The sequence below is a fragment of the Canis lupus genome, chromosome 34, assembly GCF_048164855.1.
Source record: "Canis lupus baileyi chromosome 34, mCanLup2.hap1, whole genome shotgun sequence".
NCBI classification, from domain to species: domain Eukaryota; kingdom Metazoa; phylum Chordata; class Mammalia; order Carnivora; family Canidae; genus Canis; species Canis lupus.
In genome coordinates, this window is record NC_132871.1 from 12,776,593 (window position 1) to 12,848,681 (window position 72,089).

Here is a 72,089-nt window from a genome sequence, read left to right on the forward strand (position 1 = left end):
CCGGGGCCGGGGCCGGGGCCGGGGCCGGGCCGGGCGCGCGGCGGCTCGGGCTGGGAAGCGCAGGGCGGACGGCGCGGAGGGAGAGTCCTCCTCCGGCCTCCCCTCCTGGAGGGGGTGTCTCCCCCAGGCCAGCTCCCTCCCCCCGGGCTCGCGGGGCGGGTCTGCGCGGCTCGGCTCGGCTCGGAGCCGGGCGGCGGCGGCGGCGGCAGGAGCAGCCCCGGGGCTGAGCGGCGGCCTCCGGGCAGCGCGGGGAAGCGGCGGCTCGGCGGGCGCGGGGCCCTGGGGAGACCGGCGCGGGCTGCCGTCGGGATGGAGGACGCGTCGAGGGGAGCCGCGGCCGCCGGGGCTGGACTCCCGGCCGGGCCCCGCTCCAGGCACCCGCGAGGCGGAGGAGGCCTGCGTCCCGGGCCCGACCGCGGCGGCCGGCGAGCCAGGCGGGCGCCGCGGGGGAACGGCGGAGCCGCGGCCGCTCTCGGGAACCTGCGCCGCCGCGGCCGCTTATTGTCTCTCCCCTTCCACCCGGGGGCAAACAGGAAGCGCGCCGGCTGCCCGCGCGACGGACGGGCATGCGGGCCAATGAGCGCGGCCGACCGGGAGCGCGGCGGCGAATGGGCGCGGAGAAGAGAGGCGGGACTTCCGGGCGGGCTGTCACCCTCTTCCCCCCTTTTGGGCTGGAGGCTCCACCTTTTGTGTTTCCCGCACAGTCAATCAAAATAGGAAAAAAAAATCCCCGGACCGCTCCGGCCGTGTCCGCCGCCGCTTCCCGCATCCTCTCCCGCCGCCGCCGCCTTCGCTCCTCACCATGTGTAAGGCGGCGGGGAGCCCCGCCTGAGGTGCCCTAAACACACTATGACCGGTACGTAGAGCCGAGAGCAGCCCTTGCCGCCGCCGCCGCCGACCACAGCCAGCCCTTGCCGCCGCCGGCTCCCGGCCCGTGTGCGCGACGAGTGTCCGTGAGAGGCAGAGCCGCACTCCCCCGCCGCCTCCCTGCCCTCCCGGCCAGCCAGCGTGCCCCCCGCAGCCCCAGCAGCGCCGTGTCCCCGCCGGGCCCCGGGGCGGGCGGCCGGGCCCGCCGGGAGCGCATCCCCCCGCGTGCGGGCGCGGGCGGCGGGCGGGCGCGTGTGAGTGACTGACGGTGCGAGAGGAGCGAGCGCGAGTGAGAGCGAGCGGCGCGGAGGGAAAGGGGAGGAGAGGAGAGGAGAGGGGGCAGGGGCAGCGCGGGGAGGAGGAGGAGGAGGGAAAGAGGAGGAGGAGGAGGGTTACAGGCAGCGGCGGGCGGGGGCAGCCGCGGGAGGGGAGGAGGGAGCCGCCGCCGCCGCCGCCGGGGGGCGGGTGGGGGAGGGGAAGGGGACGCGGCCCGGGCTTTCCGAGTAATTCCGCCGCGGCCCGCGGGCCCCCTCCCTCTCCTCCACCCGCCTTCCTCCCCACCCCCACCCCCCCCCGCGCTGTGCCTGCAGCTCCCGAAAAGCCCGTGAAACAAGAGGAAATGGCTGCCTTGGACGTGGACAGCGGCGGCGGCGGCGGCAGCGGCGGCGGCCACGGCGAGTATCTGCAGCAGCAGCAGCAGCAGCAGCAGCAGCACGGAAACGGCGCGGCGGCGGCGGCGGCGGCGGCGGCGGCGGCCCAGGTGAGGAGCGGCTGAGCCCCGGCCCGGCTCCCCCCAGCGCCGCTTTCTCCTCCCCTCGCCTCTCCCCTCCCTCCGCGCCTCGCTCTCTCTCTCCTCCCCTCCCCCCGCCCCGGGAGCTGCCCGCCCGAGGCGCCAACGCTCCGACCCCGCCCGCGCTCCCCCGCCCGCCGCCTTTTTGTGAGCGTGTGTGTGTGTGTGTGTGTGAGTGTGTGCGCGCGAGTGTGAGCGTGTGCGCCCTCCCGGGGGTGGGTTCCGGGCGGAAGGTGGGGGCCCGGCGCGCAGCCCGCCGCCCGCCTTCCCTCCCGCGGACGGCGGAGCCGGTGTGCGTGCGAGCGGGAGGACGCGAGCCCGAGCCGAGGAGGAGGAGGAGGAGGAGGAGGAGGAGGAGGAGAGCGCGGGCTGGCGCTGGCCCGGGCTCAGCCTGCGAGGACCCAGGCGCACTTCCTGTGCGAGCGGCGGCCCGGCCCTAACCGCCACCCCCTCCCCCTGTCTCCCTCTCTGAACCCGCCCATCGGGGGTAGGACACTCAGCCGTCACCGCTCGCCCTGCTGGCCGCTACCTGCAGCAAGATAGGGCCGCCATCGCCGGGCGACGACGAGGAGGAGGCGGCTGCCGCAGCCGGGGCCCCCGCCGCCGCCGCCGCCGCCGGAGCGGTAAGTCTCGCGCGCGCGGCCCGCCCCCGCCGAGGCCCTGCGCCCGCCATCCCGGGCCTGCCCGGCCTCCCGCCCGGCCTCCCGCCCGCCGGGCCTCCCCGGGCCCGCGCCTTCCGCGGTGCGGCCGGGGCGCCCTCTCGGGCTCCTTGGCGTGCCCGAGCGGATCGGAGGCCGGCCCAGGCTTTCTCTAGATTGTCACTGCGGCGCCTCGATCCGAATTCACTACAAAATGAAGTCAGAGAGGGCGGGGGTAGAGGACTCCAAAATGGATGTTTGAGCAATTCATATCAGTGCCGAAAAACTCCTTCGCTGCACACTACAAAATTTTCAAGCACAGCCCTATCGGCCATAGATAGTATCAACTACAGAAGGCAGTGTCTTTAGTTCCTAGTATTTTTTTGAACCTGGGGCTTTTCCTGCTGGAACTTAACTAGATCTTAAGTGATTTAAGGCGTAAATTGCTAAAAAAGACCCCTCCCCCCCAAAAAAATAAAAAACCTCAAAACGCGGGGGAGGCATGAAGGTTTATTCTTTGGAGATTACCCTTTTGTAATGCAGCAGTGAACACTGTGAGTGGTTTTTTGGGGGGCCATTCGAAGTTGTTGGATTTTAGTTTTTGCAGACGACTTAAATTTGCGGGAATTCTTCGTAAGTGGAGTAAGTGAAACCTACATTCATTTAGCGACCGTTGAAATTGGTGAAGTTATTACTCAGATGGTACTTTGGTTTTTGAAATTGAATATGAAATACTAGCGTTGGAAACAAAAGTACATGGAAGGAATTGTGTTTACCTGCCTGTTAACGTCTACTGCCCTTACAGTTGAATTTGGTTGGCAAAGCTGTATTTTCATTTTTATTACGATTACTGGTCTGGTAAGATGTGGTGGGAATTCTGTTTGTAGTGTTTTTAGTTTGTCTGGGGGCAGGAAAGAGGACCTGGTCAGTGTGTTGTAGGAGGGCTTAATACGAATTAACTGGACCCAATTTTTAAGACTGTTAATTGTGAATTTTATCTGTTTGAATTGTGTTAAACGTGTAGATGTGTTCACATTAAAATAACAAAAAGCTCTCTCAGTCATTCTTGGTTTCTTTTGAGGTGGATTATAGAAATTGATTTATGGAGTACTATTTTGATTGGTCACTGTAGACAAAAAAGTCTGATATTTGGCATAGTCTGCAGGAAATTCTTAGTATGTCTAGGCACTAAAAGTGAAGCTACTGTTAAGCTGTATTGTTAAATACTGTATTTGTAACTTTAGTGCTTCAAACTATACTGTAGAGGGATGTGAATAGTTTTAATGTCTTAAAAGTGTTTTAGGTTTTGTGCTTTCTTAAGCTGATTAAAATGTAAAAGCATAAAATTATGTTTGTGAGAGGCATTGTTACTTTTAGACAAACTTAGGGGTTGATAAGCCTTTTTTATGAATTATCCCTCTAGCCCCACAGTGCCAAAACAAATTGACTGTTTATCTTAAAAAAACAAAAAACCAAAAACCACTGCACAAGTAAAATTACAAAGCAGATTGCTTCTACTTGTCTTTTACAATATTTTCAATTAGAACAAAAAATTTCTTGTAACTGCCATTTACCAAGTTTATATAGCTCACTGATGGGGGAGGGGGAGAGATGAAGGAGGAAGTTATGGGTGAAAAATATGTACATGTACTTGTATGTGTGAATCTCAGCCCTGGGAATAGAACACTGTCTCTGGTGTTCTATTCCTTATCCTACTGGGGTCATACACTTGTACGGAGGTTGTTTCCATGCCTCTTCAACTCCTCCTCTCGGCTACCAAATCTCTACTGACATCACATTTCCCGCCAGATGAACATGAACTAGAATCAGTAGGAGCACTTTTTTCTTTGTATGTTTGGTACGCATGCATAAAATTTTTCACTGAGTAGAATCAGTAAGACTGGCTTGAATATGTTTGCCTTAGCAAGTGGGAAAATTAGTTTTCCAGTTTAAAAATGAATTTCAGACATGTACATCTCAGAAAATGGAAGAGAATTTAAGTAATTTTTATGGGCATTTTTTTCTATTTAAAAAATGTGCTTAGATAATATTACTGTAATCACTCAAAATTACTGGGAATCATGAGAGGTCTGTAGAGAGCTTTCTTGTAGCTGGGATTTTTAAAAAATTTATTTTGCAATAATTTTATATTTATAGAAAAGTTGCAAAGATAGAACTGAGAGTTACCTTATACCCTTCACCCAGCTTCCCCTAATGGTCGCGTAACCATGGTCCTTTTGTCAAAACTAAGAAACTGACAGTAATACTGTATTTTTAACTAAACTACAGGCTTTATTCTCATTTCACTTTTTTCCCCCACTAATGCCCATTTTCTGTTCCAGGATCTAATCCCAGGGTACCATATTTGCATATATGTTATCGTTGAGTTTAAAATCAAGTAGAAATATACACATAAAAATCAACTTTATGCTCTTTTAGTTTGGTATTTTAATAGTAGGAGGGCATTGAAAAGCCAGTCAGCTGCACTGAAGATTTAAGTATTTTGAATTTAGAATATGTTATAATATGATGTGGGTTCTTTCTGGATCCTGGCCAAGAATGGTTATCCTCAGTACAATGCTGAATAGCTCTAATCATAAGCCATTCTCACCTATAATGTCCCACAGCATGGACTCCCAAAGTTGGTTTGATGGTAGGGCTCTTTTTTGTACTGCATTATTAGAAGTTGTATAGTTAATTTTAGTAATAAATCAGGAAATATAAGACGTAGACTTTTATGCAATATTCGTTTGTCCAATCTATATTGATGTGAATTTCTGGATTATTAATTTGTTTATTTTATTTGTACTTTAAATTGTGATCAGTTAATTGGATAATTGTTTTTATTTACTTGAAATTGGTTTCAGTTCTTCAGTGTTCCTTGAAGATTTTAAGAAACTTGAGTATTTGCCTGAGAGTAGTTCTTAGTTTGTTTCCATCTTAGCTTCACACTTATTTTTGTTTCCAGTAACACTCTGCTCTTGCCTGTTTCTGGCTTTCAAAAAGCTATTTGTGGGAACTAAGAAGTTAATAATCCTTTCCAAATGCTATGCAATAAGTAGTATGAATTTTTCTTCTTTTCCTTTACACAGGTATTATCTGAGAAGATAGCCTTCCCCCCCCCCCCCCCCCCCCCCCCCCCCCCCCCCGTCAACTGCCCCTCCCCCCCCCTCCATTTTTATGCCTGGTTGCACTGGAGAATGCCCTTGTAATGAATTGCTATAGCAACGTCCCAGGGCTACTCCTGGTTTTGGTCCTTTTTACCATGTGATTATATGTTTATGTACAGAGGGAGACTTAAGGGTACCTTTAGTTACAACTTTTAACGATAATGCCATCTTTCATATCAGGTGGTTTTTTGTTGTCTATTAAGAATATTAGAGTTACTGAGACAGACACTGGTAGATTTTGCTTGAGGGTTATCTTAAACCTAAACCAAATACTAGTTATTGCTTGGGTTTATGTGTTTTTTATATCTCTCTTCTTTTGTTTCTGTAGTGTTTCCAATAGCCTACCATCAAACATTTTTACAACTCTTCTTTGGTCTGAGACGATTTTCTAATTCATCTCTCTTAGTGGTATGCTGCTAATGAAATTTCTCTTACAAATGAATGGGCTTTGTAAAGGTTTTTGTATTTTGGAAATTTGGGAGCCTTATTGTAGAATTATGGAGATAAGTAGGTTTAAAATTGGTATAGAGTTTTCCATAGAAGACTCAATATCTCAAGGCCAGTTTTATTGATTAGTTCTATCATTTTCTTTGTAATGATTCTAAAGTAAATAATTTTAACTGTTCATTTAATAAGTATGGATCTTTATGTCAGGAATTATACTAAGCGTTCTAATCATCCTCTGTCCTCATAATCTTTACTAATCACAATGGTACCTTAGGATTGTATAGTCCTTTTTTTTTTTTTTAGATTTTATTTCTTCATGAGAGAGAGACACACACACACAGAGGCAGACACATAGGTAGAGGGAGAAGCAGGCTCCATGTGGGGAGCCTGATGTGGGACTCAATCCCAGGACCCCAGGATCACGACCTGAGCCAAAGGCAGGTGCTAAACCCCTGAGCCACCCAGGTGCCTTTGTATAGTGCTTTATAATTTGTAAAGCGTAACACTTTCTTTTGGTTCTTATGACCCTGTAAGGTAATAATTTTCACATTTTTAACATAAGAAAATTGAATTCTGCTCTAAATCACACACAATTCCAGGGTTCTAGCTGGGACTGAAAGTCCGTTCTGAGTTCTTTCTTTTCTAGTGCAATATCCTCCCCTCCCCCCAGCGTGTAATGGTAGCTTAAAAATCATGAAAGTCTGATAGCTTTCTGACTCAGAGTTTTCTCTCCAATTCCATTGAAAATTTAATACTTAGTAAATTTTTAAACCTGTAAGTTTATTTCATTAAAAAGATCCTTTTTGCTTCCTGTCTTTTTTGCTTAAATTATTTGTTGCTGTTTTTCTGCCCTCTGGGTTTGTGCTTCAAAAGTATTTCTTGTATATGCATTTTACCTTAGGTTTATTAAAAAAAAAAAAAAAGTTCAAATACATCATACTGTCTTAGGTGTGGGGATTTCCCTTCCATTAATGGCCTACATTGTTAGGAAAAGTGGTACCATAGTTTATTTTTATTTAACTTCTGGAGATGGGGTCCTTGGGTAGAACTTACTCAGATTTGTCATTTGAGTAGCTGTATTTATTTTCAAGGAATTTCTTTACTAAAAAGCTGTTCACTGATGGTTGAATATCTTGTAAAGAAATACTTCAGATACCATAAATTTAACTTTTCTTTAAGAATGAAAAGCAAGAGAATGCCAGTATTAGAAAATAATCTGTACCTGAGATACTTCATTCTTTGGTATAAGTTGAATACTGTCAATCGAGTGCTAGTCAGGAAAAAATTCATCAGCCAGTTCTCCAGAGGTAAATACCAACCTTATTAGGAAAATAAAGATTGGGTTTTAGACATTATACTTTAGTGTAGATTTCAGTATAAAGTATAGATGTAAATATTTTTAGATTATTTAAAATGCCAAGAGACTGAAATGAAACATGAGTCTTTACTCAGATATTGGATAAGATAACAGGCTTGTAATTCTTATACCAGATAAAAGTTGAAGAATGACATGCAGCTTTAATGACTGGTCTTCATTTTAGTAATTTAAATGTTAGTATTTGAAAGATGATGATTTTAGTGCGAGCCTACACATTTGTACGGAGTCCCACAGTTTATCTGTCTTTAGTCTCTTCCGCCTTTCTTTCAGTCTCCTTCACTGGGCCATAGTTTATCTTTATAAAACACAGACCTGATTGCACCACTCACTTGCTTAAAAACCTTTTATAGCTTTCATTTACTATCTGTAGGATAAAGTCCAAACTCCTTAGCAGGATCTACAAAGCCATTAACTACAGTCCTTGATAAAAATGTCTAGTCTTGTTGCCCATTACTTTTCTCTATGAATATGAGCCTTTTCTGGATGGTCTATTGAACTCCAAACTACACATTCTTTAGTTTCTTTTTGTCTGTGACTATTGGTTTTATACCTTTATTAGTGCCTCGATCTCTATTTCCTAGCCGTCTATGGTAAAATAAATTTTATTCTAAGATTACTTTAAAATATCTGTGTGAAAAAATTTTTTTTTTCTCTTTTCAATCTTCTACGTTCCCAAAAAGCATTCTCTTCACATAGTAGTAGCATGTATGTGTATGTCTGCTTGGATAAATTGAGAACCATTTGAAACAGAGATTGTGTATTTCATGAGCTTACTTATATGCTTGTTTCAACTTGGCAAATATGCTCAAATGTCTTGAATCATTAAACTGTGGTTCATCCATTGAAATTAATGGTTTTCAACTATGCATCTGCATGAAAATTAGGTAGTCCATTTAACTCTTAAAATCTTTTGGTTCTCTAATATTTGTATTAAATTTTGTGGAGTGGCTCATATTGAGAGAACAGTGTATGTCTTAACTTTTTTATATGGTCATATACTTTGAGAATATGATGAGACCCTAGGTTATTCCTCTGCCCCCCCCCCCCCCCCCCATTGCACTTTCTCAGAAAGTTGCTGTGTTAATTTAGAGGATTCACACAGATCTCTTGAAGCCCAGGTGTGGGTCCTAGGTTGAGAATGCTGGGCTAGATATGCTTATGTTTTAATTGTCTAGTGATACACAGCGTCACAGAAAATTATATATTGATCTAGAAGGAAGTGGCATAGGAATGGCTTTATTTTGAGGATGAGTAATTCATATAGGGTCTCATTCCCCATACCTTTACTCTTGGGCTTAGTGAGAGACAAGCTTGGTATAGAATTAAAGGCCAGGCTTCTGGGGTTAGTTAGACTTGGCCTGGTTTTAAATCCTGTCTTGACCATTTGAAACCTGTGTGATTTTGTTTCTCAGTTTTTTCATTTGTGAAATGAGGATAGTGATAACACCTACCTTATAGGATTGTTGTGAGGAGTAGATGGTACAATCTTATGAATCACTATCATAGTACTTGGCGTTAAAAGGATGGTTCCAATGTGTACATTACTTTATTCCCCTAAAAAATTTTACTCTTTAACATTGTTTTCTGCTTTCCTGTGTTGGTGTTTTTCCAGTGTTGCCTAATCCATAAAATACGAGGATGATAACTGAGAATTTGGTCATGTCACAGAATGCACATTGTATATGTCTATCATTTTACTGAAAAGCCAGAGAAGTAGGTAAAACCATAGTCTGTATCCACCAGCTTTTAGGTTCTAGAAAAACCTTTCAGATGGAATGACTTTACCGTGTGGCCACAGGACAATAATATTTCCTCGTTAAAAATTTTTAAGGTCTCAAAAATAAATAAAAAAATTTTAAGATCTTTTTTTTTTTTTGGGGGGGGGGGGAGTTCATGGGAAGAGTAAAGAATTTGATGGCCTGCTAGTGAAATAGCCCTACTCAAAGGTTTGCCCTGGAGGATGATAATACATGCCATAAATGAGTGGCTTTAATAGTTTGACTTAAGGTTTATAGCAATAATACACAAATCTTAACTTTTCTAACTTAGATGACTTGATAATATTGTATTAGTTATGTTTCTTTTTTGTACACTAATATAATGTACATAATTTAGTGATGTATATATTTTAGTAGGTTATATGTTTCTTGAACTCTTCAGTGTTTGAGGTAATGTTTGGTTTGAGCTGTCCCTAATCTTTTCTAGCCACTGTACTTTCATTGATTTAATTGTATGGATCAGGGATCGATCATAGCTGAGGAATTAGAAGACCAGTTTGTAAAACATAGAATACTCTGAAATCTTTTTTCTGCTCAGATAGCATGGGTTATCTTTGCAGTAACTAACAAAATTGAAAATAATGATTTTTGTAGTTTATATAGCACTGTTTCAGTATTTGAAGTCTACTGTTATTAAGAGAACTTAATGTTATTAAAAGAACTTTTAATTTCAGATAGTAAGATTTCTGTCAGTTTTTAGATTTTTTTTTTGAGGACTGGTTTAAGTATGCCACAAATATATATCACATAACAACATTTTTTTGTTTTCTTTATCCAGACAGGTGATTTGGCTTCTGCACAGTTAGGAGGAGCACCAAACCGATGGGAGGTTTTGTCAGCCACACCTACAACTATAAAAGATGAAGCTGGTAATCTAGTACAGATTCCAAGTGCTGCTACTTCGAGTGGGCAGTATGTCCTTCCCCTTCAGAATTTGCAGAATCAGCAAATATTTTCAGTTGCACCAGGATCAGATTCATCAAATGGTACAGTGTCCAATGTTCAATATCAAGTAATACCACAGATTCAGTCAACAGATGGTCAGCAGGTTCAGATCGGTTTCACAGGCTCTTCAGATAATGGGGGAATAAATCAAGAAAGTGGCCAAATTCAGATCATTCCTGGCTCTAATCAAACCTTGCTTGCCTCTGGAACACCTCCTGCTAATATCCAGAATCTCATACCACAGACTGGTCAAGTCCAGGTTCAGGGAGTTGCAATTGGTGGTTCATCTTTTCCTGGCCAAACCCAAGTAGTTGCTAATGTGCCTCTTGGTCTGCCAGGAAATATTACCTTTGTACCAATCAATAGTGTCGATCTAGATTCTTTGGGACTCTCGGGCAGTTCTCAGACAATGACTGCAGGCATTAATGCCGATGGACATTTGATAAACACAGGACAAGCTATGGATAGTTCAGACAATTCAGAAAGGACTGGTGAGCGGGTTTCTCCTGATATTAATGAAACTAATACTGATACAGATTTATTTGTGCCAACATCTTCTTCATCACAGTTGCCTGTTACTATAGATAGTACAGGCATATTACAACAGAACACAAATAGCTTGACTACTTCTAGTGGGCAAGTCCATTCTTCAGATCTTCAGGGAAATTATATCCAGTCGCCTGTTTCTGAAGAGACACAGGCTCAGAATATTCAGGTTTCTACAGCACAGCCTGTTGTACAACATCTACAACTTCCAGAGTCTCAGCAGCCAACCAGTCAAGCCCAAATTGTGCAAGGTATTACACCACAGACAATCCATGGTGTGCAAGCCAGTGGTCAAAATATATCACAACAGGCTTTGCAAAATCTTCAGTTGCAGCTGAATCCTGGAACCTTTTTAATTCAGGCACAGACAGTGACCCCTTCTGGACAGATAACTTGGCAAACATTTCAAGTACAAGGGGTCCAGAACTTGCAGAATTTGCAAATACAGAATACTGCTGCCCAACAAATAACTTTGACGCCTGTTCAGACACTCACGCTTGGTCAAGTTGCAGCAGGCGGAGCCTTGACTTCAACTCCAGTTAGTCTAAGCACTGGTCAGTTGCCAAATCTACAGACAGTAACAGTAAACTCTATAGATTCTACTGGTATACAGCTACACCCAGGAGAGAATGCTGACAGTCCTGCAGGTGAGTCTTAAGTCCTGTCATGCCATAGATAAGTTAAGTGATATTGTTAACAAATAGGGATGTTTTTTGCTTTAAGGTGTTTTCAGTATCTGGCTATCTTTAAAGGTGAGGATACATTTCCCTATGTTTGAATGAAAAGTAGACATTACAGTGTCTTCCAGATTGTTCTTCATTGAAAATTTTGAAGTCAAGGATTCATTTCTCCTTTATGCCATAAATTATGTTTGTAGTTTTTTCTTAATTTTATATCTGTTTTCACATCTGATTGATATTGTCTAGCAGTACAAAATTTTTATTTGTCAGGTAAGGTGTCTTGGTTGTGCTTCTTACGATGGGAGTTAAATATTTTTGCATTATATTTGTTGGGGAGTCAGAATGGCACGGTAAAAACATGGCACGGGGAGCCAAGACTGTTTATGTTGTTTCACCTACTAGCTAGCTGTGTGATTGTGGCCAGGTTACCTTTTCTCTTGCAAACTCAGTTTTCTCATTATGTAAAATGGGGTTATTGAACTAGTTAACTATATCTAGGGTACCTTCCAGACTTAAAATTCTTTGATTCTGTGATAGTTTATTCTTCCAAGTGTGTAGTGAGCATTAAATTTAACTCTGCTAGATGTGTTGTTACTGATAGTATGGATAGAAATTTCAGAAGTCTACTCTTTGAATGGTAGGAGAAACTAAATAATACAGTTTTAAAAGAGATGATGTCATCATTACCTTGATGTTCATTTAGATAACATGTTATTGAATGTTTTGTTGTGCACTAAATCCTTAGTTTTACATTCCTCCTTTTTATTTGTGTTCATGTGGTGACTGTACTACTGATATAACCTTCCACTGAATCAGATTCCAAACTCTTAACATTAGCACAGTTGAATTTAATTTATTGAAATAATTCCTTCACCATAGAGATTATACCTTTTCTTTAGAGAAATTTGTCATCTATACTTAGAAAAATAGAAATTGTTCTAAAGCCTCAGATCTGTACTTGGCGAACCTTTAATTGCATTTGAGCCTTTTGAAGCCACGGCATAGAGCACCCAACATCAAAACATGGTCTGTGGACTCTTGGGGGATCCCTGAGACCCTCTCAGAGGTCCTTGATGTTAAACTACTTTTCTTAATCCTAAAGTTATTCATTGTGTTGACATTTTCACTGATGGTGGCTAAAAATGCCTTGTGTCTTAGCAAAAATGAAATGTAGTACCAAACTGTATAACTAGTTGTTGTATTCTTCATGACTGTGTACTTGCAGTTAAAGAAAAATGGCATTTTCACTAAAGAATGACCTTGATGAACCAGTCAAAATAGTTATTTTTACTAAATCTCGACGCTTGAGTGCTGCATGTCCTTTTTTAAAAAATAGCTTTACTGAAATATAATTTGCATACCATAAGATTCACTCTTTAAAGTATATAATTCAGTGGTTTTTTTTATATAGTCACGGACTTGTACAGCTATCACCACTATCTAATTTTAGAATGTTTTCATCACCCCACAAAAAAAACCCTGCCCATCAGCAGTCGGTCCTCATTTCCTCCCCTTAGCCCCTGGCAACCACTAATCTCCTTTCTGTCTCTGGGTTTGCATGTTCTGGATTTGCCTGTTACTTCATATCAGTGGAATAATACATTCTGCGGGGTCTTTTTTTTTTGTCTAGTATAATATTTTCAAGGTTGATCTGTATTATAGTCTGTCAGTATTTTATTTCTTTTTTTGTGGCTGAATAATATGCTATAGTATGGATAGACCACATTTTATTCATTTACATGTTAAGGGACTGTGTTTCTACTTTTTGGCTATTGTGAATAATGCTGTGTGATCATTTGTGGACAGTTCTTGTGTGAATATGTCTTTCTTTCTTTGGGGTATATACTAAGGAGTGGAATTGCTGGGTTGTATGGTAACTGTGTTTCATGTTTTGAGGGACTGCCAAACTTTCTAAAGAGACTACACCATTGAGTGTTCGAATTTCTCTACATCCCTACCAACACTTGTAATTGTCTTTTTGATTATAGTTATTCTAATGGGTGTGAAGTGGTATCTCATTGTATTTTTGATTTACTGTTCTTGCTGCTTGTCTTTGTAATATTCATCATGACAAAATGGGAAGTATGCTTTAATAAAAGCATTTCTGCTGCATACCATAATCAGATGATTGTCCTAAAAAAATTTTTTTTTTGGATTGTGCAGTTGTAGGAGTTGCAAGGTGAACTATATGCTATTTTCATGAAAGACTCTTATTACTTGAACAACTGACAAACTATAGTTATTGAGAGATTCATGTACTTAAGTGCAAATATTTTATTTTTTTTAGTGCAAATATTTTCTAAAAAAAAAAAAAAATTGAATCTATCACTTAAAGGAAAAAAGCCTGACAGTATTTGCTACCAATGATAAAATTTGGGTTTTCCAGTGAAAATTAAAATTTTGGAAAACTTAAAACTACTGCTATGCACTTGAGAGCTTTTAATAATTAAATAGTTTTCTGATGAGAGGATAGTGATACTAATAAATAGGATTTGGGGGGATACTATATTATAAAGAAATGTGTCAACATTTAGAAGATCTGTATGATAACTCAGTGAACCAGTATTATCAAATATCAGTTCATATAACAAAATCATGTAGGGGTAAAAAGATCCATCCAGAGTTTGAGATAGACCAATAACAGGTGTGTGGAAATTTATCAATGTGGTTTCAGATTTTACACTGCAACTGACCTATTAGAAACTGCCACTTGTCACGGTTGGAGTGGTATAAAAAAATACCCATATTTGGCTGAAGGCAATCAAATTAATCCTTCATTTCCAGGAATATAGCTCTGTAAGACTAGATATTCATCCTATGCTTCATCCCAAACCACATGCTGCCAACAATGCAGAAACAAAATAAGAGACTCTACTTGTTTTCTTTTAACCTAGACATTTTTAAAGAGATTGGCAAAAATGTAAAACGTTATCTCTCTTCTTATTAAGCTTTTGTTTATATTTTTGGAAAATAATAGTTTTTCATAAAATGTTAATTTGTGTTAGCATGCAATGGATTTATTATTTTTAAAGAAAACAAAATTACGGTTTCTCTAATTTTTAATATGGCAAATAGTAAAATATATAATCTACATGAACAAAAGCTTTTGGAGACCCCTCAGTAGTACTTGAGAGTTTAGAAGGAGTTCTGAGACCAAAAAGGTTGAGAATACTGATAGAATGACAGACTTCTGAAGATACAGCTAATATTTTTAGAAACTAGTTTTTAAAGCTTGAACAAAATTAAGGTTGTGGAGAGAGCTATACGTGTTAAAAAAATCCTTAGGAGATTTATTTATGATTTGGTAGATTTATGAATTAGATTGTTACAAAGCACCAAATACTTCAGTACAGTGATTTATTTCTAAAATACTATCAAAATAGCAACATTGTATGAATTAGATACAAAATAGACTTTTTATTTTTTTAAAATTTTACTTTACAAATTTAACTTTGTTTTGTTTTTTAGAGAGAGAGGGAGTGGCGCATAGGGAGAGGGAGAATCTTAAGCAGGCTCTGCAAGTCGGGGCTCGATCTCATGACCCTGAGATCATGACCTGCATCGAATTTAAGAGTCCAACACTTAACCCACTGTGCCATCCAGGTGCCCCTAACGTGGACTTTTAAAAAATGTTTATTGAATGGTGGCAAGAAAGGGTAAAATAATGAAGCACTCCAGAAGGCCCTTAAGTATGAATTTTGTCCCAATTTTAAAGGAATAAGGAGAAAATTTGAGAAAATAGAAGTTAATGAGAATGAGAATAGAATGAGAATAAATGCTGCCTTAGTACACAATAGCATATTTAGCAATGAAATCCAGGAAATTTTAATTTGGGGAATATTTGGTAATAGGAAAACTGCCTCTTGGGTGTACTGTCTTTTGAATTGGCAAGAAGCAAGATAAATTACTCTAGGACGTGTTTTACCAGGAAATAAGAATAATTTTTTTTTGTTGGAGCATTGTATGCCCACAGGAAATGCTTAAAACTTTTACTACATCATTGGTTTGAATTTTTGTGTTTGATAAGTATGGAAACGATGCAACAATTGTCATAATAAATGAGAAGACACAGATTTTTTACTGGGACACTGGCGTTTCTTTGACTTTTTGTTTTCCTTAAGCTCCCCTTTAACAAAAATGACCTCTGCTTCGGCCTGTTTAAGGCAGTGAGTCTGAGTCTGGATCTCTCCTGGTGATGGGTATGGTTAGTGCCTCTTATCCCTCAGAAACCAGACCCCCATTTTCCTTGGAAGCCCATTCACTGCTTATAATTTTGTTTCTTTTTTAGTGAGAAATGTATGCTGTTTTGGAGTACTGATTTTGAAGTTTTACTTTGTCTACCATTGCTTTGTATTTGAAAATGGGTGGGAAGAGACAAAGTATGGATTTATGAATCTTCCCAAAGATTTTCTAGTCAGAAAATTTCAGAAAATTTCCCCAAAGTTCAAACCAAGACTTAGTCTCTCAAATTTTAATCTTCTTCCAGATTTTGTCTTTTTAGAAGTACAAATTTATTCTTTAAGACTGGGTTTATTATTTATTTATTAATGAATGAACGAATGAATGGGCATATTTAGGGCACCTGGGTGGCTCAGGGGTTGAGCATCTGCCTTTGGCTCTGGCGGTGACCCCGGGGGTCCTGGGATCGAGTCCCACATTGGGCTCCCTGCAGGGGGCCTGCTTCTCCTTCTGCCTATGTCTCTGCCTCTCTCTGTCTCTCTCACCAATCAGTAAATAAAATCTTAAAAAAAAAAAAAAGACTTGGTATATTTAAAATTTGGTCGGGTGTTTGAGGTAGGAAGAAAGGCTTATGGAAATCATTACTTCTTTAGGGCAAAAAACCTCGTTTGGAATTTCCCATTACCTTTGGAAAACTACATAGTTGTAGACTAATTGGTAGCTGTGCTTTTTAAAATTAAGAGAATGGAAGCATTACAAAAAGCTGGATTTTAAAAACCTTTATAGTTCCAAGTATTTAAGGACAAAAAGGAGAGAGATGTGTCAGCTACTGTTTAGGTGTTTTTAGATATATCATCTAATGTAATTCTCTCTTGGAATAATCCTGTTACTATTCTAATGTTTGGGTAGGGAAGGAAACTGGCCCAAGGCTTTTGCAATCAGCCTTTGGGGTTTTGGGGTTTTGTTTTTTGGTTGTTGTTTTTCTGTACCATGCTGATTTGGAGTTCTGTTTAATTTACATCAATATGGCTTTTTTTTGTTTGTTTTTTTTTTCATTTTTTAGAGAAAGATACTGGTCTTAGGTATTTTTTTCATGGTAAGTCGAGGGAATGTATTGTGGAACATTTTTATTGGAGATTCTAACAAAATAAAGGTAATGGATTTTGGTTTTGTCTAAGGAATCACATGTTAGAACTGGCTGATTATAGGAATGTACATATATTGCTAAAAGGCCAAACCTGCTGCTTGAAGAGTAGAGTGTATGGTGGAAATACAGTCTTTTTAGAGCTAAAGAAAGAATGGGAGAAAAGGAATGACATGACGGTGATCTGTGATGATTTAAAGTAATCTTTTAGCCTTCTTATACAAATAGAGGACCAACCTAGCTATTGTTGGATGTAGACCTTAAAGTTTTATTATTAAACATAATTTGAGGACCTTTTATTTAGGTATAAATAGGTAATTTAGGTATTTTATTTAGGGTATTGTACAGTATACCATACTTTGTTCTAATTCTAAACTCTTCATTTGGGAATCCGTACACTGTATATGTATGCCATAGTCTTTGACTAAATTTTGGAAACGCCTAAATTTTTATTTCAGAGTTTGGGAAAATCATTCATATTCTGATTTCTCCAACCATAGTTTTTTGTTCATTCCATTCTAGTGTTACCATAATTATGTACTTTATGAAAGTTTGCTTTATCTGCTTATAAAATAATACATGTTTGGTATGGAGAATAAAAATCTGGAAATTTTAATGTAGAAAGTGGAAATCTCTAATCTCAGGAATAAACTTGGTGTCATATATGCTTTTTTTTTGATTTTTTTTTTAAAGGTTTTATTTATTTATTCATGAGAGACACAGAGAGAGAGAGAGAGAGAGGCAGAGACACAGGCAGAGAGAGAAGGAGGCTCCACACAGGGAGCCTGATGTGGGACTCTATCCCGGATCATGGGATATGATGGGATATCCAGGATCATGCCCTGGGGCAAAGGCAGGCGCCAAACCGCGGAGCCACCCAGGGATCCCTCATATATGCTTTTTAATATAATTCTATTGTCTATTTATTTCTTTACCTGCTTAATTTTTAGTTAGATATATTTTTTAATAGGAGGAACATACCTGCTGAGTACTTAGGTCTGGAATTATATCTTATTTAATTATTTATTAAAAAGGTAAAAGTAACCCCACATGAGGAAGAGCCAAGGATCAGATTCACTGCTTAAAATGAAGCTGAAGTAGGGCTCCTTTTTTGTTAAAGGGGAGCTTAAAAAAACAAGAGTGATGTTGCTCTCTGCTACTCCAAGGTATGGCTTAAATGAAGCTGTACAGTTACAGAAACGAGAAGAGGACCCAAGAAAATAGGACAGGAACACAGTCTGTGATCAGCATCTGAACCGATCTGAACCACTGAACTGTTAGCTCAGTGTCTGGGTTTGTGGTATCTCCAGTATTTTCTTTAAAGCCATTGCAAGACCTGGGTCTGTGCTGGGGCCAGAGAGACTTAGTGGAAGTACTTGCAGAAATTCCAGACATGGAGATGTGATACAGAGAGAAAAATTTTACTCAGGATAAGCCTGAAAACCAAAATTCCAAAATACATGATAAATGCAGAATCTATGACAGATAGCTAATAAAATCAACAATTTCAAAATGAATTTATGTCATATTAAAGAAAGAACAATCTATTGAAGAGTTTAATTTAAAATTAGTATGTTTTTGTAATTATCAATGAGATAAATGTAGCACTTTTAGAAAAGAAGTTGTGAAACAAGGGTAGATATGTAAAAGAAACAATCAGAAATCCTAGAAATGAGAAACGTTTCATTGCTTCTAAAACACACCTTGTTGAACATTTGAATATTTCTGAAGTTGGAGTACATCTTATGATCTATGGCATGTCAGTGTTTAACTGACAATATGCTCTTTCTTTTTTACTGGTAGTGGTGTGTCTTGTCAACATTGTCTTTAGATGAAATAGAGAAATTTGTGGAGGGGTTGGGAGTCAGAGGAAATAGGACAACTTTTAGGCTAGACCTACAAAAAGAGTAAGTCAATAGTAATACACTAAGGAATTTCCCCAAAATACAGCATAGAGATAATGAGCAGTTAAGAGACTTGAAAAGATTGAGAGCCACCAGTGTAGGAATTTTATAGAGAATGGAGTGAATGCCAGGAGAAGTAGTATTTGTTGAGATAATGGTTGAGAATTTTCTTGTGTAGAAATACAGTCTGCAGATGAAAATTTTACTTCAAATATTAAGATTTTTAATCTTAAAGATTAAATCTTTTTTTTTTAAATCAAAATAAGACAAAAATAAGTCACCCCTGACTTATACTAAAGTTATGGAGAAAGGTAAATTTGGCAGGAAGGAAAGATTATTTACAAAGAAATCACAGACCTACAAATTTGTCATCAGCCACACAGATCCCAAAAGTTGGCGTATTATCTTTACAGTACCAACAAAAAATAACCAGCAGCCAAGAATTCTATATGCAGTTAAACTTCTACTGGAGATAGGATGTAATGAAGACATTTTAAATATTCAGGGCCTGAGAGTTTACTATTCAAAGACCCTTATTAAACTAACTACTGAAGGATTAAGTGGAAATACAGTTTCAGAGGAACTACGTGGGGAAATGAGGAAATAATAGTGATCACAGAAGTGGCTAAAAAATTAACAGTTTAACTGACAATAAAGTACTTGTAACATTAAAAGTTATAGGAAATTTTAAAAGTACATAAAAGTTCATTATACTATGTATAATGAACCTTAATGTAATCACCTTCCAGCTTCAACATTTATCAGTATTCTTTCCTGCTTGTTTCCTCGATTTCTGCCACTTAAAATTTTATTCTTGCTGGAATATTTTATTTATTTATTTTTAAAGATTGTATTTATTTTTTATAGAGTGTGTGCTTGCAGGGAGAGGGGCAGAGGGGGAGGGAGAGGGAAAGGGAGAGGATCTCAAGCAGAGTCCTTGCTGAGTATGGCACCTGCTATGGGATTGGAGCCCATGGCCCTGAGATCAACTGACAGCCACACAGGTGTCCCTGTTTTGGGGTATTTTATTTTATTTTATTTTTTATTTTATTTTATTTATTTTTATTATTATTTTTTTATTTTGGAGTATTTTAAAGTAAAATTTCAGAATTGTATAATTTTGCCCAAAAATACTGATGGAGTGCTCAATGTGTGGTCTGGGAGTTCCTGGTACCCTTTTAATGGGGGTCTGTGAGATCAAAGCTATTTTTATCATAATACTAAGGTGTTATTTGCCTTTTTTATTCTTCACATGCAGTATACAATGGAGTTTCACGATGTGTGGCAACAAAACAGATTGAATGCAGAAGCTGATGGGAGGATCTAGTTGTTTCCCAATAAGCTAGATATTAAAGAGATTTGTGAAAACTTCATACTGTTTTTACTAACTTTTTTGAAAATCTATTTTCCATCAAAGTGTTGTTAACATTTAATGAGTTTATTTTATTTTATTTTTTATTTTGTTTTATTTTTTTAAAGATTTTATTTATTTATTCATAGAGACAGAGAGAGAGGCAGAGACACAGGCAGAGGGAGAAGCAGGCATCATACAGAGAGCCTGACGTGGGACTCGATCCAGGGTCTCCAGGATCACACCCTGGGCTGCAAGCGGCGCTAAACCGCTGCGCCACTGGGGCTGCCCTTAAAATTATTACATGCAGCTTTAAAATTTTTCTCCATTTTGATTCTTAATACGGCAATATGGATATATATATATTTATATATTTACTTACATAAATAAAGGGCCTTTGAGGTCCTCAAATTTTTAAACAAGCTTTCCTGTTTTTTATAGAAAACGTAATTTACATGCAGTAAAATTCATCCTTTTTAATGCATAATTCTGCACATGTTGATAACTCACACACTTATGTAATCGCCATTGTACTCATGGTATAGTGTCATTTCATCGCTCCTACCAGTTTCCATGTGTCACTTCATAGCCATTCCTCTCTCCCTGTCCTATGTATAACTCACACAAAAGTTCCTTGACATCTTCCTCAGTAATTTTTAAGTTAAAGTGATAACTGCTCTAATGAATAAGGATTTTTAAAAATAAAAGCACAGTACCATTATTTACTATATTCTAAATTTCTAGTAGTTTTGTAATATTACCTAGCATCTTCACAATGTTTAGTTTTCCCCAATTGATTAAAAAGAGTCTTTTTAATAGTTGAAGGGGATTAAGAGGTAACAGACTTCCAGTTATAAAATAAGTAAGCCACAGATATGAAAGTACAGCATAGGGAGTATATAAAAAGTAATATTGTAATAACATATGGTGTAAGATCCATTTATTGTGATGAGCATTGAATAATGTGTAGAATTGTCAAATCAATATTCTGTACACCTGAAACTACTGTAAGAATGTTTGTCAATTATACTCAGTAATAAAAAAACCTTTAAAGGCCTTTTTAGCATTTGTTCATTAGGATTCAAACACAGATAGTATAGTTTGTTGGTTGATGTGCCTCCAACTCTGCCTCTCAACTAATGGTTTTAGCAGCTTTTCATTGTCATTTGTATTCATTACTTCATTAAGGTTTGTAAAATAATGATTTTTCTAATTTTCTGAATCCTTTTGTGTTACAGCTTTGATTGTCCCATAAAAAACTTTACCTCATTAGCTATTTGGTTACTCACAAGTACAGTTTGTACAAGAAAGGCAGGATAAATTATTAAATTCATTCCTTTTATTTATGTTTTTGGAGTGAGTTGGTGTCCTAACTTCTATCAGAGATTCTCTTTTTTTTTTTGGAATATCATTATGATGAACTCATATTTTATCATTTGTGTTTTTTTTTTTTTTAAAGATTTTATTTATTTATTTATTCATGATAGACAACAGAGAGAGAGGCAGAGACACAGGCAGAGGGAGAAGCAGGCTCCATTCACCGGGAGCCTGACGTGGGATTCGATCCCGGGTCTCCAGGATCGCGCCCCGGGTCGAAGGCAGGTGCCAAACCGCTGCGCCACCCAGGGATCCCCCTTATTTGTGTTTTAATACATAGCTGTTATTTTTGGTAGTTACTGTTTATATTGAAAAAGAAATGGAATGCTAATCATGAAAACAAAGGAATTCAGGTATGGGTAAAGGTCCTTTCATTTTTAGGATCATCTTTATAGAGAATAGGGTTTTTTTGTTTTTAAAGATTTTATTTATATTTGAGACAGAGACAGGGACAGCGAGAGAGAGCACAAGTGTGGAGGAGAGGGAGAAACAAACTCCCCACTGAGCAAGGAGCCCAACATGGGGCTTGATCCCAGGACCCAATCATGAACCGAGTCAAAGGCAGATGCTTAACTGACTGAGCCACCCAGGTGCCCCTATAGAGAATAGTTTTACATTTTTTTGCAGAAATTTAAATTTTGGTGTAAGTTACTATTAAGAGAATAAAAATGCAATTTTTAACTTATAAATTGGGACCAGAGGTAGGAAATTGTCAATCCAATAGAAAATTATCAGTCCAAAAGAAAATAAAAAAGAAGAAATGTAGCAAAGAAAAAGAGTCCTAGATACAGAAATTCAGGACAGCTCTGAAAAGGAAACAGGAAAAAACATACTACTAATACCACAGCTAGTAAAATTGGTAAATTATTTGCTAGTATTCTGCTATATATAATCTTCTAGTCTTTATGTATATATTATATACTATAAAGTGTTTTGATAAAATTGGAGTTCTATACATAACAGCCTTGTAACTTTTTTTTTCAAACAATGTATTGTGTGTGTTTTCCCACAGTAGTTCCCTACATGATTATTTGGTTTCATTACTAAGTGCTTTTGTATGGATGTTCCATGATTTAACTGATCCTCTGTTGTCACGTGTTTAGGTTTCGTGCTTTCGGTGATACATAGATCTACAATGTATTATTTATAATCTAAGAATAACTTTATTAAAGCTATTCTCTAAAATACTTGGGTCATTTTAGTGGTTCTTGGGATAGTTTTTGTATCCAACTTTATTTTATGAGTGTATTTGATGTGTGATGCTTTTCTTAAATCTCCTAAATTCTTCTCTGATGAATAGTAACATTCTCCCAGCAACCTAGATGAGAGCAGTTTATCATCATTCATTCAGTCAACAGATCTTTGAGGGTGTGCTAAAGTATTCCAGGTAGTGTTTTTTAGGTTCTTTGCAACAGTAAAGAGACAAAGTCCTCACTCTCATGAATTTTGTGTTTTAGTGGATGAAGACGAATAGCAAACAGTAATTTTAGATAATTAATGTTATGAAGAAAATAAAGTATGTTTTTGGAATAGTTAGAGAGCATGGAAAAAGCTCATTCTGAGCTTTGAAGGATGGTGGTTATTTTAGGTAGGATGGTTAGGAAATACGTCCTTATCAGGAAATGGAATTGAAGTACAGATCTGAACATTAAGAAAGGAGACTGTCATTGAGATCTAGGGGAAAGAGTATTTCTGCAAGAAGGAATGAAGATAGTTGGAGTTCAGTGAATGAAAGGTATTGGAAGATGAGATTGGAAGTAGACAGGGGCCAGATGATATAGGCCATGGTAAGCTTTTTGGGTTTTTATTTATCTCTTTTTTTAAAAGATTTTATTAATTTAAGATTTATTTATTCCAGAGGGAGCTAGCTGTAGGGAGGGGCAGAGGGAAAGAGAGTCCCAAGCCGACTCCACTATAAGCACGGGCTCGATCTCACGATCCTGATGAGATCATAACCTGAACTGAAACCGGAGTCAGATGCTCAATTGATTGTGCTGCCCAGGTGCCCCTTAAAGATTTTATTTTTAAGTTCTCTCTACTACACCCAATGTGGGGTTCAGATTTACTACTTTGAGATCATGAGTCCCATGTTCTATCAACTGAGCCAGCCAGGCACCCCATTTATCTTTTTAATAGGAAAACATTGGAGGATTTTTGAGTATGGAATTTTATGGATATCATTTATGTTTTGAAAAGATCTCTCTGGCAGAGATCCCTGTGGCAAATGGGGATGGGGTGAGTGGGAGTTGGAGTGGCAGAAGTCAGCAGGAAGCTAGTGCAATAATCTAGGCAAAAGAAGATACTGTACTGAATTTGGCTAGGCTACTAATAAAGTCTGGGGAAGCATGGAGTAAAGGGAGGATTAGGACTTCTGTTTTGGCTTTGTTAAATATAAAATGCTTATTAGATACTCAGGTGGATAATTTAGGTAAAGAGTTGGATACTATGTTGGGCTAGAGGTAAAATTTTGGGAGTCATTAATGTAGATAGGATAGGATGAAATCTTATTTGATTGCTTGGTAAGCTTTCACAGGGAACTTTTAAAAAAATGCCAACAACTTTTGTTCACCTTTCTCCCAATTCTAATTTAATTGCCTTGTGTGAGGTTTAGGAAAGATCTATTTTAAAAGTCCCCAAGTGATTTTGAAGTGCAGTTGGGTTGAGAATTAATAATGTAGTAGAGGAAAGAATATAGCTAGAGAAGGGATTGGAATATAATGTCATTCTGAGCTCTGAATTATTTTTCTAGATTTTTCAAATATACTATCACAGAATCAAAGGTAACTGGACATACGAGGAGATGAGACAGAAAGACAAATAAGATTTGTTGGAACTCTAGATGATAGAATTCTCAAACATAGACTACACAAACTGTTTACTATGGTCTAGGAGATTAAAGCCAAGCTTGAGCACTTTTTAACAGCGATGGAGACTGTAACAAAAATGACTTAGCAGATTTGAAAAGAACCAGATAGAAATTCAGTAACTGTATCTTAAAACAGCCAAAATTCAGGGAAATCTTTGGAGCTGAATCCCATGCATTTCAGCATTAAGGGGGCAAGAATTAGAGGAGGTGCCAGCAAAGGAAATAGAAGTAACTTCCAGGAGAGAGTGATATCCAGGAAGCCAAGTGAATAAACTGCTTAAGAATGGAGGAGAGAGTTCTTAATATTGCATATTGTGGAGCGTATATGAGAAGTAAGAGAAAAGGGATTCTGGTTGTTGGTGACAAGAGATTTCAGTGGAGGACTGGTGAGGAAGGCCCAAATAGAATGACTGAAAAGGAGATTAAGGGAAGAGGAAGTAGTGATAGTAATTACAGACTAATATTTTAAAGGTTTTTTTGTTAAAGAGGAATTTTGAAATAGATGGTAGCTGGAGGTGGACTTGAGGTTGAGATGTTCATGTGAATGTCTCAATAAAGAGTGAGACACTGATGATGCATAAAGAAGGTATAATAGAGGAAAAGATTTTTTACAAAATTTTTATTTATTCATGAGAGAGAGAGAGAAGCAGAGGGAGAAGCAAGCTCCATGCAGGGAGCCCGATGTGGGACTCGATCCCGGGACTACGGGATCCCACCCTGAGCTGAAGGCAGACACTCAACTGCTGAGCCACCCAGACACCCCCCTAGAGGAAAATTTTTAAGAGGGCAAGCCAGATGAAGTATAGGACATGGATATAGATAGGGGTTGGCCACTGATAAAAGTAGGGATAATCATATTTTAACATGAAGGGCATAAGACAGAACTTTGTTGGTTGGAGCATAAGGTAATTCTTGTTGTATTACTTCTAATTTTCTTTCGTAATAAAACAAGCTGAGGTGGGTGAGGAGGTTAGGTGATAGAAATTTAAGAAGGAAGAAGATATGAAATGGTCATCTCAGTTGGAAAGTAAAATGACTGATGAAATATGGAGTTGCAGGGTTCATTGGGTACCCACCTAATAATTAGCACTTTGTGTGTTTTTCTCCAGGACCTTTAGCAGCTTGGATGTTGGTTCAGGGTTAACTCTTCTGTTTCCTTGTAGAAAGTTCTAAGTCCTTTTGGTTTTATCTCTGCCATATTTTTGTGATCTATTCTTTCTCTCCGTTCTCATATTGTTAGTCTGGCTTTTACTGTTCTAGGCTATTTATAACATTTAATCTTTTTTCTGTGCTTCAGTCTTTCCCCAATGCATATAAAATTCTTTTTAAAAAATGTATTTCTTGAATAAGCAATATCTGCATAAGGCACAAATTCAGAAAGTATAAAAGGATAATTATTAAAAAGTTGGTTTCCTTCCCTCCTTAATCCTCCAGTTCCCTACCCTAGAGGCAGCCATCATTACCAGTTCTAAATTTATTATTGAAGTATAGATAAAACCATTTTTTTCCAATGTATGGAATATCTCTAGTGGAAGGATACATGTACAAGCATTAACATACCTATATTTTCTCTGCCATTCTTGGAATTGTACCATGCTTTTGCATTTGAAATTTTTATGTTGAATCTCTTAATATTATAGGTATAAAGCTCTTAAATTCTTACCAATGGCAGCAACAGTATTCTTTTGAACAAATATCTTGTCATTTATTTAATAAGATCCTTATTGATGGGTATTTATTTTCAATCATACTTCAACCAGTACTGCTGTGAATATCCTTATACACGTGATTCTTTTTACCCTTAGAGAAAGTATATATATCTGAAATCTGAAAGATCTATATCTAGAAGCAAAATTCCTGGATTAGAGATTACAGTATATGGATTTCAAATTTTGGAAGATACTTAAAATTGTTTTAATATATGCTTTACATCAGTTCTCTTTCCTAAACACAGGTCATACTGTTGCTTTCCTTAAAATCTTCACTGACTTTTCTCTTGCCTTTATTTTTTTTATTTCAACCGTATTGAGGTATAATTGATCATGTAGATTGTACTCTATTGCCTTTATTTTATTTTTTTAGTATTTTATTTTTTTTTAGAATTTTTAAAGATTTAAAAAATTTATTTAATCATGAGAAACAAAGGCAGAGAGAGAAGCAGGCTCCCTCTTGGGGAGCCTGATGGTGGAACTCGATCCTAGAACCCCAAGATCACACTCTGAGCCAAAGACAGATGCTCAACCACTGAGCCACCCAGGTGCCCCTCCATTGCCTTTAAATTGAAGTCTGTTGAGTTCACAGATACTTAGAGATTTCCTGCTGTGCCAGATACTGGGGATACAAAGATACACTTAAAGTTGTTAATAATCTAACAGATTGGACCAGGGTTTCTCAATTTCTACATCATTGATACTTTGGGCCTGATGATTGTTGTGGGAGTCTTCTGTAGATTTTGGGATGTTAAGTAACATCCCTCATTTCTACCCACTAGGTCCTAGTAGCATTCCCTGCCTTATGGTCATGACAATAAAAAATGGCCTGAGACCTTGTCAAAGGCCCCCAGGAAGGCAAAACTCCCCCCTCTTCCCTTTGAGAACCATTAGGTTAGCAGACATATAGAGGAATGTAACATAACATAGCAGTGGTGTACAAACATTGAACTGTAGTACTTCAGGAGCAGAGAGGATTAACCTTCTGGTTGACATCATTAAAGGCTTACCTTAGATGCTTCCAAAGCCTTTTCCGACTCTTGCCTCCTTTAAATTACTGTTTAATATCACCCTATTTCCTTTGTTTTTGTATTATGGTTAATATGTTTATCTTCTTTTGGAATTCAGTCATTTCTTACTCATTCCTTATTCATTTCTATATCTGCTTTAGAGAATGAGTAAATGAAAAAATATCAGTAATACAGAATAAACATAGACTCGTGTGGTAATATATAAGGTAAATTTTACCTATTTTCTTCTGAAATAATTAACTTTGTTCAGATGTTTGGGATGCAGGGTACTTTATTTCATACCACTCTGAGTTGTGTGATTTTGTTAAATGTGTAGCTGTTCAAAGACTTTGACATTTAGAAATATGTTTCAGAAACCAACCTATAAACCTGTGGGCGGGGGGAAGCCAAGAGGAGCAAAAGGAATTTTAGATTTAGTAGTGCCTGATTTTGAGGCAGTTAAGAATTAAATGACTTTTATGTCTTTTTTTTTTTTTTTAACACTGTAGGTCTTGTGTATTTTAAGAATAACATGGGAAAAGATTTTAAAAATGTAAGTTCTGTACCTTTGAGCAATACATACCGAAGTGTTTATGGATGAAATATTCTGTTTGGGGTTTGTTTCAAATAAATATGGAGGCAGTGTGGGTATAGATAAATGGAATTGTCCTAGAGTTGGTTGTTGACATTGGATGATGGGTACATTGGGGTTTATTATATTGTTCTGATTTTGTTAGAAATCTGAGGTTTCTTTACTAAAAAGCTTTTGGAAATTCAGGTCTCTTCTCTCCTGTTTTTGGTTTAGGGGACATTTTGGATGGCTGAGTTGTGTTGGGTTTTTTGTTTTGTTTTGTTTATTAAAGAAATCGGACTTTAATTTTCGTATCAAGAATCCCATGATTGAGTTAGTGAGCCTTATTCATAATAACAGCTTGGACAGGATGTGAGAAATACTTAGTAGTTTCATACGTGTCAAGAAGTTATATGGTTCTATGAAAACCTTGAAGATGGATTTTGACTATTGAGTCTTATTTCCCTGCTTCCCTTCAACATGAGAAGATAATTGGTAAATTTTAGAGAATAGCCAGTCATACTAAACTACAATGAAGTATTCTTGTTTCTTTCTTATAGGCGAAGGAGAAAAACTAGATATATTTTTATAAATGCTTTTGTTGGGGCACTTGGGTGGTACAATTGGTTAAGTGTCTGACTCTTAGTTTCAGCCCAGATTGTAATCTCAGGGTTGTGAGATCAGACCCTGTGTTGGGCTCCATACTTAGAGTGGAATCTGCTTGAGATTCTCTCTCCCTCTGCCCTTACCCCTCCAGCTCATGCCCTTGCTCGCTCCCTAAAATAAATCTTAGAGAGAGAGAGAAATGCTCTTGGTGCTTAAATTCTGCCCAAGGAATAGTAACTAAAGCTCAAGAGTTTGAGAGGAGAGAGGAGTTCAGCAAGTTTCTTAGAGTGGAACTGTATTTAGTAAATAAGTTAAATACCATTTTTTTGGGATATTATGTGGTAAGAGAAGGTTGCACATTTTCATATTTCCAAGAAGCTTATAGATTTGTTGGGGGTATTTAAATCAGACACATGAAACAAGCTAATAATGTATGCCTATGTGCAATTGAGAATATAAATCAATGTAATGTTACTGATCGCGTGATACAGATAATTTTGTAGATGTTCAAAGAGGGCTCCAATTGTCAGCAAAGACCTTGTAGAGAAGGGATAACTTCTGTGGAGGAATCTAATTTGTATAGGTAAGAGAGATGAAGGGTAGAGACATACTAACAAGGCAAAAAGCAATGTAGATGAGAATAGAGGTAGCCTATCCAGGAGACAGTTTAGTAGCCCAGCATTTTCTCAAAATTGGTTTGTGAGATATTATATATTATTGAATAAGTTATGAAAATTAGCATATAAAATTTCTGAGCAATCTTGTGGAAAATAAACCTCTAAGGAAGGAAAGCAGCATCCTTTTTCTTTTTTAGATTATATATCTCAAGAGATTAGTATTTTGATGAGTTAGTTGCAAGGAACACTTTGGGAAATACTGTAATAGCATGAATAGAGGGCTTAAATGTTGTTTGGGGACTGGTGGCTGATAGGGCACATTTGGGTAAGACTGGGGAGCACTAACTATACTACTGGTGAGGATTTTAATATTTTTAACATACGGAGCCCTTGAAGGTTTTTGAACAGATGAATAACATGAGTTAATCAATTCTTGGAAGACTTCATGAATAGATTGGAATAAGGAAGGAATTAGCACTGAAGAAGGTAGGAAGCTATTTTAGTTATGCGGGAATAAGGTAAGGAAGTAGAATGCTAGACATCTCAAAAAACAAATCATAGGATTTGTCGATTAGCTGTTGGAAAGAAAAGATTAGTCCTTTGTTTTAAAAAAGATCGTATCATTGGCAGAGTTGGGAAGGGAAACTGATGTGGGGGAAGCAAAGGGAAAGCAGTTTTAATGGATTGAATTCATAGTTCTAGGTTGAAACGACTGTTGGTAGTAGAGATGAAATATACCATAGTGAGTACTCTAGTAGCCTTGATCCCTAAGTGAGGAAAGCATGCAGTAAACCCTTAGCTGACTTGTGGTGGACATGAATAAAAAGATAGACCACTGAGATTTCAGGGCTTGCTTGCTACTACAACTTAATTTTGCCCTGCATATATAATATGGTAGCTATAGCACCTTGAGGCAGTTAAGCACTTAAATTGTGGATAGACTCAGTTCTGATGTGATTAAGTGTGAAATACAAACTGGACTTGAAGATTTAGTATAGAAGAAAAATAAGATTGTAAAATGTCTCAATAATTTCTATACTACTTGCAGGTTGAAATTAATTATTTTGGGTATTTTGCATATATTAAAATATTATTAAAATTGATTCCACTTTTTAAAAGTTTTTTATGTGTGGCTTTTAGAAAACTTAGACTTACATATGTGACTTGTATTATGTTCCTGTTGGGCAGCACCTATGTAGCCTATCCTGACTAAAATAAAAGTTAGTAACAGTAGGATATACATAGGGTACCCTAACAAAAAATCCTCAAATGTGGCTACCTTGGTTCAAGAATCAGGCAGCAAGGAAACTGACATTAGAGACTGGGAAGATGCAATGCAGAGAAGCATCTGGTAAAAACTTGCCTGCAGTAACTTGCGTTTGTAGTTTTAGGAAATGAAGTTGGAAAACAATTGTGTGTGTGTGTGTTTAAAGATTTTATTTATTTATTCATGAGAGACACAGAGACAGAGAGGCAGAGACACCGGCAGAGGGAGAAGCAGGCTCCATGCAGGGAGCCTGACGTGAGACTCATCCAAGGTCTCCAGGATCCCCTGGGCCAAAGGCGGCGCTAAACTGCTGAGCCACCCAGGCTGCCTAAAACAATTGTATTTTAATTGCTGTTGGCTCAATTAGACAAGATAGAGGAAATGAGCTAGAAAATGATTGGTTGATTGGCAAGTAGGAATGAGAATTTATACAGAGGTCAGATATTTGGGATTTATAGGATAGGAAGAAGCAACTGCTTTTCAGCTTCATTCTGTAAGAGATGAAACCGAGAAGCCTTTTGAGAAGATAATTAGAACTGTCTAATGGCAAGGATCGAAACAAGGTTATGACCATGATTCATTGTGAAAATATCTGAATGGATTAAGGTGACTCAGAGTAACGGTCTACGAATTCATTTTGTTTAGGGTAAAAAGACTAATAATGGTATGGATTCCCTACTAAAGCCAGGTAGAAGTAAGCCCATGGTACTCAAAATTAAGTAGAGAGAAATAGACACAGCCTCATGTGACAGGAAACAAACCTAGTCAGTCTAAGAGATGTATCTAGAAAAAAAAGCTGTGGTCTATATATTGGCACTTAGAAATGGCTAGAATCAAAAAGGTAAGAAGCCTTGTAAGTTTTTCAGGGACTTACAGAGCCAAAGAAACCACAAGCCTGAAAGAAGTGTGAAACAATTAGAACGAATTGAGATTTAATGTTCTTGGTCCCTGCCCCCAACCTTCTACCAGCAGGCTGAGAATTCTGTTTAGTTGAGGAGGCATGCTCTGTGTCCACTGTACTTGTCATGAGGAGGATAACAGACAAGGATAAACCTCTACACTGGAGGGTAGAGCTAAGTAAGAAGCACAGAGAACACTGTACTGAGAAACTCCTAGTTATCACTCAGAGCGTACCCTGCCCTCTGTGTGTTCAGCAGGGTTTATGAATTACCATGAACCACTGACTCTTGAGTCTCCTGTTGCCCCTCTTTTGAACAGGAGTGTTTTTGAACGGTTATACTGACCTCGTTTTTATGGCTATAGTTCGTTCCCTCATAAGTATGTCTGTCTATATGTATGTATAATTGTATATTTTGTATGTGTGGTGAGGTAGAAAGCTTGTTTTAGTAAATAGGTTTCTGTTAAGACAGGCCACATCTGGACATGATAGGTTATTTCCATATCATCCACAGATCCTGGTTTTTGAACTTGATGCTGTAAACTAAATGGGATTTTCATGTTATCTTCCGCACGGAGGGTACAGGTGTATTTCACTTGTAGGAAGGAGGATAAACTGAATGTTTGACCATCAAGGGGACTTGGGAGTTAGGATTCTTCATAAATAGTCCAGTTCTTTTTTCTTGACTTTTCCTGTCATGTTGAGGTTGGGCATGGCCATGTGTTTATTATGGCCAGTAAAACGTGAATGGAAGTTTAAAAGCAGGATGTGATTTACCACATTTCCTTTTACCTTCCTTGTCAAGGCAGTCTTGGAAGCATGTATCAAATAGAGTTTAGGTTTCTGAGGGACTGATGAACAGATCCCCCTCTGTCAACCTGAATTGGACATGTAAAAAAAAATTTTTTTTAAAGATTTTATTTATTCATTTGACAGAGCACAAGCTAGGGAGAGTAGCAGGCCAAGGGAGAGGGAGAAGCAGGCTCCCCAAGGAGCAGGATGCTCGACGTGGGGCCTGATTTCAGGACCCTGGGATCATGACATGAGCTGCGGGCAGACACTTAACTGACTGAGCCACTCAGGTACCCCAGGACATGTAAAATTAGTGAGAAATACATATTTCTGTTGAAATTTTGGGATTGTTACTGTAGCACAACCTTACTAGCCCAGGTTATAATTTTAGTCACAGAGGTGCTCATTAGAGGTTTGAATTGAAGACATTGGAATTTGAAGGCAAAGGAAAATGTACAAATTCTAAAGCTGCTGAGATGCAGCTTTGTGCTTTATATTCCTTGTAGTAGCCAAGCCCACACAGTGACTAAGTGCCCTGTCACATAGGTGATATGGCAAAGAGATTATGTAGATGGAAGACAAAGGAAAAAATAGAAAACAATGAAATTTGTAATATACAGCTAAAAGTAACTGTTCAAAGTTATACATATATGGTTTGGTTTCTTATCTCTGATGATAGCAATTCAAATTAAGATTATTGAAAATACACAGTGTTGTAAATAGTGGGAAAAAATAGGCATTTTTGTTTCTCAACGATTTATTCATTTTTAGAGTAAGAACGCGAACGTGAAACGGGGTAGAGGCAGAGGGAAAGAATCCCCAGGCAGACTCCCTTCTGATCCTGGATCCCCATTACCTGTGAGATCATTACCTGAGCCGAAACCAAGAGTTGGACACCTAAGTGACTGAGCCACCTAGGCACCCTGAAACAGGCATTTCTAAAACAGTTGAGGAAAGGGAATCTTTTGTTTAAATGGGGGATTCTCTTCTCTTCTCTTCTCTTCTCTTCTCTTCTCTTCTCTTCTCTTCTCTTCTCTTCTCTTCTCTTCTCTTCTCTTCTCTTCTCTTCTTTCTCTTTTTTCTTTATGAAGGGGCAGGAGAAAACCAAACCCAAACCATTATTTTTTCTAGCCGTATAGTGATAGCCATATTAGTTTTAGTCCAGTGGTAGAATAGAAAACCCTTTTCTCAAATAAAGTCTCAGTAGAACCCCAGTATATAAAATTGACTTTATGGGGCTGCTCTGATTTATATGAAAACCTGGGACCCTGCATATTCATCTTCTTTGCCAATGAACTTAGAGTTTATAGTATCCACTAAGGACAGTTTGATAGCTCCTAGGCTGGAGCAGGTATAGACATTGTGGTGTCTTTTTGGGGTTTGGGTCTCTTAGGAGAAGCTTCAGATTCTTTAGGCCTAATTTTTCCAGTATTCATTTATAGTTTTTAACAATCCTGGCTGATTTCCAAGTTTCAAACTGGCTTAGAAGACAGGCATTAGGAAGGATGATGGGTATGAGGCTTGGGAGATGGAGAGAGTTGATAATACTAACTAGAGTTAGGAAGGAGGCAAAAAAACAGGTATAAGAAAACAAAGATTAGAATTCAGGATTTATTTTAGTTGCAGTGTTCCAGGGCTTGTTTAATACCATACATTCTTTTAAATAATGAATTAGAGTCATTAAACAAAGATTAAATAATATTTTTAGGTTCCTGCTAAAACAAAGTAGATAAGTGTGTAATTAATTCTGGAGAGATTTCAAAATATGGTAACCTGTAGTTATCTCATAAACTGTCTTCCTAAACAACTCATACCCTGAAGGTTTTGAATTTTAGAAGTTTCTGATGTATTTTTAAAGCACTATACAAATAATTAAACATTGAAGTAGTAATAATACTCTTTTCCAGTGTTCAAGTTTTTTAAAAAGTTTTTATAATAATAATAATTATTAAATATTTTAATTATTTATTCATGAGAGACACAGAGAGAGAGGCAGAGACACAGGCAGAGAGAGAAGCAGGCTCCATGCAGGGAGCCTGACGTGGGACTCGATCCCGGGTCCCCAGGATCAGGTCCTGGGCTGAAGGCGGCGCTAAACCACTGAGCCACCCGGGGTGCCCAAAAGTTTTTATAATTAAAACTTTAAAAAGCCCCAGGTTATTTAAATTTGAGAAAAATGAGTTAATATTATGCTATATGCCATTGCCATTGTATTTCAAGAAGTAATGGTAATGATACATAATATCTAAAAAGCATAATTGAAATCTGTTCTGTGATTTGCTTTTTTTGGGGGTGGGGGTTGGGGGAGGAGGTCTGGGCAGATGTAGGGGGGGAGAGGGAATCTTAAACAGGCTCAGGGCTTGATCTCATGATGTTGAGATAATGACCTGCACCGAAATCAAGAGTCCAATGCCTAACTTACTTATTCCCCTGTAATGGCTATTTTTTTAAAGGAATGTTTTAAGAGATGATTGCAACCATTTGATTTTGAAGAGAGTTTTCTTGCAACATGAAATGAGATTGAATTAGTAATAAAATCCATGTACAGCTATTTTTTGCATTCTTGATGGGTAATGTAGATATGTGTGTGTGTGTGTATATATATATATATGTATATATATATATGAACGTAGAAGAAGATATATTTATTGGATAGGTGGCGTGAAAACAATAGAATTTGCAAGGTGAAGTTAAACAAATCATATGAAATTTACTGTTTGCTGTTTTTGAATATTCCTTCCCTTTTGCTCATATTAGGCTGAAGAAAAAAAATTTTTTTAAAGATTTATTTTTTTATTTGAGAAAGTGAACCTGAGCGGGGTAGGGGCAGAGGGAGAGAATCTCAGCAGGCTCCTGAATTAGCACAGAGCCCCATGGAGGGTTCAATCTCATGACCCATGAGATTGTGACCTGAGCCTCAACTACTTAGAACTAGAAGGGTGTTGGCTTATGGCAGGGATAGAATATTTAGGTGGTAAGGAGGTAAACTTCCTGTAGGATCCAGTTTATGTTATGGTCACAGTTTTGAATAAAGAGCAATGTTATATACCTCAGTTTAATTATTTAATATTATTCATAATATGTGACTTCAGTTCATCTTAAGTTGTCTCCAAAAATTGAATCTACTTTTAGGATGAATGTTTGGTACTATTAGGATTTGAAAGTGAGAGTTGTGATAGCTGCTTCTAACAAATAATTTTCTTGCTGTTTCTTAGCAGTCGAGGATTATTGGGAACTATCATCTTTTTTGGTATTTTAATCTGGGGAAGTGATGGAGACAACTTTATCTTTTTAAAAAAACTTCAGAGTAACTTTAATGTAGTCTTTTCTTATCTGAAGGAGAGAAGAAGACTAGTCTCAAACTTACGGGGAAGGGAGGAGCCCTAGGAAGGAGTACTGTCTGCAGTAATATCTTATATTGATGTGTGTCGTCCTTTATAGTTATTCTGAACTTCTTACCTGTGACACAGGTTTTATCTGTGAGGTTCCTAAAATGAAGTCCTCTATGGTCGGAAGATTTTTTCCAGATTTCTTTTATTGTGGTAAAAGCACATAACATTAAATTTACCATCTTGACCATGTTTAAGTGTACAGTTCTGTAGGGTTAACTATACACATACTGTTATGCAACAGATATCTAGAATCATTTTACAGAACTGAAACTCTGTATTCACTGCTCCTCACTCCTTAGCCCTAAGCAACCACCTTTCTACTTTGTTTTCATTAGTGATTTTTGACTACTTTAGATACTTCATATTAGTAGGATCATATAGCATTTGTTCTTTTGTTAATGATTTGTTTCACTTGGCCTATAATCTCAAGATTCATCCATGTTGTAGCATGCAACAGGATTTCCTTCTTTTTAAAAACTGCACAGTATCCCATTGTATGTGTATATACAACATTTTCTTTATCCTCTCCCGATTTTAAAAGTCCTGTTAATTTGATTTGATCAAACTACAGTTAAAGTTACATATTCATATGTTGGGAGGCTTACTTCAGCTGCTATCCCTGGGAACAAACCCTGGTACAGAGGTGATTTTTACAATCCTTGCAGTATGTTTTGCATAATTCTTTGTCTTATGTCCTGGCTCTGTCCATTTTCAATTATGTGACTTCTAACTACTTAAAACTGCCAACATTTGTTTTCTTTTCTTTTTTAAAAGATTTTATTTATTTATTTGACAGCACAAGCAGGGGGAGTGGCAGGCAAAGAAAGAGGGAGAAGCAGGCTCCCTGTGGAGCAGGGAGTCCAATGTGGGACTTGATCCCAGGACCCTGGGATCATGACCTGAGCCGGGGACAGACGCTAAGCTGACTGAGCCATCTAGGTGCCCCTAACTTTTGTTTTCTTATTTATAAAGTAGGGGAATAAATATTAAGTGCTTAGAATGGTATCTGACAACTGGTAAATCTTAAGTGGTGGTTATTATCATCATCATTATCTGATGGAACACTGCCCTCTTAACACGGAGACTTAATCTAGTACTTCAGATATTAAATTGAATATTTTACTATTTACCGTGTATTAATTGTAAGTCACATGGCCTTTTTCTTTTATATTTGTGGTGTGGCTATAAAATGAGGTCTTCTATAAGGTCTATTAGAAAATCACTTATTTCTAATTGTGTTTACATCTGTGTGTGTATATCCTATAAAAGCTTGTATTGTCTAGATTTACTAGGATGAATAATCCTATGGTATAATCTCCAATTGGGTAGAAAAGCTTTGAAGATAATTTGGAAAACTGCTATGAAAAAATAGAAGGGAGGATTTAAAAAAGATTAGTTGAGATGAAATTAAAGATTAATTTTAAATAGGGGGAAGGGAGCTGTCATAGAAGAAAAATGATCCAGATCTGGTTTGAGGGAGGAGATACGGTTTGTGGGAAAGAGATTGCTTCGTGTATATATATTTTGTTTATAATAGGTAAAGGAAGAAAATTTGGTTTTATAACTTTCCCCTAGAGTGTTAACTTCTTTTGAGTAAGTCAGCAAGGTTATATTTCTGGGAATCCATGTCTGTAGTTTAGAACTATCTCCTTGACAGAAAAACTGGAAGAAAAAGGCTTGGTAGTTCTGATATGTCCTTAGGAATCTGAATAGTTATGAATGTAAAAATCTAATTAAAATAATATATGAGAGCTTTTAGGATTATCCTATAATTTTGTTTAGTGATTTTTTTTTTATGGCAGGTGAAACTGATTAAAGGGAAAATATAAAATAAACTTTAGAATCAAATGAAGTAATTTCATCAGGGCTTAAAAAATTGAAGGCAGAGAATATGAAAGCCTTTGATAAGACCAACAAAATCCTAATGATATGCTATTGATAAAGGAGAATATCTCATTTTATCAACAGAACTGTAATTTGTATTTATCTAATGTTATTTAAATTAAATATGCATATTCTAGACTTGATAAACCAGTTAAGAATGTATCTTAAATATTCTATTAGTTCTATTGATAAATAATTAGCCAGTTAGTCTTAGGAGGAAGCATTTAGCATTTTCTGATAATATTTTTAATAGAAATCTAGGCATGAACTGAGTTAATGCTTAACTAATATTGATTATACAGATTACCGTTGAGGCTTTCATTAATTCCATGTCAGCTGTGTTTATGTTACATATGATATGCCTGCTTTACTCCTTCACTTTTTATATGCTTTTAACATACTGCTGCATATTGCTGTTTATATATGCTTGAGTTAAATGGATTTATATTTTCCAGTTTTAACTGAATAACCTTAAAAGTGGACAAGTGGCTTTAATATCAGTAAATTGACTAGAAGAGAAAATAGAAGTAGTACTTTTTTTTTTTTTTAAGATTTTATTTATTTATTCATAGAGATGCAGAGAGAGAAAGAGAGGCAGAGACACAGGCAGAGGGAGAAGCAGGCTCCATGCAGAGAGCCTAACATGGGACTCGATCCAGGGTCTCCAGGATCACGCCCTGGGCTGCAGGTGGCCCTAAACTGCTGCACCACCGGGGCTGCCCCAGAGTAGTTACTTTCTATCTGTTATTGATAACACTGAATCTTGCCCTTTTTTTTTGTGTTGTGGCATATTACCTAATATTGAGCTATCATAATTTTTTAAGACATTTATTTGAGAGAGATAAAGCATGTACCCACAAACGGGGGAGGGGCAGAGGGGTCATGACCTAAGTTAAAAGGCAGACAATTAACGGACTGAGCCACCCAGGCACCCCTGAGCTATCATAATTAACAAAATTAAAATTGTTTATCTTCTATATGTATTTGTGTTTTATAATATTGTATAATCAATTAGAGTGTATATGCTTAATATTTATGGGGTACATAGTCATAGCTTTACTAATAGCAGTGCTGTATAGTCAAAGACTTGGAGATCCCTGGCTGGCTTTATCTTTCTAATAAAAGCAGCCAAACTCTTTAAAGTCAACAGTGCTATTTAGTGGTGGCTGTGGGAAGTCAGTTTCATCTAAACCTTCACCATACTCCTGTACCTCGGGGGTTTTGCTTCTATCATATTCCTTCTCCTTTTTTTGGCATTTCTTTACTTAATGTGTATTAATAATATGTTAAACTGTATCTTTCTCTCAATTTTGTGTTTGTCCATAAGCTATGCCAGAAATTTAGTCTGTGTAACCATATCACATGAGTGTGTTTGTGTCATGTGTATTTCATCATTTAAAGTTTCTGTTTTCCTTCCTTCAAGTCTTGTCCAGATATGTAGGTAATTTTTTTCATTTCTGTATCCCTTTGTTTTATTAGGGTAGGCCTTGAAACCAACCATAAATATGAGACAGTACTGTCATATACGAGGCCAGATGAAAAATTTAAACATTTTGAGGTAGAGAGTAAATATATAATTTTTAAAAACTAGTAGTGTTTATAAAGTTCTTAATGTGTGTGCAAGTCTCCTAAAAATTTCTATTTACAGCACTTAAGTTTTTTGCATTTAAATTGCTTTCTCTTACATACCCAAAGTCATGTTTAAGCATATTCATTTTTTATATTGCTAGTGTATATTATACATGTATTGCTACTAGACATGTTAAATCTGCTTTTGTTGGCTAGGTTAGGAATTTCACTGACATTTTTATAATGCTTGCTTTCCCAGCATAACTCTTGGGAAGTGTTGTATATACTTGTTTCCAATTCATCTTCCATTCTTTTGAATCTATTCCAGGCAGGCGTGTGTCTTAACATCTCTACTGCAACAGCTTTTGTCAAGATCACCAGTAATTACCACATTTTTACATCCAAAAGTCATTTCCTAGTCTTCTTTTTACTTGACTTACTTACCAAGCATTGACACCTCTGATCATTTCTTGAAATGATTGCTTTACTTGCTTTATGGACACTAGTTTGCTCCTGTCTTACTGCCTGGTTCTTTTTAATCTCAAATTTTTACTTGTTAACTTTGAAATGCCCCAAAGTTTCTGCCTATCCGCACTCCATTCCAGGTCACCTTCAATAACCAACTATATATGTTGATGATGTCCAAATTTATAACTGCAGGCTATACTTTTGCCTGAACTCAAGACCCATAAACTGCCTGATTAGCATCGTCATTTGGTTATTTCTTTGGCATCTCAAAACTTTCATATGTGAAAATGGCACCCTGATTGGCACCCCCCCCCCACACACACACATACACACAGTCTTTTTCTATTTAGTTTACCCTATCTCAGTTAATGGCACAGGACAGTTATTTAACAACCCTGTTGTTAACCCTATTAGCAAATGTCTTTGACTCTACTTAAAAAATACTTAGTGACCAATCCTTACTACTCCTTATGAACATCTTAGTTTTAGGCCACTGGCATCTTCTGCCTTGGTAATTATATAATAGCTTCCTAATTTAATTAGTCTTCCTACTTCTGCCTTTGCCTCCCAACAGTCTCTTTAGTGCAGTATCCAGAGTGATCTTGAATTTATTTTAATAAAATATAACTTAAATTATATCACCCCTCTACTCTTAATCCCTTGGTGGCTTCTCTCTCAATGAAATGTAAAGTCCTTATAATGGTCTACAAGGTATTATACAATGTGTAACATCATATATAATCTTATCTCAACCTCGCCTTCCATATTTTTTACCTTTGTGATCTTATCACTTACTACACTTTATCCATATTCATTTCATTCTAGCCACACAGGCCTCCTTGCTTTTCCCTGAATATATCAAGCAAACATCTAACTTGCTTTTCCTTCTGCCTAGAATACTTTCCTCCACCGCACTTGATCCTTTGCCTCTAGGCAGTTTTCTCTGACTACTCTAAAACAGTCAGTACTTTACTCCTTTTGCTTCCTTGTCTCTCTTTACCATTTTTTCCCATAACATTTTATCACCTAAAATACTGTGTATGTACTTACTTGTTCTGTCTTCTTCCAACTAAAAAGGAAACTTGATAAAGGTATGAACTTCAGTCTTGTTAATTGTTTTATTCTTAGAACTAAAAACAATGACTGGCACATTGTGGTCACTCACACACTTATTTGAGTAAATAACATTGTATTCTAAACTTTAATTTATGGACTTAATTTTTGGAGCACACTCCTCTTAAGGGTTTTGTTTTGTTTTAAATTCCTGTGTTGGGGGAAGGTGTTAAAATTGATTACATAGGAACTAGAGAGGAAGCCACAACAAAAGAAGTTGACACAGAATTCCTAAGTAATCTCCTGTAGATTACTTTTAAAAGATTTATTTAGAATAATATTTAGATTGAAGTATAGTTGAATATAAGTATATTGAGTGTAAGTACTTATATTGAGTACAGTATGTTGAATCACATTCAGAAAAATGTAAAATCATGTGTATAACTTGATGAATTTCCATAAAATGAACACCTAGGAAAAATTACCACCCAGATCAAGAGAATGGGATATTACCAATAACCCCGCAATCTCCCTATACCTGTCATTACCCCTCTTAAAGGTAGGCAGTCCCCATACAGTAGTTTCATTTATTGTTTTGAGCTTTATGTAAATGGAATTTTGAGAGGGAGAAAACTCACGCTTTTTGTTTAAAATTATGTTTGTGACATTTGTTTCTGTTGCATATAGCTTGTTAATTTTCATTGTTTTCAATTTCGTTGTATATGAATAAAAGTATCATGATTTATTTTCTGTTCCAATACTAGTGGATATTAGAATTGTTTCGTTTTAAGGTGAATTTTTATACTTTTGGCGTCGTGTATATGCATTTCTGTTGGAGTAAAATTGCTTGAGATATAGAGTATATATAGGTTTAGTTTTAGAAGATATGGTCAAAAGAATTTCCAAAGTTCTATTGATATACACACCTCCCAGTAGTGTAGAAGGATTTCATTTCCATTGCTTTGTCAGGAGTTGGCCTGGTTTGTTTTGAATTTTAGCCATCTTGGTAATATGTAGGATATTTCATTGTGATCTTAATTTTAGTTTTCCTGATACCCAATAATATTGGGTACCTTTTCATACTTGTATGGGCCATTTAAAAAAATATTTTATGTATTTATTTGACAGATAGTGCACAAGGAGGAGTGGGAGAGGGAGAAGCAAGTTCCCTGCTGAGCAGGGAGCCTGACATGGGCTCTATCCCAGGACCCTGGCCAGGATTATGACCTGAGCCAAAGGCAGAGTGTTAATGGATTGAGCCACCTAGGCGCCCCCATAAATAGTAGATTTCTCAGAATAAGTGGGTACCACATGTAGGACATTAATAGTGCACAGTAAAAAATATTTTCCTATCATCTACGCTAAGATATTAAGGAAGATGTAACCTTGACTGCCTAGTACCAAAGACTTATTTTAAGGTGTCTATAATTAAATTGGTATGCAGTTGGCAAAGGGGAATTATTTTGGATTTATTGGATTAATTATTTTTAAGGTTCTGAAATACCCCAGATTGTGTATGAGCAAGTGAAGTGATAAAAATTGGTATAACACTTGTTGGGAGTTAATCTATTATTTTTAGTGAGCACTTTGTAGTCCTGTCCCTATGAAATAAGACAGAAGGAACATAGAAAAGTAGAGGGCAAAATTTTTCCAGATTATTATTACCTACATGGGATGTTCCTCTTTAGGGAAGGTTTGTTCATTTAGTTAGATTGTGTTTTTTGAGCACTTTGAAGTGAAGCATTCATTATCTCAAGGGATGTATGAGCCAATAAATGTAATTCTATCATAAGCATGTATAGAGGAGGTGATATTTGAACTAGCCTTGAAGAATAAATGGAGATTAATTAGATGAAGAAGGAAAGAACTAGGAAACAATCTAGGTAAGATGCACACGTAAGACCTGACATTGAGAAAGGGCTTATGTTCTGGAAATGATGAGAATTTTAGTGTTTTTAATACTAAAGCTGGAAAAGCAGGTTGGGGCCAAATTGAGAACATTCTTGAATACCAAATTAATGAGTTTAGTCTTTATACTGTAGAAAATAGAGAATTAGTATAAGTATGGTTATCAGGAAAGTGCCATTAGATTTTTATTCAGGAAGAAAATTCTAGAAACTGGAGAAGATAGATTGGCAAAAGAAGATGATGAGAGACTGGGAATGAACTGACAGGAGTAACCTAGAGTTTGATAGTTTGAGAAATGAGCTGGTTTGTAATGCTGTAAACCAAAGGGGGTTGCAAGGAGAAGGTTTGGTAGGTAGACAGATGTGTTCAATTTACATGTTAAGTTTTATGTGCCTGTGTTGTATTCAGATTCCGTAAGAAAGAAAACTAGAATATGAGTATTCATGTCTATGACCCATTGTTTAAACGGATTTTGTAGGTTCAATAAGAGAATTAGCAATAGGAGCAGGAATGTGCATCTCCTCAGTCAAGTTGCATTTCATTGCCCTCTCTCATCAGTTGCTTTTTTTGGTTCTGTGTTGTCTGTAAATCTTTCTTTGGTCTCTCTAGACTCCTTATCCATTCTTGATATCTGTATTTGTCCTCCTTTTTACCTGCTGTCTTATCACAAATAATGTAAGATGAGCTGCTTTAAAAACATCTGATAGAATTCCTCATTTTTTAGACTTCAAACATATCCAACTCTGGATATGTGATATCCTTATACTGTGTCTTTTATCTAACTCATAAAGCTAGTACTGTGCGATATTTGTGCAGGTACTTAAATATTTTGTCTTAGTGATGCAAATGGACATCTGATTATAAAGGAACAGAGGTCAGTCAGTACTCATTTATGTTGTGTATTTGGAGGAGCTTTATACATAGTCTAATTCTCATCCTTTCACTAAAGAATGAGAAACCAATTTTCCCTTAATTTCTGGCCATCGAATTCTCTTTGGGTCTGGAGACTAGTTAGTTCATGGCATATAGTAGCTAATTATGTACTGGATGAATGAATGTGCGTGTATCTTTTCTTACCTCATGTAATAAAGGGAATCGTGGCTGTGCTCCATCAGCTAAACCTGTAAGTGCAGTGGCTCATCATCCACTCCCCACTTTTTAGGAATTTCAGTCCTGTGTTTTCAACCTCTCTGTAGTGGCTCTTTCTCATAAGCATTTAAACATGTTCAGGTTTTTCCTGTCTTTTTTTTTTTTTTTTTAATTTATGATAGTCACAGAGAGAGAGAGAGAGAGAGAGAGAGACGTTTTTCCTGTCTTTAAAAACAAAACACTCCCTCCCCTTAACTCTCCTTTTTAGTCCCATTAAGCTACTGTCCTAAGTTTTTGTCTCTCTCAAACCAGACTTATTCTTCTTTTTTTTTTTTTTAAGAGTTTATTTATTCATGAGAGACACACACAGAGAAAGAGAAAGAGGCAGAGACACAGGCAGAGGGAGAAGCAGGCTCCATGCAGGGAGCCTGACTTGGGACTCCATCCTGGGTCCCCAGGATCAGGCCCTGGGGTAAAGGCAGTGCTAAACCGCTGAGCCACCCAGGCTGTCCTCAAACCAGACTTCTTGAAAAACTTAACTGTACTTATTATTAAACACTTTCTTACTTCTTGCCTATGTTCTTAGTTTCTTCATCTGCAGTATTTGATGTTGACTACTTCCTTTCTTTCTTGAAACACATTCTTTCCTTTCTTTGATGTAGCACATTTCCTGGATACTAATTTCCTTTGCAGATTCCTCCTCATCTGCTATTTTCTTTTCTCATCCTATTTATAATTCTGAAGTGACTAACCTACTTCTCTGGATGGACTCCATCACTGAGATTTTTTTTTTTCTTAAATTAACTTATTTTAGAGGGGGCCAGTGCATGTGATCAAGGGGAGGGGCAAAGGAAGAGGGGAAGAGAATCTTAAACAGACTCCTTGCTGAGCGTGGAGCCTGATGCAGGGCTCAGTTTCACAACCCTGAAATCATGATCTGAGCCAAAACCAAGAGTTAGACACTTCACCAACTGAACCACCCAGCACTCTTGTATTGATCATTTCTTTATCTCTAGCACTTCTTTTTTTGAACTCCAGAGCTGTAGGTCCAACTTCTTTACTTGTATGTCTCATTAGCAGTTCAGACTCCGTGGTCTTGAACCTTGAACCCATTAATTTTCCTTCTTTCCCTCTACTTAGGCCTTCTCCAGTATTTCTTGTCTTAGTGAATGGTACCACTATCTACCCTGTTGTCCAGGCCAGACTGATCTCTCTTCTTCCTTTTCTCCCTGATTCTTAGTTGTGGTTATTCTGATAAAATAAACTAGTTTTAAACTTTTTGAGGCATTTTTAAATTTATTTTTATTTTTATTTTTTTGAGGCATTTTTTTAAATTGTTGGTTATATATTCTAATTTTCATTAGTTTAAATTCAGAACTTACTGGACACATTTTTTTAAAGACTATTTTTACCTTACTTATTGGTGACTGATATAGACCTAAAATAATAAAGTTTCTGGTAAGATTTTTAGTTTACATTAATCAAAATAAAAATCTGCAAGACTTTGTTTTACCAAAGATGGTTATATTCAGTGATTTGTTCTAAATCCTGTATTGTTTCTTTAAAAAAGTTTTCTGAGATGAAAAAACGTCTTAGTTTCACATAGAAAATTATATTGTATTATTACTGATATAAACAAATGACATAACTTCCTGCCATGTCCACTCTAACCTACCATTGCATCCTCATTTTTGCTTCCCAGTCTGGTTTGTAACATAACTCCCTGAAAACAAACTGTCTCAAATTTCTGTACCCTCTTCCACAGTGATATTATGTCTACTATAGATATTTTAGTAATAATTGACTTAATTTAAAGCTTAAACTTGTAACAGATTCAAGTGAATGATCCCTTCTTTTGCATTTACATAGTACCTATAGATAGGGATGATTGATTAATACAGGTTATGAAAAAGAAGTATAAGGCATTAGAATTTGTTCCAATCTGTATTAACTGTTGGATTTATTGACTCGTTGGAAGTTTCAGATTCCTTATGACTCAACTTGCTAAAAAAAAAAAAAAATTTACTTGTTTTCCTTAATTTTTTAAAAAGCAAGCTTTCATGCTTGCTTCATTTCCTTTTTGGCTGAATTCTTTGATATTTAGAATAAAAGAGAAATTGTTTTATAAGAATAAGTCACAATAAGGACCAATGGTTATGTTCCACAAACATAAGTTTTGACTTTTACATAATATTCACTTTACCTTAGAGAGGCTCAGTTCTCATGCTTTTTGGGCCAGTGGGCTGCTTCTCATCTGTATTTGCTTTTTTCTTTAGATATTAGGATCAAGGAAGAAGAACCTGATCCTGAAGAGTGGCAGCTCAGTGGCGATTCTACATTGAATACCAATGATTTAACACACTTAAGAGTACAGGTGGTAGATGAAGAAGGGGACCAACAACATCAAGAAGGAAAAAGACTTCGGAGGGTAGCTTGCACCTGTCCCAACTGTAAAGAAGGTGGTGGGAGGTATGCACACATGAAACATACTTTTTTTTTTTTTTTAAGGCTGCTAATACCATCATCCTAATTTTTGAAATACTGCATGCTGTATCAGTTATGGGAAATTATTCATTACATGATCATTTTGTGTGTATGTCTGTATGAGTGTGGCAGGAAAAGTTAGAGAACAAAAATATAAGATAGAATTTTCAGATCTAAATGCCTTTTTAAACACTAAAGTTTCTTAATTTGCCTTAAAAAAAAATGTAACAGATGCCATTTAATAGACCCATATCAGAAATTAGCCTATTTGCAAACCAGCAATGAGATTTGCCTAAATACAGATAAAAAGTTGATTTTTAGCTTGAGAATAGCAATTATATAAAAATAAGAAGTTCAGAAATAGTTGATAAGCATAAACATTTTCTATTTTCAACAGAAATGAACAATAAGCCTTAATGATGGAATTTTTTAAAAAAGTGGAACTGTAGTATTTTAATTCAGTGCTTTAAAAAAATAAACGTTAAGAGAGAATAACATGACAGGGAAAACTAAAAACAGATCACTGATTTTATGAAATGTGAATGGATGGGTTAAGCTTAATAATTAAGAACTTGAAACTCAGATCATATTTAAAAAACATAAAATCCAGCCTTATGTTGATTTTTAAGGAACATCTCAAATAAATTGGCACAGGAATGTTGAAGATAAAGGGATGGGAAAAGATTTATTAGGCAAGTTAATAAGACTTGGATAACAATGTTACTATTAGGCAATGAAGGATTAAGGGGAAAATCATCAAATGGACAAATAGGGGCAGGTTTTTAAAAATAATACCATAACTTTGAAATACATAGAGCAGGAACTGCTAGAACTCGAAAGACATACTGATCAAATCCTCCTGGTAATAGTGAAAAGCCTTAACACGTCCCTCCAAGAAATGCACTGTTGAAGTAGACAAAATATACTATTAAATTGGTTAATGAGCTTGATCTGATGGAAATAGAGCCTTTCTATCTGCCTTTGAGTTGGTGCTGTTGGTTGATTTGCACACTGGCCAGCCCATTCGCAATGATGGTAATAATGACTAATAACTGCTAACATTGAGAGTTTTTAAGACAGTCTCATAAGTGAGGCACAGAGAGGTTGAATGACTCTTATGAGCAACACGCAAGTGGGATTTGGGCCCAGTCTTACTCCAGAGCCTTAACCACTCTACTGTACTTACTGCTTCACAAGCAGATTTGCTTTTGCATCTGATCCTTAGGTATTTGTATTTAATGGTAATTATTTAATTGTTTGAAACATTATTTATTCTTTGAAATGTTTTGATCAATTTAAATACGGAATTCTGGTAAGGCAATAATGTTTCTGAAATTTATTCTCCTTTTTAGAGGAACTTTTAAGATAAATTATTCATGAAAGTCAAATCTAAGTGAGGGTCAAGGTTTGGCCTATGTTTTACTTACTCATTTTCTTGAAAATGAAAATCCTTTAGATTTGTGTTTATTAAACTAATACATGCTCATAAAAATTCAGAAATATAGAATAATATTAGAAGAATACCAAACTTCTATCCCACAACCAGATAACCATTATAACATTTTTGTATATATCCTTCCAGACTTTACATATCTTTTAAAGTGGAATCATCTTATTCTTACTGTTGTATGTGTCTGCTCTTATTTTGGAAATTTTTGTGACCATATTTCCAAGTCTATATAGAGTCTGTATCAATTTTTTAGTGGCTGTTATGCTATTGTATGGATGCATAAGAATTTAACATCTTTTTTGAGTTTATTATTGTCATTCCAATCCTTACACATACATTTTTGCGCATTTTTCTGATTACTTCATCAGTGTAAGTTGACAGAAATGAAATTGTTGGATCTGTATCAAGTTATACTCCTACCAGTGGTGTATGAAAGCATCTGCTTTTCCACACCCTTGCCAACAGTGAAGTTCACATTTTTTAATAGCTTTTTAGGGCTGACAGATGAAAAATAATTCCTCATTATTGTTTCATTTATTTTTGTTATGTTGGTGAGATTCATTTTCTGATATATTATTTTACCATTTTAAAATTTCCTATGTGAATTGTCTTTTGTGAATCTGTTAAGAATTTGTGTGTTTAACTGTCATATATGCAGATATTTTTTCCTAGTTTTACATTGCCTTTCAACTTTGTCAGTGGTTTGCGTAATGCATTAACACAAGTAAAAGAAGAATTCCACCACTTAAAAGTTTGCAAACTTTGTTTTATGCACAGGATTTTTGGTTGGTCAGTCTTTATGAAATACTTTACCAAAAAAGACTTAACTTTTATTTTTTTCTAGAACTTTGAGGAGTTTGTTTTTTAAAAAACTTATTTTTTTCAATCAAAGCTGAAGTTCTTAAGAAAAAACTATATTATTTCTTAGAGCTCATTTGAACAAACTTCAGTTAACATATATGTGATAGACACAGTTGTATCATTGACAGTTGTTGATTCTAATTAATAGAAGCATAGCATATAGTAAATCCAGAATATTCCAAAGTGTTCAGCAAAAGTGAAAATAGGCAGTGCTTTAAAAATTAAAAAAAAAATTAAAAAAAAATAGGCAGTGCTTTAAAATTTAAAAAATTTTCCCCTTCACCTATATTCTTTTTATATGTGTGTATATGTATGTGTATATATGTATAAAGTGTCATCTTTAGAGAACAAAATTTTGTTTACCTCTTGAGCAAGGTGTAAAAGATAGTTAAATATTTAAAAATTGTATTCATCTGGGCATTTAACCAATATTTATTAAGCATAACCAGCCTTCAGAAACCTTTTACTCTAGTGGGAGAGACACATAATTTTAATAAAGTAAAATAAATTATAAAAGCATTATTGTTATGTTGGTTTTGTGTGGATTAAACATCAATCCATATTTTAAAATTTTTCTTCTCTGTCAGCATTTCAGTTGATGTCTCATTTCTCCCATCCCAAACAAAAGAAAGTACTTGATGTACTTAACTTTTCTTAATTTCCATACTGAGAATTTAGCTTTACTTATTCTGTGTCACTCTGCCTTGGCATTGTTTAAGTTTAGGCAATCAGGAATAGAAACTTAAAATAGTTTTTTCTAGGTTGTATAAGAGTTATTAGTGGTCTGATTATGTGAATCAAGAAGAAAACTTATGGCTAAATCTTTTATTACCGTTTTATTTGTTGAGAAAGTTCTCTTCTTTCATTTCATATGCCATAAATCCATATCTAGCATATCTAGATCTTGAATAAAATTTCCTTTTTAAACAGAAAATTGGACCCAGGTATTGGGTTTTTCCCTTAATTACATATATTTGTGTGCATCCTTGTCCCCATTTTTTTTTTTCCTTGATGCCTGTCCCATTTTCAAATAGTATTTCTTGTTTTCTCATAATTCAATTGAAAATATCTTTCCCGGGCTTTTTGGTTCTTTGAGAACCCAGATTCGTTACTGTAATTTGTTACAGTCTTGTGCTTTGTTAGTGCTCTCAAGCTAAATTTTGCTAAGTTAGTAAAATAGCACTTTCGAGTTTATAAAAGCACATCAATTCACTTGAGTGGTATGCTTATTAGCATATAGGAAAAAAGTCATGAGTACAAGAGTGAACTGAATTGGGTTCTCTGTGAAATTGCTATGGTGAACACAATGTGTAAAATTGGTTTGTACACCAATAATCACAAACATCGCTTTTTCTTAGGGCTGTTTAAGAATAAAATAAATTTTAAAAGCTAAATTAAATGGAAATACTGGCTTTGGTTAATACTTTGGCATTGCAGGTGAGCCAGAAAAACCTGTTTCACTCAACTCAGCTCTTGGAAGAGAGTTGTAGAAATTGGGGGTGGACTGGAGCAGGAACTAGAATTGTGTTAGATTATGACGTCCTTGCCCTTAAGACAACAGCATGACTCCTCCTTGTCTTTACTTATGCTATTCCTCTGCCTGGAATGCCTTCCCTCCTTTCTATCTAAATCCTACCCACCTCTTCCACGAAGCCTTCTCTAACTACTGGAGCCCACATTGATGTCTCCCTGTTCAGAACACCTATGGCATCTAACAGCCAGCACTGCACCGTTTAGCACTGTTTGTCCTATGGCAATTTCACATGCTACTGAGTGTGAGTACATTAAAATATAAATGTGGGGAAATATGCATTTTTCCAGTAAAATTTGAAAAACAATAGGTATATTATATAAAGGAGGATTTGCAGGCTTAAGGAAAGTTTACAGGCTATACCTATACTGTGAGATTGGGGGAGGAGGGGAAGTCGGGGGTCTTAAATGTACTTTTTTTTAATCTCTGAGAAACATTGCAGAGTTTATATGATTTTGACAGTGAGTCTAAAGTGTCATGTTTTTTATAAACTCATTTATTTTTTATTCAGTAACTAGCCTAATTTTTCTTTCTTTTTTTTATAGCTTGAATAATAACATTTTCTATAGTGTTTAATACCATTTGAATATCAGTTCTGGAATCAAGTTTTCTTCTTGCTTAGCCTAAAATACTGAGTTCATTCATCTAAGCACATATCTCCCAAACCTTATTCTTGGTATCAAATACTAAAATGTAACAAATGTCAAATTTTGCGCTGTGGAGAACTGTATTTTATTATATCTCTGATGTATATAGTTTGGGGTATTTTTGCATGGTTAATATGAAGAGAATTTTAACTGTAAAGATAATTTTGATTTATATTTATTTCATATAGTGCTAAAGGAGCTGAGATAATAGGTTTGTCTAGATTTTTTTTCCTTTGATTTGTCTCCAGGTCAGTGTATACTTAGGATATGGCTATACAAATAAATGAATAAATATGCTTAAGTCATTTTAATTTAAAGTCCGCTTAAGGTGCCTGTTTTTTAATTGTACCTGTTACTAATTATGCAGTCATTTCTTGGTTTTTATTTGATTTTTAAATTAGCTGACATCATGACTTTGAATAGACCATTTAGTTTCTTATACAGCTAACTTAATGTGCATTGGGCCTATGCATTGAATTTGTGAATGGTTCTGACCAAATAACAAATAGCTTTATTTATACATTCTTTATGAAATGTCCTTTTAAATTATGTAATTCTTGAGCATATTTACATTTGGACAGCAATCACATTAATTCTGAAGTAAAAGTAATAAGCAATACTTACATGTTTGAGACATACATTTTATTTAAATTGATTTTAAATGGTCTTGGTTTCTGATTGACCTCATGGTGATAATGTCTTCTATATTCAACACAGGGTTGTAATGATATACGTGGTAATGTTTATTCGAGTATTTTCATAGAAGTATATATTATTCTTGTGTGTTTTTTAGAGGTACCAATCTTGGGAAAAAGAAGCAACACATTTGTCATATACCAGGATGTGGTAAAGTCTATGGGAAGACCTCACATCTGAGAGCTCATCTGCGTTGGCATTCTGGGGAGCGCCCTTTTGTTTGTAACTGGATGTTCTGTGGTAAAAGATTTACTCGAAGTGATGAATTACAGAGGCACAGAAGAACACATACAGGTTACTAATATTTACTTCTAACGGACAAAAATAAATGATAAGGCTACATACTACCTTGAAGTTTTTTTTTTTTTTCTTAGCATACCTTACTAATCTGGATCTTTTAAAATATGACTGGTTACATCCAATTGTTATCTTAAGTAACACCAATTTAAAAATAATAATTCCCAATAAGCCAATATGGTTTCTCTTCTAAAATAGTGTTTTATTTTATGTGGGCTTTGGTTAGCTTTTAACATCCCACCCCCAACCCCCTTTTTTAGTTAGCTTTTTTGTTTTGCTTTAACATTGTTTAATGTCTTAGGGCACATTTATGCTATTCTTATTTGTTAGGTTAACATTTTAAAGATTAATTATTTTCTTTTAGAGTGATAGAGTCCAGGGGGTAGGGAGGGGCAGAGGGAGAGAATGTCTTAAGCCGACTCTTTGCTGAGCTCAGAGCCAGATGCAAAGTGATCTTACAACCCTGAAATCATGACCTAAGCGGAAACCAAAAATTGGCCACTTAGCCAACTGTGCCACCCAGGCACCCCTATGTTAACATTTTAGATTAGTTGTCTCCTTTACTTTTGATCTTTCTTATTCTTGTTCCTCAATACTACAAGAATAATTGATTTTTTTGATAAATTCAAGCATTCCATCTTTTAATATCTGTGAGATAAGCAAAAAACATTTCATTGAGGAATAATTAAGGCATTAGTGATGGAAAGACTCTCTTCATTTAATTGTTTCCACACAGTATTGTGTGATTATGTGAAATGAGCCTAGAGTGACCCAACTAAATCCTAACTTAATATATCTTAGAGATGCTTTCCTCCTGCTACCATATAATGGTCAAGGTGTTTGAACAATCTGTGCTCAACACTGAAGAATTGAAAAATATCTATTTGTAGTCTCTAGAGAGCTTAGAAGGAAAAAGCATGGTGAAATGAAAGGCAGTGTCGGTTTTGAAGTCTTCTAGATCTGGACTCAAATCCAGGTTCTCTGTTAGATTAGGGAGATAAACTGTCTCTGCTTTCACATCTACATTGTGTTTAAATATATAAAATAACCTATGAGGTATGTATTAATACTTCATAGTATTATTTTATGTCTCACTTGTCAGGTATGGATACGGATGAGCTTATTAACCTCTTTGAAACTGTAACAATGTAAGAAAGTAGAGTATGCTCAGAGGCAGAGGTCATTATTGCTTGCGATGATAAGACATAAATGGACAGTGGGCTGGGATAGTAGACCTTAAGATGGCCTGATAACAGAATTTTCCTCTGTGGTGGAATTTCATCAGGATATAAAAAGGAGTAATGTAAAAGGGGAAAAAAGGTCTGATCAAATAAATGTGAGAAACACTTGGTTAAACAGTTACTACAAGGAACTTCAAGGCAGCTCCCATTAGGACCTTTAATTGAACGTTAACAAGACTGTGCATCTCCAACATCGGGGAGATGCAGTATGTATGTGTAGCATTTCCCAACCTCCTGTGGTGGTTGTGCCATTTTCCATGGGACATCTCTCAGGATTAATTCCAAGAGAAATGTTGGGAAATGCTTTAGAAGAAGAGAATAGTATGTGAATAGAAGAGGTGAGAGAGAGACCATTTGCCACATGAAGATGAGATTCTCTCTCTCGCATTTCTGTTAAAGAATTAGGATTGTGCCACAGGTCCTCTTCCGTTAGGCAGTAGAGAATTAATTAGTTAATTTCTTTTAAAGATTTTATTTATTTGAGAGAGAGCAAATAGAAGCAGGGAAGCAGCGGAGGGAGAGGGAGAAGCAGGCTGAGCAAAGAGCCCGAGGTGAGGCTCAGTCCCAGGACCCTGAGATCATGACTGAGCCACCCAGGCACCCCAATAGTAGAGAATTTCAACTTAAACTATTTAAACTATGAAGCAGTAGAGAATTTCAACTTAAACTATTTAGTTATCTGCAGGTTACTATTGCATACCACTTAGTATAATGGTGGAATTTTATACTGCAATACAAGTTAGTATTAAGATTTGTCTGACACTGATATATTGGGTTGAAGAGGGAGTAACTCAGAGTGTCATTGACGCATAGTTCAGGTGTGAAGTCTGGTGAGGACCTACGTAGGGTGGAGATGCTGGACCAAGATAGGTAAGAATTTTGAAGAAAACAAAATACAAGATTTGTTTATTGATTTCTCTCTGGATTCTCTTTAAATTGACCTTTTGCTTTATCTTCCAGTAATTCTCTTGCATAGTAGGTCTTTGACAATAAAATTTGTCTTTTATATTTAAAAAACGTATTTTATTCATTCTGGGAAATAAATTTAGGCACCAGGATCTTAAATTAACTTTGACATAATAATATGTTAGGCTTGCTCTTGACTCTTCCAGCTAAAATCAAGTCATGTAGCCATCTCCATTATTCCTGGGATTACTCAGTCTTATTGGACCTCAAGCTTGTGTTTTTGCTTTAATCTAGAAGTAGTCTGTGTAGTTACTGGAATTCACATTTAAGAGTCGAAGGTTTAGTATCATGGGTAGGACATGTTAAGAATATCTTAAATATAGCTTAAAACAGTGTACTCTTTAAAGAAATATGTTACAGATGGTCATTTTTTAGCTGGATGGTATCTTGTAACATGTTTCAAAACAAACTGTTGGCATAGTTGAACTATTAAAGTCTCATCTGAGTATCCGTCTGTAATGTTTGAAGATTACCTCTCATTGAAGAGTAGAGATGACAGATTTATTTTGAGGAAAAATACTCTGAGAGAAATCATGCAAGGGCAGCTCATGATACTAAATACAGTTTTAACTGAACTCTGCTTCCTGTCCCTGTCAGTGTTGGCCTTCTTTCTTTTTCAGCAAATGATCAATCTATTAATGTTGAATTTAAAAAACTAAGTAACTTAAATTTTTTTTCCCCCACAGGTGAGAAGAAATTTGTTTGTCCAGAATGTTCAAAACGCTTTATGAGAAGTGACCATCTTGCCAAACATATTAAAACCCATCAGAATAAAAAAGGTATTCACTCTAGCAGTACAGTGCTGGCATCTGTGGAAGCTGCACGAGATGATACTTTGATTACTGCAGGAGGAACAACACTTATCCTTGCAAATATTCAACAAGGTTCTGTTTCAGGGATAGGAACTGTTAATACTTCCACCACCAGCAATCAAGATATCCTTACCAACACTGAAATACCTTTACAGCTTGTCACAGTTTCTGGAAATGAGACAATGGAGTAAATATTACACAAATACTTATTCATTGTGGTTATTTTTATACAGTAGTGAGAAGAATATTGTTCCTAAGTTCTTAGATATCTTTTTATTGATGTGCAAAAATTTTTGGATTGACAGTAACTTGGTTATACATGACACTGAAATGCCTTACTTTGTATGATATTCCATAGTATATTAAAAATGGTAAAATTGCATGGGTTTTGTAGGTACTTTTGGAATCTAGAAGAAATGAAATTTTACCAAGTTATATAAAGAGAAAATTGAATTTAACAATGCGAATGGTAGTCTAACCAAATGCATCAATCCTGTGTGGTTTAGTGTAAAAATGAGAACATGTTGGTATTTATCTATTGTAAGATAAAAAAAAAAAAGTTGGTGGGTGAAAGAAATCATGTTATGATAAAAAAAATTTTTGTAATTTTCTTGATGACTGGAATTTTTATTATGCATAACTGACAAATCAAGTTTCCAAGCAAATGTTACATAGTGTAGGCTTTACTTAGCTTATCAATTTGTCATTTTGAAGCTAATTATTTTAATTAGGTTAACTATGTACAATATTTTAAGCATTACTCTTGTAAGATTTTGAAAACTACATTTTAACATGGAACTCTAGGGATAGTCACCTTTTAAATCCTGTTGAAAAGCCATGTTTAAGATTTAATTTGCCAAAATAATGTCTTGTTAATATTCTTTCAATAACGAAGTTGGGCAATATAACCAATGTTTAAAAAAAAAAAGTTTAAAATGTATAGGTTGAGGCATTTGGGTGGTAAGAAAATGTTACAGTGAATTATCCCTTTTCTTGAATATTGGAGGACCAAAAAAATAAGGTGTATTGCGTCTTAGCAGTGATTTTTTTCTTTTTTTTTTTTTTTTTAAATCCAATCTTGTTTCCAAAAACCATATGTCTGCCAGGGCCTTAAAAGCCATCATGTAAATTACCAGTAAAGTATAACATATGCAAACATAACAAAATCACTTCCATAGTGACGATACTCCAACCATATGGATATTAGTCATAGAAAACTAGAGGTTTATGATATTTTTTTAAGTCTTTTTTTTTTTTTCGTCTAGGTAGTCAGTCTGCACTTAAATATCAACCATTTTCCTTTTTTGCTTCTTCCCTTTAAATTTATATGTATCCAGTACATTTAATTGAGAAATGTATGTTTTTTATTATGCTGTATTTTCTTTTATTTTTTAATTATTGTTTATATTTTCAATTATTAAAAAAATGTACAAAATAAAGTTTCATTGCTGGTCTTGTAAAAGCTATACAATTTTCCTAAATGTATACCTATAACTACAGCAGTTCACCTATTTCAAAAATTTGGAATTCTGTTCATTTGTTATTCTTAAGACCACCTCAAATTTAAAGGCTACCTTATTGTACGTTTAAAGTGTATTATAACAGTGTGGTAGTTAATAAAACACTATTTTTTTTCTTTTGAGTTTGTTGTATTCCTATGCATTTAAAATATTTGCAGTGGTATGGGGTAAGAAACATCTGTGTGGTTTATTTTTCTTCATCTTAGCCTTTTGGTCACAAAATCTTGATTTCAGACACTGAAATTATTGTGAGCAGGTATATTTACCTGGAAAGGGAAGAGTAGAGGCATTAACAGATTACTAATTTTCACCTGAGAATGAGCTAATTACTAAATAAAACTTTTGAAAAAAAGCTTTTAACTCTTAAGTCCACATTGATTCATGTTAATTGTAATAATGTTATTTTGCAAACCTTGTTGCCCTTGTTAAGGCAGTGCAGAATATTATGAATTGTTAAAAACTTGAATATGATAACATAAGACATACTTTGGTATGTAAACCATGGCAAGAGTTCTTTGAAAAAGTTATGTTTTGGATTTGTGTATGTCTAATCATGATAAAAGCAGAGTACAATATGACTATATTTTAGATATTTTTAAATTAAAAGTCCAATTACTTTCTACATGTGTACAGTGGGGTTAAAGACTAAGATTTCCATTGTCTGTTTTCCAGGCCCAATCTGACACTGTCAATAATATCTTTGAATGCATAGGACAACTCTAGATCTCCATACAAACACAGGCAGAGTTTTCTTAAATATGAGACTTAAGCTTGTGATGTGCAATAGGAAGTATTACTTGAATTACAGAAATTAATGGAATGTACAATTATTTTGAAGTTACAAGGATTAGAATTTGAATCTTTAAACTCCTTCAGATAACTTTTAGGACTTTTTTATTATTGAGAATGTGTGAAGAGGATTATGTGAGAGGGTTGCTCGCATGAGCAAAATACCCATTAAGTCAGGAGATTAAAAATCTTTTTAGAGTGTGATAGTAGAGATGTTTTTAAATAATATTGAGGTTTTACAGTAAGTTTTATAGAGTGTTCTTGATCCATGAGTTTCCAACCATATTTTATCTTAGAGCATGAATACAATGAAGAAAGTAAGTAGTTCTGAAAGTTATATAAGTAAGTTTTTGGATTTTAAAGAGTACCCACTAGGAATATGTGAGCTTTGAATCTTAACCAAAAAAAATCAGTTAATGTTCAGCCTCAGCCTAGCTGATTTCAAATATTTCTATTTTTGTATTTTAAAATGCTGAATATATTGATAATTTTTTCTAGTTATAGAATCTTAGTATTGAGTATATTAGTGCAAGTATAACTCTTTAATAGGTGTTTCATCAGTTGCTTTATTTTCAGGAAGGCTAGAGTGCATATTCAGTGTATTTACATGCAAACAATTCCTGTTTATCAGAACATACTTATCTGGTAGGCTAGATGTTTGTACACTGTATACCTTAATTTAAAGGAAATGTCACTTAAAATTTTATTTTCTGTATATTGAGACTTAATGACTTTGAGAAGTAATTCAATTAACCAAAATCCACATAAAGCTTTAAAGGAATACACCTATTGCAAAAAGTCAGGTGCCCTGTAAGTGACTTAGGGCAATATAGTGAAAATGCTTAAAATATTCAAAGTAGTGGAAATGCTTAAATAGTAAAAATACATGTACACATAAGTTGAAAGCATGTCAAACATATCATGGAAAATAGTACGTTAGCCAGTATTGTTCATCAGAAAATGCTGGGAACATTTAAAAACATCTACTGATCTTTGCTGCATTCTTGACCTAGTAACTCTACATTTCTGGGGATGGAGAATATATATGTATCTTGTAATCGCTCCTTAAGTGGCTCTGATAAACACTCCTGGGTTAGAATCACTTAAATAGAGCAAGCATCTTAGTATCCTAATAGTCCAAATCCTACTACTCTCATGAACCTATCTCTTGTCTTATTAAAAATCTTGTATTCAATATTGTTTGAAATTTGTGGTTATTATTACTATAGAGCACTTGGTTTTAGAATATGTTAATGTGTTGGTCATGCTACCCCATCAGACAATTTTTTTTCTTAAGATTTTATTTATTAGCGCGCATGAGTGTGCGCGTGCTGAGAGAGAGAGAGAGAGAGAGCGCGTGAGGGGCGGTGAGGGGCTGATGGAGAAGCAGATTCACCTCTGAGCAGAGAGCTGGATGCACAACTCAATCCAGGGACTCATGACCCAAGCCGAAGGCATATGCTTAACCAACTGAGCCACCCAGGTGCCCCAACAATTTGGTTCTTAGTTTTAATTAAGTTGATAAGAATTGTTTTCAATGTAAAAGAACTATTTGTTTCACTAAATAGGATCTTTAAATTTTTTTGTTAGAAGTACTAAGTCTTTTCTTTGATAATGAGCACAAAACAAATTGGTTGGTAATCTTGGGGACAAGATTTGATATTTTAGTGAAATCACCTCTTCTAGTGTGGGAGACACAAAAATACTGATATAGTCCTTTGGGCAGATATGAATATAATCAAATACATTGTGGTACACTAGCAGATGCAAAGTGTTCTAGAAATGTAGAGGGTAAATTCTGCATGGAGAAATCTGGGAAAGTCGGGCAGAGAAAATGGCATCAGCAAAGGTACAGCGTGGTTTGTTGTGGATGGTAGAGGATTTTGAGAGTTGGAGGAAGGTGGTCAAAATGCAGAGTTCAGAATTTGATCTTTACCAGTAATTCCTGATCTTTTCGGAATCCTGGGTCTTAGAAAAATGTACATTAGGGGATCCCTGGGTGGCTCATTGGTTTGACACCTGCCTTTGGCCCAGGGCACAATCCTGGAGTCCCGGAATCGAATCCCACGTCGGGCTCCCGGCATGGAGCCTGCTTCTCCCTCTGCCTGTGTCTCTCTCTCTCTCTCTCTCTCTCTCTCATAAATAAATAAATAATTAATAAATAAATAATAAATAAATCTTTAAAAAAAGGAAAATGTACATTAGCTCTCATTCAAATCCTGGTTGTTGGAACTGCATGGGAATCTGATCTGAACCTTGGAAAACAGTCATACTTAAGGAACTGGGTGAGAAAGTCTCAGAGGCTGTAAGAAACCAAAAAGTGTCACGATGGTGATGAACATCAAATGCGGCAGAGAGGTTAAGTTGGATGAAACGTAAGAAAAGACTTGATTTTGGCAATAAGGAGTTGGCTGCTGATATTGCAAGTAATTGGTAAGTATTCAGTAAAAGACTAAGCACAGGAGAAGAGGCTTTGGGGACAAGTAGAACATACACTGTTAAAATTGGTGGTGATTAACACTAGGGGCAAATGCTGAGACAGGAAAGAAAATCGTTCAAGTTTCTCATAATGGGTACAGTTTTATATTGATAAATATTAAAATAAGTGTAAAAATTTAAGTGACCTCTAAGCTGGAGTTGAAATCTTTAAAGAGCTGCATATGCTGTCGTGTGTTCTTACCATTTCATCACTATATATTTAAATGTGTTTTTTTGATGTTAAAAATGCTGAGGGGTCTCTGTTTCCTTCAGTCTTTCCCCACTCCCCAGCTTTTAACTCCTTTCTGTAAATTCGAATTAAGCGGCATACTTGATGTGCAAAAACAGATGGGTTTCTTACCTTCTTAAAACCTAATTTTTATCATCCATAAAAAGGGATAACTAACGATGATATCCTTCATAGGATTGTTGTGAGGATTAAAATGTAAGCATTTAACATAGTGTCTCTGGCTTATAGCAACTCAATTTTTTCCCCTCCACATCTGCCTCTGAAGCCTTTGTTTTTCTCTAGTAAGGGGGCCAGTGTTTGGGAGTTTCCATTGTTTGACTATGGTTCGTGCATTGATTTCCTCCTTCAGAGAAGGAGGGGGATTTTTAGATGAAAAAAAGATGAAAACTATAGAACCTGAATTGTTGGCATACGATGTGTCACATGACTGTCCCATCAGGATGGAAATAAGCAAAGAATGAAGCACAGAAAAGTGTTTTCTTAAGGAAATTACAATCTGATGTAGAATTCTATCCCTATTTTAACATTTCTAGGAACCAGCCAAAGAATCTTTGGTTCATTTTGATTGAATTTAGCATTCAGTGGTTCCAGCCTTGAGTTGGAAAAAGCCATCAAAGAAATGCAGCTTATTTCTCCAAGAAAAGTCTAAGCCTCCAACGGACAACAGAAATAAGGGAGATGTTATGGTAGACAACCTGTAGGGTATCTGCCCAACTTTCGTGCCATTTGAGGATTACTTCTGCCACCTTCAGAGAGGAACTATTTAGAAGAATGGACAAGGAGTTGGACATCTGGTCAAATTTGAGCCGAATAGGTGATTTCTTCTGAGAATTTGAAATCGGAAAACCCATGTCTGGGAAGTTGCATTTGGGACGTGGATATGAAGCAGAAAGAGGATACAGCCAAGATGAGAGAGCATACAACTCTAGAAGAAAAAGATGAGGACAGCCTTGATTGCCGGTAACTACAGTGTCTGTTCCAATGTTTTGTGCCTGTCTGCATTGCCTGCTCCTGTGTTCCATAAGCTACCCTTAAAATCTTACGGAGACGCTCCCCCACTTCCACCTTTAGTTCTTAACTTTGGGAGGCTGTCACTTGCTACCAAGTAACACCAACTAAAAACATCTGAGAAGCCATTCCTTCTTGCTTAAAACATAGTGGTCTGAAGTAGTTGATGACTGGTCCTGTAGGAAATACCCACAGAAAGTCCTCGCTAGTGCCGGATGAGGCAGGTTCAGGTGAAGGAGAACTTGGTATAGAGCCTGAGGGAATCAGAAAGGGTGAGCCTTGAAGGGCCGGTCTAATGTACCCAAGGGAACTGATGAAAAAACCTGGAAATCTGTTAGAAGTCTGAAGACTCCTCTTGTGCAAGGGCTGTGTAGTGGGGTTAAGGAATACCGGCTCTCTTGCCAATGCCAGCTTTATTGTTACTGTCTCAAGCCATATGTTCTTCCCTCTTACATTTTCATTATACAGATTAAGGTTTGGTTAGGGCCTCACTTTTAATTGTGTGTACCCACTTCCTGAGTCTTCCTTACATCCTGAACCTTTAAAAATCTTCAGTTAGTTGCACCTTTTCCGTTTTTACTCTTGGTAAATTTCTGTGGCTTTTTCCATCTTGAATCATTTAATAAAAGTGAAACTTTTCACAGTGTAACATGGCGCATAGAGTTTGGACTTCGACAGCCCTGGGTTTATGTCCTGATTGTGCTGCTTAAGACTCCTCATTCTGTTCCCAGCCTCAGCTTTCTAATCTGTAAAATGATAGTAGCATTATCTTCATAAGGAGTTGAAATAAGTTAATGAGCGTATACCACTTCTCACAGTGGCTGACTCAAAGCTAAGTATTAAGTAAATGTAAGCGTTGGAGGAATCAATCCTCTTCCTACACTTGGAAATAATTATCCCCATTTTGTATTAATGTGTTTATCACTTTGACCTAGTTGGTTGTCTGTCAGCAGACATCAACAAAATTGCTATTATTTGTCTTGTGCCTTTTTATTAAGCATTTCAAACACACAGAAAAAATATGGAAAACAATATAAATGAATCCCCATATATCCACCATCCAGCTTTTATAGTCTTAATATTTTATACACATTTGCTTGTTTCTTTTAGAAAAGTTATAGCTACAGTGAAATCTATACAGCCCTGTCTTCCTCCATTTCTTTCCCTTTACCCACAGGGGGTAACTGCTCCTCTTCTTTTATATCAGAATGAATCCCATGGATGGTTTTGTATGCTCATATATATGCATATATAGGATTATCTTCATGTCTTGGAAGCTTTATATAAATGGTATCATTACTGTAGATTAACCTTATGAGATTTGTTTTTTCACTTATGTTGTTGAGATGTATCCATGGGAACACCTGTTTTTTTAAAGTATTCATTTAAAATGCTGTAGTTCATTGAATAAGTCTATCACGGTTTCTCCATTTTCTTGATGCACGTTTCAGTTATTTAAATTTTTTCACTGCTACAAACAATGCTGCAATGAGATACTTGACATAGTCCCTTGTGCACTTGTTTGAGGTATGTGTCATGAACTTCAATCACTGGTCAATAGAATATTCTTTTTTTAACTATTTTTTAAAAATACTTATTTATTCATAAGAGACACAGGCAGAGGGAGAAGCAGGCTCCCTGCAGGGAGCCCGATGTGGGACTCGATCCCAGGACCCCGGGATCATGACCTGAGCCAAAGGTCAATAGAATGTTCTTTTTTTTTTTTTTTTCAATAGAATATTCTTATCTTCAAGTTTATCAACTATTGCCAAATTGATCTGTACAGCGTACATACCAGATTACAGTCTGGCCAGCAGTGCATAGGAGTTCACATTTTCCTATACCCTCTCTAACCATTGGCGTTGGCAGATATTTTTTCTTTTCAGCAATGCAATTTTATTTTGAAATTTGACAACATTTAAAATTCATCCGGGTCAAAAGTAAGAAGTTAACAAGGAATCAGAAAACCTAAGCCACGTTTATTTATATATAAAGCTGACACCAGTAAGTCATGAGCAAACATTTGTCAAGTGTAGGAGGAACAATGTGTGGTTTTCTTACTGGTTCCACCTTTTAACGCTGATTCAGTCCCTGCCCTGCTAGGCTACTCCCCACTGCCTTTCACTGTAGAGGTGTCTACACAGCAGACCATCCTCTTGGATTGAATATTATAGAGAAGGCTCAAGCCCGCTCACTGTCTTCCAAGGTGTTCACTTCATCCAGGGGCTGGGAGGACAGGCTGCTCTTTTCTGCCCTGTTCTCTCCAGTTCTTCCTCCTGCATCCCTACCCCCACTCCAAGTAGTCCTAACTGATCAACCTGTCAGCTGCATAAGCCAACTTCAAATTGGGGAAACCCTTTCTTGCAGACCGCCAGTGTTACCATATAGTCCCACATGATGGATGTGAAATAACTCACGATTTTGACTCTCATTTCCCCATATTCTGGTGAGGTTGAGCCTATTTTGACTAAGTTTACAATCCATGTTTCCTCTGAAGGGAATTACCTACTTGAATCCTTTACCGCTTGTCTTTTTTGAGTATTTGCATTTTTGCACTGATTTTTTTTTAAAGATTTCCTTTATTCATGAGAGACAGAGAGAGAGAGAGAGAGAAAGAGAGAGAGAGAGGCAGAGACACAGGCGGAGGGAGAAGCAGGCTCCATGCAGGGACTCAATCCCAGGACCTCAGGATCACCGCCAGGGCTGAAGGCAGTGCTAAACCGATAAGCCACCCGGGCTGACCTTGCAGTGATTTTTAAATAAATTCCAGGTAGGTATTATTTCAGAGATGCATGGGCTAATAAATCTTTTCCCAATATGGGGCTTGTTTTTTAGCTCTATGCTGTTTTGAGTGTAAGTTTTTGTAAGAGTTTTATTGAATCTATGGGTTGCAGCTTTTCTTTCTGAAGAAATTTTATGGGGTCATAGAAATATTTTCTGTGAACATTTTAGGATTTTTGTTTTCAAGTTTAGCTCATTAATCCAATTTAAAGCTATTTCCCATTATGGTGCGAAGTCTCTAATATTTTCCTATGAATCTCTTGGCACGTTATTGAATGGCCCAACTTTTGCCCCACTGTAATTGTCATGCTACTTCTGTCATTTAGCAGGTTTCCATTTGTGTGTGGATCTAGTCCTTCAGTCCTTTCTGTCTCCCTTGTGCTAGGACCATACAGTCCGTACCATCTCAGTATCTGGCAGGGCACGTCTCTGCTCATGCCTAACCTGTCCTTCAAAATAGTTTTGACTATTCTTGAACCCTGGCTTTTTCTATGAGTTTAGGACTAAATTGTCAAGTACTGTTGAAAACTCATGTTGCGATTTTTATTGGAATTATGTGGAATGTATGTGTTAATTTGGAGAAAGAGTGTTATTTTCCTATCCATGATCTTCTGTATCTTCACTTTATTGCTCTTTTTATAAACTTTTCTCTTTGAAAGGTCTTAAACCTCGTTTCACATTTTTTTCCCTCTGTGGAACCCCCCCCCTTTTTTTAGTTGCTATGGAGATAGCTTTTTTTTTTTTAAATTAAATGTGTGAATTGGTCAATACTGGTCTATATATATGCTATTGATTTTTTATAAACTCATTTTGTCCAACAGTCCTACATAATTCTCTTGCCAGTTCTAATAGTTTGCCTATGGATTCTATAAGATTTTTTATGGAGATAGTCATAGTGTCCTCAAATAAGAAAAGGTTTGTCTCTTCATTTCCAATTCTGTTACCTCTACTTTTAAAAAACATTGCATTGCATTGGCGGCTTAGTGTTCACCAGAAGTGGTGGTAACAGACATCTCTGGCCTGTTTCTGAGTATTGTTTACTTTTCTTTCCACTTGTAACCTTATTTGATCCTTGTGCTCTGTGGTTAGCACTTGGGATAAAAAAGATGATCAATTCATAGTTTCTGTCCTAAAGGATAAACAGAGAGGCTTGGTGACATTCTGACTACAATGGCCTTTCTGACTTTTAAAAAATTCTATCTTTGTCAATCTAGTTTCTGTGCTTTCCCATTCTAACAACATATTCCCTATATTTCAAAGTTAGGGAAGGACTAGCTTTTTTTTTTTTTTTTTTTTTAATCCTTAAACATTATCCTCCAAGAGCTCCAGCATAGCCCTGTTAAGTGTCCACAGATGTGACATCTGGAACATTGTACCCCAAGTATGCAAGAGCCTGAGTGTAAGCCCTCTGTCTGCTTGGCACAGGGTTATATGCACGAGGGCACCTAATAAACCTTTTATGGCATTCAAAGAGAGAATAGAGAATATAGGGGCTTACTTGCTAAGGCTCTAGTGTTAAGCTCAAGGCTTGCTTGATAGGCCAAATTCGGGGTGGGAAAGAAACAGAAAAGTTGTTTATGGGGGTCTTTCTGGCTCAAGTCTACCCTAATACTGGAGACAGTGAGTCAACCCTGAAACAGAAAAACTAGGGACTACAAGGCAGCAGCATATGCAAACAACTTTCTAATCACAGTTCTGGAGGAAAGAAAAAGTAATATTCTGCCCATAAAATCATATTTGACTGATGACATACATTGGAAGGAGCAGTAGGAACAAAGGGCTCCCCCCAACCCAAACACCCTGGGCTCCTCTCTGCTGGGCTGATCCTTCAATTGGCGAAGGATAAAGGGACAGTTGTTGATATTTCTTGAGTCCCAGAATTTAAACCGAGGGCACAGGCCGGAGAGGCTTGGAGGAAGGAGGTGGACAGTGAAGAGGAATGTGCAGGGGAATCGGGCAGGGGCTCGGCCTTCAGTGTCGGCGCTTCGTGTCTTCTGACGTCGTTCACAGGAGCCAACTGCTTGCTGCGTGTACAGAGTCTTACCCTAACTTGAAGATCGCATTTTGGACTCCGACTCCCTGTGATCATTACCTTCTGTGTCCTTGAGGCCTTCCTCCACAACTTGAGAGCCGCTGGGAAGCAAGGTGCAAACTTAAGTTTCTATTTGGTTTTGCTCTGCAAGGGTAGAGAACACTGTCCCTTAGCAAACGGTCATCAAATTAGCAGGATCGCTGTGTGGCTCCTGTCAAGTTGCTGGACGGTCAGGCCTCCGGCTGCCCGAGGGCCTCATGGTGCTCATGGCTGGTCTCTAAAAACTAGCGGCTCCATGTTGCCAACTCCCTCGTTTTTGGCTAGGTCTCTGTCCCATCCATTTCCCTCTTGCCAGATGGGCAGCGAGGGTGAGTGAAGTCAGGGTATGGCTTGCCTTACCATCACCTGCTCACCTTCACTGTCAGCTTCTTGAGAGTGCTGCTCACATTCCCTCCACCTCCTCCTCTCGGTTTCCTCTCGTCTGGTTTCTGCTCCATCACTCCACTGACAAGCTTTAGAAAAGGGTCATATTGATCTCCACGTCATAACCATGTCACACGAAACGTTCATATCCTTGGGGTGAAGAGTGTGGAGGTCAGTTGGCTGTTCTCCCCTTCGTGAAGTGGTCTGTTTCCTTGACATCCGTGGCCCTCCTGAGTTTCCTTCTACCTCTCCCCACTTCTCCTTTCTTTGCCAGCTTTTCTTCTTCTTTTTTTTAAATTTATTTTTATTTATTTATGATAGACATAGAGAGAGAGAGAGAGAGGCAGAGACACAGGCAGAGGGAGAAGCAGGCTCCATGCCGGGAGCCCGACGCGGGACTCGATCCCAGGACTCCAGGATCTGCCCTGGGCCAAATGCAGGTGCGAAACCACTGAGCCACCCAGGGATCCCCTGCCAGCTTTTCTTCTTTTACCTGACACTTAAGTGTTGGGTTTTCTCAGGGCCTGATCTGAGCTGAGTTCTCTCCTCATTTTGCACTCTTACTGGATGATCTCCTATTCATTCTGTAATTTCCTTTTACCCCAGACCTGGACAGCAACCAAGTCTCCTATCTCTATTCCACTCCTCACTTGAATTGCAGCTAAGATATTGAACGCCTCATTTGTCCTCTCCATTGGAAGTTTCACAGGTACCTCAAAATTTATATGTTCAAAACTCAATTTCAGAATGTCTGCCCCTAATTGGGGGCTGTCAGTATCTGTCTACATGAATAGGATCCTCATATGCATCTGGAGGCTCATGCCAGGAAAGGGAAAGCTCTCCCCGACAGCCCTCTCCTTCTCATCCTAGTCCTTGTCGTTTTTGCCTTAATCCAGATTAGAGCAATTTCCTCTCCTTTGGGCTCCCCATAGCCACGGTTCTTGACCCTTCCCTAGTCCACTCTCCAAACAGCAGGGCAGAGTGATTTTTTCGAAAAAAATACTGGACTCCTTAAAACTCCACGGGCACTCCGGATAGCATCCTGCGTCCTTGCCATGGTTGGTCCCCCGCTGAGTTCACCAGCCTCCTCAGCAGGTCTGTCCCCCCAGCCACCGTGCCTTCTCTCACATCCTCGGATATCTCACGTTGCTCCCAGCTTGTCTCTGGCCTAGTGTATTCTCTTAAGGCTACATGACGCTCTAGGCACTTTTGCCTTATGGGCCCCTCATAAAGTTTTCTAAGAAATTACATCTTATGATAACATTGGTACAAAGATAAATATAATCCAGATTTCTTTTTCTATCGAGACAAAATTTCTTTTTTCTATCAAGACAAAATTCACACAACGTGACATTAACCATTTTAAAATGTACAATTCGATGGCATTTACCATAGCCACAACGTTGTGCAACCACCACCTCTATCTGGTTCCAAGACATTATCTGAAAAAAGTAACCCTGTCCCTAGTAAGCACTTACTCTCCATAACCTCCTATGCCCCAGTCCCTTGAGAACCAGCAATCTATTTATTATTAAGAGAGAGAGAGAGAGAGAGAGAGAGAGAGAACCAGCAATCTGCTTTCTATCTCCATGGATTTATCCCTTCGGTATATTTCAGATAAGTGAAATCATACAATATGTCACCTTTTATGTCTGGCTTCTTTCAGTTAACACAATGTCTTGGAGGTTCACCAGGGAACATTATTAGGACTTCATTTGTTTTCATGACTGAATATTGTTGCATTGTACGGATACACAACCTTTTGTGTATCCATTTGGTTGTTTAACCGTTTTGCTGTTGTGAATAGTACGGTGTTGAATGTTCACGTATAATATGTACTTATTAGAATGCCTGTTTCAGTTTGGGGTGGTAGATACTTAGTAGTATAATCACTAGATTCATCATTCACTTGATTTTAAAATGAATTTCAGGGGATCCCCGGGTGGCTCAGCGGTTTAGTGCCTGCCTTTGGCCCAGGTCATGATCTTGGAGTCCCGGGATCGAGTCCCACATCAGGCTCCCTGCATGGAGCCTGCTTCTCAGTCTGCCTGTGTCTCTGCCTCTCTCTCTCTCTCTCTCTTTGTCTCTCATAAATAAATAAATAAAATTAAAAAAAAATAAAATGAATTTCAAAAAACATTTGCTGGACCCCTAAATGTATTGTGAGCCTAGGCACTGTGCCTGCTGATTAAGTGGACTCTGCATTCTAGTCCTTCCCTCTGACATGCATCTATTGCATCTTTGCTGCACTATGGAGCGGGAGGGGGGGGGTACAAAGTGTCCACTGGGAAGGAGGACTGTGCCTTGCAGAGGAGATGGGGCCCACTGAGTAAGACAGAGAGTGGATTATTCTCAATTTCCATCTCAGGGAGAAATAAACGGATGGCAACAGTCATTCCGCACTCAGAGCGAAGAATTGCTCTGCACATCTGTGTAATCAACTCTCTCTCCGGCTCCCTCAGTTGGAGCCTATCCCATCTCCCCTGCTCCTGGCACCAGGGTCCTCTTGATTCACATGTTCTCACCCCAGCTCCCTCCTTTCGCTTGGGGAAACTGACTTTAACATGAGAAAAAAATAACTGATGCCTCTAGTCTTGAGTATGGCACTGGTGGTGTCATTACAGATAGTAACGTATGACCAAGTTATTTTTTTTTTCAAGACATCATGCTATTGGAAAGTCTCAAGTAAAATCTGAACTTTCTGAAGAAAGAAATTCCAAGAAAAATAAAGTATAAATAAATAAAGTATAAGAGAGAGCGTGGTGATCTCCCTATCATGAATCCCCTCAGGTACTTGTGCAGGAAACTGCTGGTGGCGGAAAGGAGAGAGGATAGACAGGTTTTGTTTGAACATGTCTTTCTCCTCTTTATGTTAACATCAAGTTTCTTTATTTTTCCCTGCTCTTGGTTTCTTTTTCTTGTATGTTAATTCAGCTAAAGACTAAAGGGAACTAGTACAGGGTTTTAGTCAAAGCGGATGAAGCATCTAAATGTACTGGCCTCCCCACCTAGACTTAGATCTCTGTCTTTCTCGCTATTTGTCTGCCTACCAGGTGGTTAAGAGGAAGAGCCCGGACAGATCTGCCATTGTTTCGTGTTCTTCGCATCAATACTTCCTTATGCTGACATTTGTAACAAGAGAAGATTATAGTCAGAAAAAAGTCCCTACCCAATTTTTTTTTTTTAGGCAAACCCACAATATTTTCCATTCCCCCTTTTAATTACATCTGCCCTGTGGTTCGGGTAAGCAGACCACATTGCTTGCTGCCTAAATTATTTTCCAACTACCAAATTGCTCTGTCCTTGCACACATCCCCAAATCATCTCCTACATGTTTTCAGGCAAGCTGTCTTTTAGGACATTGAATTATATCCTTTATTATGGTATATAATTATAGCATCAATGTCTATACACCTTTTGTTACAAATTTATGGTAATTATTTTTTCCTGTTTCGAGATTATTAAAACAGTTCTTAGGCATTAAAGGACACTGTCAAGAGAGTCCATATTGAACAGAAGATTGGTTGAGGGGAGAACAGAAGTTTCCATAGATTAACCTAATAACTTTATACTTGCCCTGATGCCTCTTAATATGTTTTTGACAGTTAGTAACTGGTGGATTCCCTCTGCCTCCCTTTGAATTATTTTGTGAAATCAAATAGGTCATTATGAAGCCTAGATACTCAGTAATCTTCATCTATTTTATCATGTCAAAATTAGCTCCACTTGGAGATGTGCAAATTGTGTTTGTCAGTACTTAGCAAATGTTTCACCGTGATACAAAATTGCCTCTACTTTTGTCAAGGGCTCAAAATGATAATAACACCATGGTAATACAGGATGGCTAATGGGTCTGGAAAGCCTGAGGAAATGGGCCAAGACTATCATGGATTTAAAAAAAAAAATGCAAAGAGGAGAAAGAGTAAAAAGGCTTTCTGTATCCAAGATTCTGCAAATTTCCCCAAGACTCCTATTTTATGAGAGAAGCTAGACATAAAAGGGTTTTCTTAGCCTTTTTGAGAATTTTTCTCTTCCATCGTTTTCCTTTGGTTTTTCCATCTTTCACTATGAATTATAGGTCTGGTTTCAGTTTCAAATTTTGAACATAGGACCTGGGACCTTAATAGTCTTCATTCTCAATTAAGGATCTATTTACCAAAATCATTCTGATGACCCAGGAATGTGGAGGAAGACATGAGAAGTTGCCTTGTTTAACTCAAAAATAAAATCTAGGCTAGAAGTCTCCTGGCAGGAAGAGCTCTGGCTCTCTGCCCACTGATTCTTGGAAACTTGGATGAAGAAGGCGCTTGTCCGTGGGAGCAGGTGTTCATGGCACACCTAATGAAGATAACAAAGCAGAGCCTCTCAGGGCTTTGCCGGAGCTAATCGGCATTCCCCATTACCTGATGTTTCATTACCTTCTGAAGTTTCTTCTGGAAAGTCTCGCAAGAGGTGTTTTATGAACAAGTTGTAACGATTTTTATGGATTTTAGTGATTTAGACGAGATTCATGACCCACAACCGCATTTGCCATTATGAGCAATATAGACTTTATTTTTTCCAGATTTTGTGCCATGAATATCAATTTTTCCCTCCTTTGAGTAGCACTTAAGGATGACGTTTTAAGAGTCATTTTATGTGGTCCTTTATAACTGAAATGAAAATGAAAGGGGATTTTGAGATGTAAACTGACCTTTGCCCTTATTTGAAATCCTGGGAACTCGGAGTTCCCTTTTAGTGTTAAGTGCCGTGGGGGTGTGCACAGAATGTTATAGGAGAATAGGAGAGGGTCATTGAAACCAGGGGTAGGCTCATGGAAGGCTTTCTGGATGAGTGACAAATGTTGGAGATGAAGTGGGCCTGGATAGATAAGAACGGAGAATTGGCCAGGACACACCCCGTGTCTATTTTGGTCACTGCTGTTTCCTTAGGGCTGAACCGAAGACCGACCGGGTTAAGTATAGTAGGCCGTCAACAAATAATGGATAGGGCAGCTCTGGTGGAGCAGCGGTTTAGCGCCGCCTGCAGCCTGGGGTGTGACCCTGGAGACCCGGGATCGAGTCCCACATCAGGCTCCCTGCATGGAGCCTGCCTCTCCCTCTGCCTGTGTCTCTGCCTCGCTCTTTCTCTCTCTCTGTCTCTCATGAATAATTAAATTAAATTAAAAAAAAAAAGAAAGCCCCTGCTTTAAAAAAACAAAGAAAGAAAGAAACAAATAATGGATATGTGATTGAGGAAAGGGCTACTGATGTGCTGGACTTCCACAGCAACATGCTTGCATTTAGCGGGAACTTAGCCCTACGCAAATATTTTGGGCAGCAGCAGACTCTTGGGAGGAAGAGCTTCAGGGCAGATGGTGCCTCAGATTAAAAGCTGTTAGGTGGCTGTCTCCCCATCTTCCGCATCTGTGTTATGTCGCTGATTAGGAATATGGAAAGGAAAAACCAGGGACGCGAATGCCAATGAGGAGCGCCTAAGCTGGAATTTTGGGCTCTCATCGGGGCTCCCCAGAGGTGAGTGGTGCTCTCTGGAAGTAGCAGCAAACCTGAGGGGACAGTAGGTGAGCATCAGCTTCAACTACCGGCCAGAGGAAAAGCTGCAGAAAGAGTTTGCACAAAACAAAAAGGAGCATTTGCGGGTTATCCTTCTCAGGTAGGATACTCGCAGGCCAGGGTGGCCGGAGGGGCTCAGTCTGTTAAGCATCTGACGGTTTGGGCTCAGGTCGTGATGTCTTGGGGCCTCCGCCTCGGCCGTGCTCAGCAGAGTTTGCTTGAGGGTCTCTCTCTCTCCCTTTCCTTCCGCCCCCTCCCTGCTCTCTCTCCCTCTCTCTCTCTCTCATATACATAAAAATCTTAAAATAAAAAAAGGATACTCTAAGGCCAGATGGGATTTTCTCTGAGCTGCTCTGCTCTAAAGAGATAATGAACTAATTTGGCCTTTTCTCCTTGTCAAAATATATTAGAAGCAGCCCCGCGAATTAACACTGTCCTGTTATCGGAGAATAGGAGAGGGTCAAAGCAGTAGGGAGAAATAACCCACAGGCCCGGTGACTCCCCTAACTTTGACCGCTACTTTTGGCAGTAAATAATGTAAGCGGGGGAAAAAACAAGAGGATAAAGACACTTAATTTTCAATTTTTGTTGAAGATGCTCGTAGAATGGCAGCTTGCCACCATCGCCCTTCTCCTGTGACCACCTCGGACGCATAGCATGTATGTAAAACGTTAGTAGCACGGACTTTGCTCCGGTGGCTGTCATCAAAAGGAATTTGAAACCTGCTGCAAAGTTCTTTCCAGAACTAGAGCTCCAGCTGTCTGCCTTTTGCCACCTCCCACACAAGCCTGAGTGTCAGGGGGTGCCTGGGGGACAGTGGCCCGGGAGCACAGCTGATTTGAAAGGCCAGAGGGTCTCTTGTCACGTTCCCTGAAGAGGAGGGAGATTGTGGCACCAGAAAGTCCCAACACGCTCTTGCCCCTCCACAAAAAAAAGGCTTGCAAACTATTTTGACGCAAGGCTGCCGCTGCATCAATATTTGCAGAAAAGCATCCGTCTTGGCAGATGCAGCCTCCTCCAGGACTCACGGCTGGGCAAGGGCACTCGGCCTGGATTTCCATCCCTCCTTGTTCCCGGGTCTGGAAACACCTAGCAAGCTGTACATGGCGGGCATCATCTCACGTACCCCTTAATCTATGCTGGTACCAGTGCTGCAAACGGGGCTGCAGACGGCTTCCTTGGCAGGCTTGTTCGTGGCACCGCGCCACTCTTCTTTCCTATTCCTTTTCTCTGTGTTTCTCTCTCTTCTCTCCACCTGGGACCTTCGAGCTGGACGGACCCCCAATGTCAGCACATTATCCAGGTCTCCCTTCCTGCACTTCAGAATCCCCACCACCACCCCTGCTTGGTACCTTTGCTACCAATTGCTCATCCTCTG

General features: G+C 37.8%; 1 protein-coding gene across 1 annotated transcript; it reads left to right on the forward strand.

Moving 5' to 3' along the window:
• Positions 1-628: 628 nt before the first annotated feature.
• Positions 629-55,520, forward strand: SP3 (Sp3 transcription factor). The gene is made up of 7 exons (XM_072811377.1): positions 629-856; positions 1,458-1,627; positions 2,149-2,280; positions 9,847-11,206; positions 45,170-45,362; positions 50,660-50,856; positions 53,753-55,520. The coding sequence occupies exons 1-7, from the start codon at positions 850-852 to the stop codon at positions 54,067-54,069; spliced, it is 2,376 nt and encodes a 791-aa protein (XP_072667478.1). The 5' UTR covers positions 629-849; the 3' UTR covers positions 54,070-55,520.
• The last annotated feature ends 16,569 nt before the right edge of the window (positions 55,521-72,089 follow it).

Bases quoted from the DNA above. Each gene is read 5' to 3' on its own strand.
- SP3 (XM_072811377.1), top strand. The intron at 11,207-45,169 runs GTGAGTCTTAAG...TTTTTTCTTTAG, and splicing joins GAATGCTGACAGTCCTGCAG to ATATTAGGATCAAGGAAGAA. The intron at 50,857-53,752 runs GTTACTAATATT...TTTCCCCCACAG, and splicing joins GCACAGAAGAACACATACAG to GTGAGAAGAAATTTGTTTGT.